We start from the raw sequence: 72,089 nt of genomic DNA on the forward strand, positions 1-72,089 counted from the left end.
GGGCCACAGTGTAATGGTGAATAAAGTGTACAAAGGTTGCCCGTTAAGGATTCAGGGGTATGAATTCTTGGCAGACTTGATTGAGTTGCCTTTCCATGAGTTTGACGTGATTTTGGGAATGGACTGGTTGTCACGTCATCAAGCAATGGTTGATTGTAAGTTAAAGAGGATCTCATTGAAAACTCCTAAGGGTAATGAGATTACAGTTGTGGGGGAAAGGACAGATTTCTTGTCTAATGTCATCTCAGCCACAGTTGCAAGAAAACTGATGAGAAAATGCTGTGAAGCCTACCTAGCACATGTGGTGGATACTAGGCAGGCTAAGCCAGATCTGTGTGACATAACCACAGTAAAAGACTTCCCATATGTGTTTCCTGAAGAATTGCCTGGTTTGCCACCAGAAAGGGAAGTTGAATTTGTTATTGAGATACTGTCGAGTACAGCACCAATCTCTATTGCTCCTTATAGGATGGCACCCATAGAATTGAAGGAACTGAAAATCCAGTTACAGGAGTTACTGGAAAAGGGGTTCATACGCCCCAGTGTGTCACCATGGGGAGCTCCAGTGCTATTTGTAAAGAAGAAAGATGGGACTTTGAGGTTATGCATTGATTACCGGCAGTTGAATAAAGTGATAGTGAAGAATAAGTATCCATTGCCTAGAATTGATGATCTGTTTGATCAATTGAAGGGAGCAGGAGTATTTTCAAAAATTAATCTCAGATCAGGGTATCATCAGTTGAGGGTGAAGGATGCAGATGTGCCAAAGACTGCATTCAGGACCCGGTATGGGCATTATGAGTTTTTGGTGATACCCTTTGGCCTAACAAATGCACCAGCAGCATTCATGGACCTTATGAACCGTATCTTCCATCCATACCTAGATCGGTTCGTAGTGGTCTTTATTGATGATATTTTGGTGTATTCCAAGACCAGGGAAGAACATGATGAACATTTGAGGATTGTTCTGCAAACCCTGAGAGAAAAGAAGCTGTATGCTAAGTTGTCAAAGTGTGACTTCTGGTTAAATGAAATTGCATTCCTTGGACACATAGTGTCAGCTGATGGGATTAGAGTGGATCCCAAGAAAATAGAAGCAATGATGGAATGGAAACCTCCCAGGAACACAACTGAGGTCAGAAGTTTCTTGGGGCTATTTGTAGGTATTCTGAAGATTTGTGAAGGATTTTCCTTAATAGTGCTCCAATGACCAAGTTGTTACACAAGAATGTCGATTTAATGGAATGACAAGTTTGGACAGTTTTGAGAAGTTGAAAGCTATGTTGAGTGACACGGTGTTAACACGGCCCGATGTTAGGAAAGGACTTTGTGGTCTACAGTGATGCCTCTCATAATGGGTTAGGATGTGTATTGATGCAAGAGGGGAAGGTGGTCGCTTATGCTTCCAGGCAGCTAAGGCCACATGAACAGAATTACCCTACCCATGATTTAGAACTTGCAGCAATTATCTTCGCACTGAAGATATGGAGGCACTACTTGTATGGTGAAAAGTGCTACATTTACACAGACCACAAAAGCTTGAAATACTTGCCAACCCAAAAAGAGCTCAACCTTAGACAGAGGCGATGGATTGAGTTCCTGAAGGACTATAATTGTGTAATTGACTACCATCCTGGGAAGGCAAATGTAGTTGCTGATGCTTTGAGCAGAAAATCCATTACAGCTTTAAGATCATTGAATGCCCGTCTATCTTTGGTTCGAGATGGAGCTATTTTGGCTGAGTTGCAAGTGAGGCCAAACCTGCTACAGCAGATTTTAGATGGGCAAAAGGCAGATGAAAAGTTAATGGCTATTATGAGCAAAATCTCAGAGGGAAAAGCAACTGACTATGAGGTGAAAGCAGATGGGTGTTTGCACTACAAAGGAAGAGTATGTGTACCAGATAATGGGGAATTGAAAGCCAGTATTCTGAAAGAGGCACATGCCAGTGTTTATGCTATGCACCCAGGAAGTACAAAGATGTATCATGATCTGAAGCTTCAGTATTGGTGGCCTGGTATGAAGAAGGACATAGCTGACTATGTGACTAAATGCTTGACATGTCAGCAAGTCAAGGTAAAACATCAAGTTCCATCAGGTTTGCTACAGCTTATACGCATATCTGAATGGAAATGGGATCGGGTCACCATGGATTTTGTGAGTGGTCTACCTCTCACCCAGAAAAAACATGATGCAGTATGGGTGATAGTAGATAGATTGATGAAGTCAGCACACTTTCTGCCAGTTAGGACTGACTACTCACTGGAGAAGTTAGCATAATTATATATCAGTGAGATAATTAAATTGCATGGAATTCCACTTTCCATCATATCTGATCGAGACCCAAGGTTTACATCGAGATTTTGGAAGAAGTTGCATGAGTCCATGGGTACACAACTCCACTTCAGCACAGCTTTCCATCCTCAAACGGATGGGCAATCAGAAAGAGTAATCCAGGTAAACAATTGAAACCAATTAAACTAATACACATATTGAACTGAAATGGTAATAATAACATGAAATATATGTCAAGTGCTTGAGGATATGCTGAGGAGTTGTGTCATTGAGTTGGAGGAAAGTTGGGATAGATACCTCCCACTGGCAGAATTTGCATACAAGCTAGCATCCAAATGGCCCCGTATGAAGGATTGTATGGGAGAAAATGTAGAACTCCAGTGTGCTGGACTGAATTGGGCGAAGATAAACTAGTAGGGTCAGACCTGGTGAAACAAACTGAGGAGAAGGTAAAACTAATCAAAGCCAATCTGAAGGTTGCCTCAGACAGACAGAAATCCTATGCCGACTTAAAGAGAAAAGAAATAGAATATGCGGTTGGCGATAAAGTGTTTCTTAAAGTCTCACCGTGGAAGAAGGTACTGAGGTTTAGAAGAAAAGGTAAGTTAAGCCCTAGGTTCATTGGCCCATATGAAGTCATTGAACGTGTGGGTCCAGTGGCCTATAGGCTAGCTTTACCACCAGAGATGGACAAGATCCACAATGTGTTCCACGTGTCTATGCTAAGAAGATACCGCTCAGATCCTTCACATGTCATCTCCATGGAAGAAATTGAAGTACAATCGAATTTGATATATGAAGAAGAACCCATAAGGATCCTGGCTCGGGAAGTGAAAGAGTTGAGAAATAAGCAGATCCCACTGGTGAAAGTGCTTTGGAGGCACCACAACACCAAGGAGGCAACTTGGGAAAGTGAAGAGACGATGAGGCAACAGTTCCCTCAACTGTTTGCATCAGGTAAATTTTGAGGACGAAATTTAAATTAGAGGGGAAGAGTTGTAACACCCTCCCTATAGCAATTTCGTACATTCTACTGTTCCGGTGATCGGTGTCGGTCCGGATAGCTAGAATGTTTGGAAAAATATTTAAACTAAAGTGAGGAACTATAATTAACTCAAATATTAATAAGAAAAATTTAGAAAAAATTTTAGAAATAAAATACAACCAAGTTAAATGAGCCGGTGCCTTAGAGATGGGTAACCTAGTGAGAAGTTGCGGTTCTCGCAACTAGGAGCCCTAGACCCAGAGAAAAAATTATAAAATAATTTTTGGGACTCCAGAGAAGGTTCATTGAGGTTCCTATGGCATTAGAATGCCAAGGAAATATTTAGAAAAAATTTTCAATCGGTACAGACAATTTTGGCCCGTTAAGCCAAACGGAGGGCATTTTGGTCATTTCGCCTTCAGAGGTGATTTTTGGCCGACTTGTTCAGTTAAGTAAATAATTATTATGACATAAAATGTAAATAAATATTACTAAAAATTGAATTGAAAATGAGTAGAAAAGAAAAGAAAAAAAAATGAATTAAATGGGAATTTATGACATCAGATAATGTCATTAGTGTGCCTTCACCCAACCCAATGTTGACACATGGCATAACTATATTTAAAAGAGACAAATGGGTTGAAAAATGAGAGAAAAACCAGAATTCCCTTTCTTCTTCATTTCCTTGCCGTAAACCATTCTTCCCTAACCTCTATGGACAAGCTTTTTCAAGCTTGATTTTCCCTAGCTTCCACACCATAAAAGCCCTAGTTGTCTTCACAAAAAATTCACCTCACACCTTGAGGAAGCTTTGGGCAGCAAAATTTTGAAGAAAAATTAAAGTTTTGGTTAGCTTGGATTTGAGCTAAAAGAGGTTAGTGACTTAAACTTAAATTTCACTTTAAATTCATGTTTAACAATTATGAATGAGTGCAAATGATAAGGAAATTGATGGAGTACCATTTGCATGTAAACCCTAAGTTTTGGCAGCCTTGGTTGGGCAATACTGTGATGATTTTAATGACGTTAAAAAGGGTAGTATGGCTGCCCACAATATGTCTCTTTTATATGGATTGATGAAATGCAATCCTAGTGCATGGCTTGAAATGTTGAGTTAGGGTTTGGAGTGGAGAATGGGACTTTGACCATGTGATGATGAAAGTGGGTATTAATGGTCAATTAGTGACCATTTAATTCTGTTTAAACCAAAAATGAAGTGTGTTGAGGGATGGGATTTAGGTTTAGTGTGGCTGCCCTAGGTGACCTGCAAAATTGGACATGAGTCCAGCAGGTTTGGGCAGCCATAACTTGAATTGTAGAGGTTAAATTGGTGTTTGGCCAATTGGATATGAAACTAGACACATAATGGCATAACTTTGGTGAAGAAACCATGCCCATAAGACCAAACCAAGTGGACCAAAAACTTGCCCCAATCCGGGTGACCTGCAGTCTGTTTCTGCAGAATGACCAAATGAATAGTGTTTGGTCATTTGGCCATAACTTAGTGTAGAATTGTCCAATTGACCTGAAATTTTACCCACAATAAGCTGAGATATAGACCAACAACTTTTATGAAGAAACCTAACCCAAATTATGACCAGAACCTATTCAAAAAGTGAGTTGAAATCACTGTTCACTGCACTGTAGATATGGTCAGTCTAGAAAAATTTCAATCCGGCCAGTTGTGGTTTTTGGACCATAACTTGAGCTACAAAACTTCAAATGGAGTGATTCAAAAAAGTAAATTCAACTAGACAAAATAAGAAACAACTTTCATGTTTATCAGTTTTCCAAATTCCCACTGTAACAGTAACTAATGGAACAGTAAACCCAAAGCTTGAAAACTGAAAATTCTATCCAATTCACATTAAGCTTAGAGATGGTATTGGCAACCAATACCAAAAAGTTTAAAATGCATAATGTGGTATGTTGATGATATTTAAACTAATTTACCTATTTCCAATGCAAAAGTCAACATTTTGGTTGACCAATGAAATGAATAGTAATCATAAAAATTCAATTTCAAAGAATTACATAAATAAAAAGTGTTAAATGCCCTAGTAGGCCTAATGTGATTGGTTTGGATAGGTTGGCATGCCAATAGGGTTCTGTTAGCAGTACTGCATATGGCTTCATGCCATTCTGTATTTCATGGCTTTCCATGCCATTCTGTGACATAATAGCCTTTGGCTATGATATTGAGTTGTTATGCTCGGAGTTTAATCTCCGATAATTATTACAGCTTATTAGCTGTTCTATTGCACACCAGGAGACACTATGTGACCGATGGTGTGATGGTCCGAGGTACTTAGTACCCAGTACCAGTTTACCTATTTATCCAGTCCAGTCAACTAGTATAGGTTACTCGGGCAATATTAATAAATCTTACCAAACTTTAATCGAATAATATTGCAATAAATATTTGAAATTAAGTCTACCCAAAATGTAAACATACATTCTGCATACATATTATTATTTTATTTTATTTTATTTTATATTGTCACCACTAAGCAGAATTGCTTAGCGCGTCGTTTTTGCCACGCGCAGGTACTGGAGACATAGCTGGGGAGTCCAGCAAACCTCATACAGGGTGAGTTTTCAGATCTGCACTCAGAGTTCAAAGTCACCTCACAAATTGCAGTGCATTGGTAGGACATTGGGCTACCTAAGTCATTTGTATTTGTAAACTTTTGTTATGTATATTATAAACTCATGTAATCATATTTTTGCTGTAATTACCTATGAGCTGTGTTTAGAAATAAATATGAGTATTTCTCATTGAATTGGGTGTGATATGAGATGAATGTGAATTTTGAGATACTGAATTCATTTGAGAAATTGTTGAAAAATGTTAGTGGTTGACTGAGATTGAGATTATAATTATATTGGAAGTGTTTTTAAATAGGTTCAGAAGAACTATTTTCCAATTTATAGCCGGCACTCTGCCGGATTTTCTATAAAATTTACAGAAAAATTTAGATTTATCAAAATTTATAAATAAATGAATAAAAAGGGATTAATTGAAATTGAAACATGAATTGGTGTTCCGACACACTGAGTGGCATAACTTGCTCGGCTACACTATAGACGGGTAAGGGGTGTCACAGTCCTCACCACTTTCTTGAATATGGTTCAAATGCAATACCATGTCATGGTCAAGATTGTTAGAACTGATAATAGCAGTGAATTTTTAAACACTACCTGCACTAGTTTTTTTCAAGACCATGGATTAATTCATCAAAAATCGTGTGTACACACCCCATAACAAAATGGGGTTGTTGAATGCAAACACCAACACCTATTACAAGTAGCCTATTCCTTAATGTTTCGGTCTTATTTTCCCAGCCAGTTTTGGAGTAAATCACTCCTCACTGCAACATTTATCATCAATAGATTACCAACAAAGACTTTAGATTGGAAATCTCCATTCGAAGTACTTCATTGCCAACCACCTGATTGTACTCTCTTAAAAATTTTCGGCTGCCTATGCTATGCCACTAATGTTACACCACACAAACCAAAGTTTTCACCTAGAGCCTACCATTGTGTTTTTCTTGGTTACCCACAAGGCCAAAAAGCCTACAAACTTTACAACCTTGACACTCAATCTATCTGCATATCTCGAGATGTTATATTCAAAGAAACTATATTTCTTTACTCTCCTATCACTTCACAACCTGTTCTTTTACCATCACAGCCTACATCTTCCATTGTTATTACTACTATCAACCATGACAATATTGATTTTACACCAAATTCTATTATTCACACACCAAATTCTACTCGCACAGACTCTTTTATTGGTCTAATAGATACTACCAATATTATTTCAACACCAACTGATATCTCATCCCCAACTTCTCATTCCAAATTAATAACCTTACACATGTTGATCCTTCACCTGCTATCTAGCCTATCAGATGTAGTACAAGGACATCTTCTAAACCAAGTTGGCTTCGTGATTTCGTTGCTACTATCCAGCTTTGAATCTCATCTCATCATGATCCTAATCAACCATAACATGTTAATACATCGGATCCACCTCTCCATCCAGGTATTTTTCTCTCTCACCCTACATTTGATCCATCTTATCTTCAATATTTTGCAAATGTATCTATGATTCATGAACCTACCAGCTACTCTAGAGCTAAAGATGACCCATACCTGGTTGATGCTATGCGCAAAGAATTAAAGGCTCTGGAGAATAATGGAACGTGGGAACTCACTCATTTGCCGCCTCATAAGAAGGCAATTGATTTAAAGTGGATTTTTAAGGTGAAATATCATCCAGATGGCATGGTAGATAGATACATAGCCCATCTTATTGCCAAGGGCTATAATCAATTACCAGGAATTGAGTTTATAACTAGTTTTTCTTCGATCGCAAAAACAGTCACTGTCCGATTTCTTTTAACCATTGTTGCTTCAAAGAATTAGGTCATACATCAATTAGATATTAATAACACTAACTTTCATGAATTCATTGACGAGGAATTATACATGAAACCACCTGAAGGGTATTTTCAAGCTCAACTAGAACAAGTTTGCAAATTAGGTAAATCTCTTTACGGCCTTAAACAAGCCGGTCGACAATGGAATAAAGAACTAATGTCTAAGTTGATTTCCTTTGGTTTTACACAATTTGCCCATGATAATTGCTTGTTTACGAAAGGTTCTGATGCTTCTTTTCTTGCATTACTTGTCTATGTTGATGATGTGTTCATTATAAGAGTCCAAGAATCTCATAATCTTGCTGCCAAGGAATTTCTTCATCAATCTTTTACAATAAAAGACTTGGGATATGCCAAGTACTTCCTTGGTGTTGAAATTGCAAGATCACCATCTGGTTTATTTCTCAGCCAGTGTAAGTGTATATTGGACATCATTCGTGATGCTAGTCTCATGGAGTGTAAGCCGAAAGAATTTCTAATAAGTAAAAACTTACAGCTTGATGACATAACTGGAGATATCTATATTGAACCAGAAAAGTATTGTCGCTTAGTGGGTATTTACTCTACTTGAACCTCACATGTCCTGATATTTCTTATGTGGTTCAAAATCTTAGCCAGTTTTTGCAACGACTAAGAAATGCTCATTAGGATGCTCTTCAAGCTCTATTGCGCTATTTTAAAGGAACTTCTCTAAAGGACTTTTTTCTCTACAAACACAGACTTATCTGTTCGTGCTTACTGTGTGACACCCCTTACCCGTGTACAGTATACCCGAGTAAGCAATGTCACACGGTGTACCGGCACACTCTATTATACCTTAATTAATTTTTATCATGCTTTTGAATATAACTTATGAAATATAATATCTTTGAGCCATTTTTCAAAATCATAATTTATTGAGGTTTCGAAAATTTTAAAGAAAATCCGGCAGAGTACCGGCTAAAAATGGAGAAAACAGTTCTTCGGAACCTGTGAAAAACACTTCCAATATTCATATTCAATCAATCCCAAACTCCAATATCAAAATCTCAAAATTTTTCAATTTCATTTCTCAATCATTCGTCTCATGTGATAATCATGTATAAATCACAGATAAACATTCACTTTTCCATTCATCAACACAATTTTCATTATTTACATGAAAATCAAAATACATTACATAAGTTTCATTTACACAAAGGAAAATAAAAATCAATTACAAAACACCAAAATGAAGCCTAGTGTCCTACCAATGCACTGTGGAAGGTGAGGTGACACGGACACTGTGCAGAGCTGCAGGATGGACTCACCCAGTCTGCGGTCTACTGGGCTCACGATCAGTATCTCCAGAACCTACGCGTGGCAAAAGCAACGCGCTAAGCAATGATGCTTAGTGGTGCAATAATAAAATAAAAGAAAATAGCAGAAAATAAATATATAATTAATGTATATGTCTTATTTTTTTTGTATCTGTTATATTCATTTATTTCTTTAACTTTGTCCATTTTCATTCATTTGGTTGCCCAAGTAACCTATACTGAACGACTAGACTGGATAAACGGGTAAACTGGCACTGAGTATCTAGTACCTCGGGCCGTCACACCATCGGTCACATATGCATCTCCCGGTGTGCATGTAGCGACTAATAAGCTGTAATAACATCAGGCACAAGGCCACATCTCAATACAAGGTCAGAATGGCTAAAAGCCATGAAATCATAGAATGGCATATTGCCATGTGCAGTACTACTAATTGAACCCTATTGGCATGCTAAACTATCTAAACCAATATTGTTAGGTGTACTAGGGCATTTGATACTTTTGAATTCTTCAAATTTTGAATTTCAAGTTTTGGTGTCACTATTCACCTCATTGGTCAACAAAAATATTGACTTTTTGATATAAAATAGGTACATTGGTTTTGGCACTTCCAACATACCACATTTTGCATTCCAAACTTGTTGGCATTAAGCATTAATACCATTTCTAAGTTTAAACCAAGGGAAGCGGAATTTTCAGTTTTTGTAACCCAATTTTACTGTTCCATTGGGCACTGTTGCAGTGGGAATTTGAGGAAATGGTAAACATGAAAGTTGTTCATTATTTTGTCTAGTTGAATTTCTTTTTTTGAATCACTCCATTTGGAGTTTTTTAGCTCCAGATATGGTCCAAAAACCATAGCTGGCCGGATTTCGAATCTGCAGAATTTACCAAATCTACAGTACCATGAACAGTGACTGCCACTGCCTTGTTGGATGGGTTCTGGCCATAATTTGGGGTAGGTTTCTTCATGAAAGTTGTTTTTCTATATCTTATCTTGTTGTTGTAAAAATTTCAGGTCAATTGACCATATCTACAGTGAGTTATGGCCAAATGAATAGTTACTGTTCATTTGATCATTTTGCAGAACTTGTTTGCAGGGTATCCGGATTGGGGCCAACTTTTAGTCCTCTTGCTTTGGTCTTTTGGGCATGGTTTCTTCAGCAAAATTGTGCCATTTTATGTCTAGTTTCATGTCCAATTGGCCAAACACCAATTGAACCTATACAGCCAAAGTTATGGCTGTCCAAGTGGGCTGGACTCACAGCCTCCTTGCTGCTGTCCCTAGGCAGCCTACCAATTCACTTTGCCATGCTATATTTCAATCCAAATTATGGTCAACTTACCTCAAATGGTCACTAATTGACCAATAGAATGTTCTTTAACAATTTCATAAGCCAAGTCAAATTTTCACTCCCTAAAACCCTAATTTCCATTTCAATTCACCCATACACCTAGTTGAACACTTTCACTCATTATATATGTGTATATACACCTTAAACATAATCTCTAATTTATTCTAAGTCCATTAAAACAATCAAACTCATTCCTTACTTAGGGCTGCCGAAATTCATGGTGGACATATACAAAATTTTTCTTCATTTTAGTTACAATTTCTTACTTATTTCAAGTCTCTTAACATAGAAATAAAGAGCTTTAGGTGTATATGTGCACTAACCTCTTGCAGGGCAGAATTTTCCAAGCTTAAACTTCACTTCCTTTCCTTTTCTTGGCTGCCAAAAGGTTATGCAAGGTGCAAGGATAAATTTTTGTGAAAGAAGTAGGAGAATTTATGGTGAAGGGAGGAGGGAAATTGAGCTTGTTGAAGTTGTCAATGGAGGTTGGGCAAGGCAAGGGTTTTGGCTGGTTTTGGGGAAGAAGAAGGCTGCTGCTTTCTTTAATTTTTTTGTCATATTTATCTCTTTTTATTTGTTAGTTGAATGTTTGTTTAAATGTGATTGGTGGTAGCTTTTTAAATGACATCACATTATGTCATAAATGAGCATTTTTTTTATTTTTCTTTTCTTTTTATCACTACTGAATTTCAATTTAATTTTTAACAATATTTATTCACATTTTATGTCATAATAATTATTTACTCAACTGGACAAGTCGGCCAAAAATCACCTCTGAAGGCGAAATGACCAAAATGCCCTCCGTTTGGCTTAACGGTCAAAATTGTCTGTACCGATTGAAAAATTTTTCTAAATATTTTCTTGGCATTCTAATGCCATAGGGACCTCAATGACCCTTCTCTGGAGTCCCAAAAATTATTTTATGAATTTTCTCTCGGGTCTAGGGCTCCTAGTTGCGAGAACCACAACTTCCCTCTGGGTTACCCATCGCTTGGGCACCGGCTCATTTAACTTAGTTGTATTTTATTTCTAAAATTTTTACTAAATTTTTCTTATTAATATTTGAGTTAATTATGGTTCCTTACTTTAGTTTAAATATTTTTCCGGACGTTCTAGCTGTCCGGACCGACACTGGTCACTGGAACAGTAGAATGTATGGAGTTGTTACCGGGAGGGTGTTACAACTCTTCCCCTCTAATTTAAATTTCGTCCTCGAAATTTACCTGATGCAAACAGTTGAGGAAACTATTGCCTCATCATTTCTTCACTTTCCCAAGTTGCCTCCTCGGTGTTGTGGTGCCTCCAAAGCACTTTCACCAGTGGAATCTGCTTATTTCTCAACTCTTTCACTTCCCGAGCCAGGATCCGTAGAGGTTCTTCTTCATATGTCAAATCCGGCTGTATTTCAATTTCTTCCCTGGAGATGACATGTGAAGGATCTGAGCGGTATCTTCTGAGCATGGACACGTGGAACACATTATGGATCTTGTCCAGCTCTGGTGGTAAAGCTAGCCTATAGGCCACTGGACCCACACGTTCAATGATTTCATATGGGCCAATGAACCTAGGGCTTAACTTACCTTTCCTTCCAAACCTCAATACCTTCTTCCACGGTGACACCTTGAGGAACACTTTGTCGCCAACAGCATATTCTATTTCTTTTCTCTTCAGGTCGGCATAAGATTTCTGTCTGTCTGAGGCAACCTTTAGATTGGCTTTGATTAGTTTTACTTTCTCCTCAGTCTGTTTCACCAGGTCTGGCCCCACCAGTTTGTCTTCGCCCAATTCAGTCCAGCACACTGGAGTTCTACATTTTCTCCCATACAGTGCTTCATACGGGGCTATTTGGATACTAGCTTGGTAGCTATTGTTGTATGCAAATTGCGGTGGGAGGTATCTATCCCAACTTCCCTCAAACTCAATGACACAACTCCTCAGCATATCCTCAAGGACCTGACATATATTTCATGTTATTATTATCATTTTAATTCAATATTTGTATCAATTCCATTGGTTTCAATTGTTTACCTAGATTACTCTTTCTGATTGCCCATCCGTCTGAGGATGGAAAGCTATGCTGAAGTGGAGTTGTGTACCCAAGGACTCATGCAACTTCTTCCAAAATCTCGATGTGAACCTTGGGTCTCGATCAGATATGATGGAAAGTGGAATTCCATGCAGTCTAACTATCTCACTGATATACAATTCTGCTAACTTCTCCAGTGAGTAGTCAGTTCTAACTGGCAGAAAGTGTGCTGACTTTGTCAATCTATCAACTATCACCCATACTGCATCATGTTTCTTCTGGGTGAGAGGTAGTCCACTTACAAAATCCATGGTGACCCGATCCCATTTCCATTCAGGTATGCGTATAGGCTGTAGCAAACCCGATGGAACTTGATGTTCTGCCTTGACTTGCTGACATGTCAAGCATTTAGTCACGTAGTCGCCTATGTCTTTCTTCATACTGTGCCACCAATCAAGCTTCGGATCATGATACATCTTTGTACTTCCGGTGCATAGCACATACACCGTGTGTGCCTCTTTTAGAATCTGGCCTTCAATTCCCATTATCCGTACACACAGTCTTCCTTTGTAATACAGACACCCATCTGCTTTCATCTCATAGTCAGTTGCTTTTCCCTCTGAGATTTTGCTCATAATAGCCATTAGCTTCTCATCTACCTTCTGCCCATCTAAAATCTGCTGTAACAGGGTTGGCCTCACTTGTAACTCAGCCAAAATAGCTCCATCTCGAATCAAAGTTAGACGGGCATTCAATGATCTCAAAGCTGTGATGGACTTTCTGCTCAAAGCATCAGCAACTACATTTGCCTTCCCAGGATGGTAGTCAATTACACAATCATAGTCGTTCAGGAACTCAATCCATCGCCTCTGTCTAAGGTTGAGCTCCCTCTGAGTTGGCAAATATTTTAAACTTTTGTGGTCTGTGTAAATGTAGCACTTTTCACCATACAAGTAATGCCTCCATATCTTCAGTGCGAAGATAATTGCTGCAAGCTCTAGATCATGGGTAGGGTAGTTCTGTTCATGTGGCCTTAGCTGTCTGGAAGCATAAGCGACCACCTTCCCCTCTTGCATCAATACACACCCTAACCCATTATGTGAGGCATCACTGTAGACCACAAAGTCCTTTCCTGACACTGGCTGTGTTAACACTGGTGCCTCTGTCAACATAGCCTTCAACTTCTCAAAACTGGTCTGACACTTGTCATTCCAGTCAAATCTGACATTCTTGTGTAACAGCTTGGTCATTGGAGCAGCTATTAAGGAAAATCCCTTCACAAATCTTCTGTAATACCCAGCTAGCCCCAAGAAGCTTCTGACCTCAGTTGTATTCCTGGGAGGCTTCCATTCCATCACTGCTTCTATTTTCTTGGGATCCACCCTAATCCCATCAGCTGACACTATGTGTCCAAGAAATGCAATCTCATTCAACCAAAAGTCACACTTGGACAATTTAGCATACAGCTTCTTTTCTCTCAGGGTTTGCAGAACAATCCTCAAATGTTCATCATGTTCTTCCCTGGTCTTGGAATACACCAAAATATCATCAATAAAGACCACTACGAACCGATTTAAGTGTGGATGGAAGATACGGTTCATAAGGTCCATAAATGCCGCTGGTGCATTTATTAGGCCAAAGGGCATCACTAGAAACTCATAATGCCCATATCGGGTCCTGAATGCAGTCTTTGGCACATCTGCATCCTTCACCCTCAACTGATGATACCCTGATCTGAGATCAATTTTGGAAAATACTCCTGCTCCCTTCAACTGATCAAACAGATCATCAATTCTAGGCAACGGATATTTGTTCTTCACAGTCACTTTATTCAACTGCCGGTAATCAATGCATAGCCTCAAAGTCCCATCCTTCTTTTTCACAAACAGCACTGGAGCTCCCCATGGTGACACACTGGGGCGTATGAACCCCTTATCAAGTAACTCTTGCAACTGAGTTTTCAACTCCCTTAATTCTGTGGGTGTCATCCTATAAGGAGCAATGAAAATGGGTGCTGTACCCGGCAGTGTCTCAATAGCAAATTCAACTTCCCTTTCTGGTGGCAAACCAGGTAACTCTTCAGGAAATACCTCTGGGAAGTCTCTTACTGTGGGTATGTCACTCAGGTTTGGCTTAGCCTGCCTAGTACCCACCACATGTGCTAGGTAAGCTTCACCTTTTCTCATCATTCTTCTTGCAATCGTGGTTGAGATAACATTGACAGAAATCATCCTTTCCCCACAATCGTGATCTCATTACCCTCGAAGTTTTCAAAGAAATCCTCTTCAGTTTACAATCAACTATTGCCTGATGACGTGACAACCAGTCCATTCCCAAAATCACTTCAAACTCGTGGAAGGGCAACTCAATCAGGTCTGCCAAGAATTCATACCCCTGAATCCTTAACGGGCAACCCTTGTATACTTTGTTCACTATCACACTGTGGCCCAATGGATTAGTGATCAGAATGTCTTGGTCACTCTCCCCTACTAGTATCCCCTTTCTATGGGTAAGTTGATGCAAATGTATGAATGAGTGGATCTGGATCCACCAATGCATGCACAGTGTATTGTAGAGGAAGAACGCACTCGATGACGCCCGGCATCTTGCTCCTCCCGAGCTCTAATGGCATAGGCTCGCAGGTGGTCCGTTATCGGCCTCTCTGCTGGCTCGATCTGAGCCTCTCGTGATGGTCCCACTGGTCGATTTGCGATTTCCTACCCCTTTGTGGTGCAGAGCAGTCTGTCTACTTGTGTTGGAGCAGCTGTAGTAGTTCTGCGTGGACAGTTCTTCAACTGATGCTCTGTTGACCCACACCTTAAGCAGGCACCAGTCACTCTCCAACACTCCCCCTTATGCCATTTCAAACAGTGTGGACATGCAGAAGATGCTGGGGCTGGTCCCCTGAACCCCATCCCTAGAGAGCTGCCCACTGATGGTGTGGACTGACCTCTCCTAGGGGTAAACTGTGGCCTGGGCCCCTGAGACTGACCCTGACCGTGTGGCTGACCTGAACTCTATGCAGGTGGACCCTTGAACCTCTTCCCAGATGCAGGAGCTGAACTAGACTGACCTGGGCCCCTCTTCTGCTGTCTTTCCCTTCTAGTCTGCTCACTGATTCTTACTTTCTCCACTTTTAATGCAGCTTCCACTAACTTGGTGAAGTCAGTGATTCCCAAGGCGGTGATCTGGATCTTTATGTTGTCATTTAATCCCTCTTCAAATCTCTTACACCTTTCAGCCTCATTAGGGACTATCTCCCTTCCATAGCGGCTCAATCTTACGAATTCCTTCTCATACTCGGCCCATCGACAACTCTCTGCCTCAGGTTAATGAATTCCCTTCTTCTCTCTTCTAGATATACAGTACCCACATATTTCTTCTTGAATTCTGAGAGGAAAAAGTCCCAAGTTACCATTTCTGGCTGTACTTCACTAGACACCGTATCCCACCATTCATAAGCATCATCTTGCAACAGAGATATGGCAGCTTCTAGGTTTTGTTCTGGGGTGCAGTGGAGTTGTTTTAAGACTCTGCCTGTTCAACCAATTCTACTGCAATGTAATCATCTTCTCTCTTGCCAAAGAAGTCCACTGCTCCATACTTTCTCAATTTTTCCAGGTATGATTTTGGTTGTGGAGGTGGTGGTGGTGGTGCTACTGCTGGCATTACCCCAGCCATTTGTCTGAAGAATTCGGCCATTTGCTGAAACATGGCCTATGGAGGCTGAGCAGGCTCTACTTGAGCTGGCGGAGCAGGTTCTCCCATACCCCCAGTCTCAGCTGCTGCAGGTGGAGCATGACTCTCCACTTCCTCCTCAACTGCCCTCTAAGATGTAGGGTCCATATCCTATTCAAAATAAGAAAGACAAACAGATCTGCATTAGTGTCACCTTGACTCTTACAAATGCAATGCATGGTATGGACTCAATCTAGGCCCAGAAATGCCTAAACCGTGCTCTGATACTACTAAATGTGACACCCCTTACCCGTGTACAGTATACCCGAGTAAGCAATGTCACACGGTGTACCGGCACACTCTATTATACCTTAATTAATTTTTATCATGCTTTTGAATATAACTTATGAAATATAATATCTTTGAGCCATTTTTCAAAATCATAATTTATTGAGGTTCCGAAAATTTTAAAGAAAATCCGGCAGAGTACCGGCTAAAAATGGAGAAAACAGTTCTTCGGAACCTGTGAAAAACACTTCCAATATTCATATTCAATCAATCCTAAACTCCAATATCAAAATCTCAACATTTTTCAATTTCATTTCTCAATCATTCGTCTCATGTGATAATCATGTATAAATCACAGATAAACATTCACTTTTCCATTCATCAACACAATTTTCATTATTTACATGAAAATCAAAATACATTACATAAGTTTCATTTACACAAAGGAAAATAAAAATCAATTACAAAATACCAAAATGAAGCCTAGTGTCCTACCAATGCACTGTGGAAGGTGAGGTGACACGGATACTGTGCAGAGCTGCAGGATGGACTCACCCAGTCTGCGGTCTACTGGGCTCACGATCAATATCTCCAGAACCTACGCGTGGCAAAAGCAACGCTCTAAGCAATGATGCTTAGTGGTGCAATAATAAAATAAAAGAAAATAGCAGAAAATAAATATATATTTAATGTATATGTCTTATTTGTTTTGTATCTGTTATATTCATTTATTTCTTTAACTTTGTCCATTTTCATTCATTTGGTTGCCCAAGTAACCTATACTGAACGACTGGACTGGATAAACGGGTAAACTGGCACTGGGTATCTAGTACCTCGGGCCATCACACCATCGGTCACATATGCATCTCCCGATGTGCAACACACAACCTAATAAGTCAGATAACATCAGGCACAAGGCCACATCTCAATACAAGGTCAGAATGGCTAAAAGCCATGAAATCACAGAATGGCATATTGCCATGTGCAGTACTGCTAACTGAACCCTATTGGCATGCCAAACTATCCAAACCAATCTTGTTAGGTGTACTAGGGCATTTGATACTTTTGAATTCTTCAAAATTTGAATTTCAAGTTTAGGTGTCACTATTCACCTTATTGGTCAACAAAAATGTTGACTTTTTGATAGAAAATAGGTACATTGGTTTTGGCACTTCCAACATACCACATTTTGCATTCCAAACTTGTTGGCATTAAGCATTAATACCATTTCTAAGTTTAAACCAAGGGAAGTAGAATTTTCAGTTTTTGTAACCCAAATTTATTGTTCCATTGGGCACTGTTGCAGTGGGAATTTGAGGAAATAGTAAACATGAAAGTTGTTCATTATTTTGTCTAGTTGAATTTCTTTTTTTGAATCACTCCATTTGAAGTTTTGTAGCTCCAGATATGGTCCAAAAACCACAGCTGGCCGGATTTCGAATCTGCAGAATTTACCAAATCTACAATACCATGAACAGTGACTGCCACTGCCTTGTTGGATGGGTTCTGGCCATAATTTGGGATAGGTTTCTTCATGAAAGTTGTTTGTCTATATCTTATCTTGTTTCTGTAAACATTTCAGGTCAATTGATCATATCTACAGTGAGTTATGGCCAAATGAATAGCTACTATTCATTTGGTCATTCTGCAGAACCTGTTTGCAGGGTATCTGGATTGGGGCCAACTTTTGGTCCTCTTGCTTTGGTCTTTTGGGCATGGTTTCTTCAGAAAAATTGTGCCATTTTATGTCTAGTTTCATGTCCAATTGGCCAAACACCAATTGAACCTACACAACCAAAGTTATGGCTGTCCAAGTGGGCAGGACTCACAGCCTCCTTGCTGCTGTCCCTAGGTAGCCTACCAATTAACTTTGCCATGCTATATTTCAATCCAAATTATGGTCAACTTACCTCAAATAGTCACTAATTGACCAATAGAATGTTCTTTAACAATTTCATAAGCCAAGTCAAATTTTCACTCCCTAAAACCCTAATTTCCATTTCAATTCACCCATACACCTAGTTGAACACTTTCACTCATTATATATGTGTATATACACCTTAAACATAATCTCTAATTTATTCTAAGTCCATTAAAACAATCAAACTCATTCCTTCCTTAGGGCTGCCAAAATTCATGGTGGACATACACAAAATTTTTCTTCATTTTAGTTACAATTTCTTACTTATTTCAAGTCTCTTAACATAGAAATAAAGAGCTTTAGGTGTATATGTGCACTAACCTCTTGTAGGGCAGAATTTTCCAAGCTTAAACTTCACTTTCTTTCCTTTTCTTGGCTGCCAAAAGGTTATGCAAGGTGCAAGAATAAATTTTTGTGAAAGAAGTAGGAGAATTTATGGTGAAGGGAGGAGGGAAATTGAGCTTGTTGAAGTTGTCAATGGAGGTTGGGCAAGGCAAGGGTTTCAGCTGGTTTTGGGGAAGAAGAAGGTTGCTGCTTTCTTTAATTTTTTGGTCATATTTATCTCTTTTTATTTGTTAGTTGAATGTTTGTTTAAATGTGATTGGTGGTAGCTTTTTAAATGACATCACATTATGTCATAAATGAGCATTTTTTTTATTTTTCTTTTCTTTTTATCACTACTGAATTTCAATTTAATTTTTAACAATATTTATTCACATTTTATGTCATAATAATTATTTACTCAACTGGACAAGTCAGCCAAAAATCACCTCTGAAGGCGAAATGACCAAAATGCCCTCCGTTTGGCTTAACGGGTCAAAATTGTCTGTACCGATTGAAAAATTTTTCTAAATATTTTCTTGGCATTCTAATGCCATAGGGACCTCAATGACCCTTCTCTGGAGTCCCAAAAATTATTTTATGAATTTTCTCTAGGGTCTAGGGCTCCTAGTTGCGAGAACCGCAACTTCCCTCTGGGTTACCCATCGCTTGGGCACCGGCTCATTTAACTTAGTTGTATTTTATTTCTAAAATTTTTACTAAATTTTTCTTATTAATATTTGAGTTAATTATGGTTCCTTACTTTAGTTTAAATATTTTTCCGGACGTTCTAGCCGTCATGGGATGACACCGTCACCAAAGCAGTAGAATGTCTGAGTTATTCTGGGAGGGTGTTACATACTGTGATGCTGATTGGGCTACTTGCCCAATGACCAGAAAATCATTAACAGGTTATTGTATCTTCTTGGGGTCTTCTTTTGTGTCTTGGAAATCAAAGAAACAGTCCACCGTAAGCAAATCTTCTACTGAGAAAAAGTATCGAAGTATGGCAATGACAGTGTGCGAGCTTCAGTGGATTTCATATTTGTTAAGTGACTTGCAAATACCTCTTTCTCTGCCAATTCCCCTTTATTGTGATAATAAGGCCGCTATCCATATTTTTGAAAATCCCGTTTTCCATGAACGAACGAAACACTTGTACATTGATTGTCACATAGTTCGCCAGCAAGTTTATTATTGCTGCTCATGTTTTAGCCAAAGACCAACTTGTTGATTTACTCACAAAACCAGTTGCCAACTCCTCTTTTCATCACAATTTGTCCAAGATAGGATTGGTTTCCTTAAACCTATCTCCATCTTGAGGGGGAGCTATAAGAAATATTTAAGTTGTACAATAGCAGGAAATTAGCTGGATGGTAAAGGTAGTTGTAACAGTCAAGCTGAACTGGACTAAATTTGTTATAGATGCTGTTATAGCTGCTAGAAGATCGTTGTAAGTTCCAGCTGCATACATTCTGCATATAAATTGAGAAACTATCAATCAAAGGCGGTTATCTTTGCTCATTTCATCTTTTGCATTACTTTCTCTGTTTTGGATTTGTATCTCAAGATAAACAAAGGTGGATGATTCCTGAATTATTCTTTTCTTGAGGCTCAATTGGGTAGTAACCCAAGTTTCACGTGGAGAAGTGTGTTAGCAGCTCAGGACATCATTCACAAAAGGTACTCATTGGACTGTACGGTTCAGGGATGAAATTCTAATTTGGAATGATCCTTGGTTGCCAAACTCGAATAATCCATTTGTTTCTTCAAGTCCAAAACATAGGATGGATTGTTCTCTTGTTTCAGATCTTATTATTTGTTCTCCTCCTATTTGGAACTATGAATTGCTTAACCATCTTTTTTTGCTAACAGGTACCAACAACTCATTCGTAGTATTCCTCTTAGCTCCAGCAGAGTTTTTGATGAATTGTTTTGGTGGGGAGATGATCGAGGGATTTACACTGTACGAAGTGCTTATAAGTTCCTAAGTGGTTCTGGTAATGGTTCTGTCAATTCTACTTGTCACTTGCTGTGGAGGAATGTTTGGTCTTTAAAGCTTCCAACAAAGACTTAAATTTTTATAATTTTATATGGCGAGCGAGTAACGGTGCTCTTCCCATTTTAAATTTGTTACTTAGAAAGGGGGTTGACGTGTCCTTCGGTTGTCCAGTTTATCAAGGAGAGGCGGAGTTTATATTACATTTGTTGGTTTTGTGTCCTTTTGCGCGAGCTGTTTGGTTACAATCTTCCTTTGGTTTTACTTTGGAATAAGGTTCAATTTTGGCCTATGTACTTATTAGGGAGGTTCAATTTAACTTATTTTTAATTTTTAATTCAATTTAACCTATAAATTTTGATTTATGCTCAAATTAGTCCAATTAATAAAAATATTATTTTTTAATATTAAAATATAATATAAAAATAATTTATTTAATATTTTAATTATACAAATTATACAATATAAAAATAATAGTTTAATATCATTTTTAAAATATTTAATTATTTTGTTTAAATAATATTAAAAAATGACTTTTGTTAATATTAAAATATTATTTTTATATTGTATAATTAATTAATTAATTTGTTTATATATCAAATAATTTATTTAATAAATTATTTAATATTTAATTATTTTTTAATATTAAAATATTATTTTTCTATTGTATAATTAATTAAATAAAAATAATATTTTTATTATTCAATATTATTAATTAAACTGAAAATAGAAAAAAATTCATATAAAGATATTTTTTTCTATTTTCAGTTTAATTAATAATATTAAATTATAAAAATAATATTTTTATTTTTATTAATTAATTATACAATATAAAAATAATATTTTAATATAAAAAATAATTAAATAATTGCACTTTTTTGTTAATTGAATCAATTTGAACATAAATCAAAACTTATGAATTAAATTAGATCAAAAGTTAAAAATGAGCTAAATTGAACCTCCCAACAAGTATAGGGAACAATTTGAACCTTATTCCGTTTTACTTTTTGTTCTCCAAATTCTTTTATTGACTAGTTGGTGTCATTTGTTTTCATCACTGCCTAAGGAGAAGTGTCATATGTTTGTGGGTGATGACTTGTTAAGGTCTATGGCTAAATAGGAATAATATTGTTTAGAAGGGTTACTATCAAACTTAATTTGCTTTTTAGTTTCCTAAAGATTGGAGGAGACTCGCCAATACCGTTCGACTGATTCCCCTATTGATGGCATGCAAGGCATGGTAAAATGGTAGAAACCTCCTTCTAGTTGCGTGAAAGTTAATTTGATGCAGCTACAAATGATGGAGGTTTGTTCTCAGGTTTTGGAAGGGACAGTGAGGGTCGTATGATTGCAATTCGTTCACTTCGTATCCCTAGAAGTTTTGCTCCTGTTGCGGAAATATGAGTATCTGTGAGGCACTTAGTTGGATCAAGTAGAAGGAATGGCCGCAGAACATATTAGAATCTGATGCCTTATTTGCCATTTCTGCACTTCAACATTCAGAGGCTCAACTTCTTATTTTTTATGTACTTTTTCAAGATTGTCTTCATGTTGCTGATGACGTTTCTCATCTTTCTTTTTAGCATGTTCATCGATTTGCAAATGGAGTAGTTCACATGTTAGCTCGAGCTTCCTGTTTTATGGCAGATTTGAGAGAGTGGGTAGATCATCCACCCTCTTTATTGTGATGCTTTGTTATTTGAGTGTTAGTAATGAATTCCATATTTTTCAAAAAAAAAAAACGTGTTATTTTCCATGCAAAACGTGCAAGCATACAATCCTTAATAAAATCTATTTTAATTTCGCTTTTTTATTTATAATATTTTTAACATTTTGCACAACTTCTTAACTAACATTTTTATTATTTACCTTTATTAATATTTGGTGAATAATGTGAGAACATATTATTGTTTATTTATTCATAATTTTATATTTCAATTACCAAAAAGATTAAGTATAGTTTTATTTAAATATAAGATGAGGGAAATTTTATAATATATAAAATATTAAAATTAAGATAATAATAATAAATTATACATAGAATATATTATTTTGAAATATAAAAATATATAACTGTGTTGTATATTTTATTACTTGTTTAATTAAGAAATTGAAAGTTAATTTTTATTTTTAATATTTAATTAATATATAATTTGAAATTAAAAATTTTAAAATCAATAATTTTAACTAAAGTATTAAAATTCAAAATTTGCAATGAATGGACATTATCTCAGTAACATTGAATGTATTGGATGAGATCTCCAATTTTATCTCAATTAAAATCAGTTGTATAGAAAAAAATAAAATTTTAAAATATTAGATTTTATAAATTATTTTCATTCATTATAACTTAAAACAATTTAAAGAAATAAAATTTCCAAATATTAGATTTTGTAAATTATTTTCATTCATTATAACTGAACAAAATTACTAATAAAAATTCTGAAATTTATTATTTATTTTTAAATTTTTTTTTATTGAATTAGCTTTCATATATGTAAAAGTAAGACTGCAAATTTTGAAAATTCCAAGGCAGAAAAGACATCAATGATGGAGAATTATGGGATAAGCTGTAAAGGGCGCTTATATTCGTTGTTTTGGAGAACAGCTGGCCAACTGGTGGACCCACTCAAAATCCAAAGTTGCTTAATAATTCATAATCATATCACCGACGCCTGCAGCCATCAAACTTTGAATGTTAAACGACACATACTAGAAAATGACCATTTGGAACTCTCGTTCTTGCACACCCATTTGGAACTCTCACATCCTTTGCAATGGATAAATTACACACACCATTTAAATAAATTAATTTAATTAATAAAAATGTAAATTCTATTCTTTTTTTGAATATAAATTTAATTTATCAGAATTTTTTCATTATCAATCATTTTAAGAATAGACTAATGTGGAAGTGCTTGCCTTGGTTAATAATATTAAGGTATTAAGATTTATTTGACATTATTATAAAATTAATATGAAAAAAAATTGTCTACTTAAATATGCAAATTAATTGATAAAAATGTATTCGTTTTCTTACCAACTAGAACTATAAATAGTCTGAGTAATCCAAAATTTATTAGAGTAAAATTTTGTCCGTATTTAATTTTTTATATATATATACTCAGTAATATAAGTATTTATATTAATATTTAAAAGTAAAAAAAGTGAAACATGAAATGTTACTCTCTTAATTTTTAAAATAGTATTTAATATTTTAATTATGGTAAAAAAGATTATATTACTATTTTTATAATTTACGGCTAATTTAACAATTATTTTTATCAAACACTTCTATTTTAAATTACTATATAAATAATTAATCATTAACAACTAATATCGAACGATTCTGTTTGGCAATATTAATATTTTAGTAGTTGTCAATTATTTTATAGTTATTAGATGTTAGTTGTTAACTATTTAAATAATGATTTAAAGTAGAAGTATTCGGTGAAAATAACTATTGAATTAGTTATTAAATATAAAAATAGTAATATTATTGTCACGACCCAATCAATGGGCCGGACCGGCACTAGGACCTGGGCCGGCATAAAGCCCCCGAGGCCCATAGTAAGCCTTACTGTTCTCAAATCCATAACCAAGGCCTAAAAACTTAGGCCCAACATGTAAATAAAATTAAATAAAATAAAATATTTTTATTCGGGTCAACCCAACCCGATAACCATAAAAAACTGAAGTAAGGGGAGCCTCGCTCAACCCTGTTACCACCACTTATAAATTGTTTAAATATCACACAAATCTTCATTTATTAATCTTAAAATTTTAAATTAACACGATTTCTAATAAGATTCACACTATTACTAACACATGCAGAGTTCTAGATTTTAAATTTTAAAAAATAATCAAACAATTAAATAACTGACGTTAAACCTGCAAGGAAGAAAGTAGGTTGCTCTGTAAAAGAACTCCTCCTGTAGCCTGAAAAAATAGGTGAACAGGAGTGAGCGTTCGACTTAGAGAGTAAAATATCAATTTTAACAATAATATCTATAGCTATATAAAGCTAATGCACCCTGTAGAGTGAAATGTAATATAAAACATGCCTAGAGTTTAACTACATAGATATTTACATATAAGTGATGCATGGGCATGCTTGAACATATAATAATATCGAAATTACAATTAAAATTAATATTTTACTCACAGTACACCGAGGTCTATTGTGGCTGCTGGATGGAGGAGAATAGCTGATATCGATCACCTAATAATTAAATTATAAATTTATTAGTACTAAGAATAAAATTTTAAAGAGGCAATAGAAAGCCTAATTTATGTCAGAAATCCGGCAGAGTTTCTCCTATACCTAGGACCTACCCAACCTGCAAAAAGATTCAAATAACACTTCTAAATTCTCAATTTCTACAATCACATCTCATCAACATCACATGGCCCCTCATGGGTCCTCCAAATCAGACAATAGTTATAAACTTGAAAAATTACGTTTTAGTCCCTATAACCAGCCCTTTTACAAAAACTACCCAAACGAGCTCTAAAAATTCTAAAATTTTGCCTCGCAGTCCTTAATAATATTATAAGGCTATTGCAAAAAGAATTATAATTTTCTGATCATCCACAAATATTTTATGAATTTTATTCTAAATCGGTATTAGCCGAAAATGAGCAACTTGGAGTTCAGATTTACCTATGTCAATTCTGACACCTGGAAAGCATCAAGAACGTCTAAAAATACTAGGATTGACTGTAATATCGATCACGTTACGAGATGAGTCTTTGGCGATCAGTCGGCCCAACGCGATCCGGCTTGATGAGCTATCCTCGATCCGATTGCACCTAAATTAAATCCAAATTGTGTTAATAATTATTATAAAATTATTTTCAAATTTTGGAAATCGAAAAAGTTTGAAAATCTCACCAAGCGATTTAGATCATCCAATTATCCACTTTTTCAAACGGTGTCCGATCGGAGCGGGATCAGTCCTATCTCGAAGATCTCGTCGTCCTGAGTCCATCGGTGGCCTTGGATTTCAGATCCAACGGTCGGATCGCCGGAAAAGTGATCGGAAACCGAAAAATCCATATGATTTTCTTCCAACTTTCCCTCGTCGATTCTCTTTCCTCTGGCCACCAAACGGGGTGCCACTGGTCTCATCTGAAAGTTCATCATTTTGGGAGTCCGTGGCACTTGAAATCACTAAAAATGGCCGTCGGAGTCGACCGGGGCGACACCGCGAAGTCGAGCCCCCTGTCGTGCGCTCTCCCTCTCTCCTCTCTTTCCTTTCTCCTTCTCTCTCTTTCTGCTGCCTCCTACTCGGTGCTGTTGCTGTCTGGTGGTTGTTCCGACACGGGGGAAGGCCGATGGTACCTCGCCATTCAAAGAATATTAACATTAATTAAAAATTAAATTTAATATATATAAATATAAATTTTAAAATAATTAAATAATTTTTAAATTAGTTTTTCAATAATATTTAAGTTAATATTTTAAAAAAAAAATGCATTTTAACCTCTAGATTATAATTCCAAATTAAGCATCAAATGGAACCAAAGTATAAATCTATATAAAAAAATTATTATTTATTTTTTATATTATATTATAATTAAGGATTTAATTTTCATATTTAAAAAATACTAATTAATTTTTAAATTTTAATTTCATCATATACTTTACACATTCATCCATCCATCCATTTTTTTCAATTTTCACAATTAATTATAAAAACTTTTATCTCTAAATTGTTATTATTATAAACATTTAATTAAAAACTTTACACAATTATATTCTGTCAAAACATTTTTATATCTAGATTTTTAAAGTCATCAACACTTTTATATATTTCTTATTCATTACCTTTTAGTCCCAATGCTAATAATTAAATTGGAAAAAAAAGACAAATTAAATACTTAACAAAATCAAATATACGTCTAAATAATTATTTTAAAAAATGTGTAAATTAAATTATTTAACTAAATTGTAATTTATCCATGAAAAAGCTCGCCTTCCAGTGAGACGTGTCCTTTGAGATGCTGCTATCATGTTTTTGACTCAAGACAAAAGAGAGTCGTAGCAAATGGGGTTATGCATGTACAGTTGCACTCTTATTCTTTATATAAATGCTATGGGATGTTGCCCACGTTATCTAAAACAGGTGTCTCCTTGTCCTCTTGTCTGAAGGGAAGAACAAAGGAATAGTTGGAGCTCACCTAAAGCTTTTATTGTGACCTCATAGTTCTTTCTATTTACAGCTTCTTCCTTCTCCGCTGCCCACACAGGTCTCCTACTGTATATATGTACATTGTTCTCTGATTTATCTTGAGCTTATTTTCTGTTATATTAATTGCATTATGCTTTCTCTAAGCAGAAGAAAAATGGGTGATTCAAGATTTGGCCCCCAATGGCATTGTCTTCTACTTGTAGTCTGCTTATTGCTCAGAGCAGAAGGAGATAGCATTCCTATTACTATTGTTGAAACTGCAAAAGCTAGAGGAGCGGGTGAGATATACAGTTTTGCAATATATTTCTTCTCTCTCTTTCTCTGTTTTCCCCCCCTTTTTTTCTTATATTATTATAATTATTTTCTATAATGGAATTTCTCCTTCTGTTTCTGCAGTTTGCTTGGATGGAAGTCCACCAGCTTACCACATTGATAAGGGATACGGTTCTGGGATTAACAACTGGATAGTTCACATGGAGGTATATTAACTTGTAATTACAAACCTTAAGTAGTAAAGTTATTATATATTTTTCAAAATTTCTTGATTAATCTTCAGTCATATTTAGTTCTACAACCTTTAATTAATATATCTATGAAGTTTTTGTTCTTGTGTTATAATGGCAATTTATATGCTTAGGGAGGAGGATGGTGTGATGATGTAAAGAGCTGCCTGGAAAGAAAGAACACATACAAGGGTTCATCATTGAAAATGGAGAAGACAATGGGTTTCTCTGGTATACTAGGGAAAAAGCAAGCAGCTAATCCTGGTAAATTCCATTTTTTCCATTATTATTGGTTTAGATCTACTTATATTCCAATTTTCCTTTATTTTCATTATATACATTAAGCTAATTTTATTTTTTTTAATTGGGTTCTGTTTCAACATGTAGATTTTTACAACTGGAATAGAATCAAGATTAAGTACTGTGATGGGTCATCATTTACTGGTGATGTAGAAGGAGTTGATCCGGTAAGATGATTGAAAGACTTGTATTTTCAGGGCTTTCTTCTGGGTATTGGAAAGCTTGAACATTTTGTATGCTTATGTGTGTTTTCAATTTTTCTGGATCAGAAAACTAAACTGTACTTCAGAGGAGAAAGGATTTGGCGGGCTGTTATTGATGATCTGTTGGCGAAAGGGATGAAAAATGCTCAAAATGTATGACTCTTTTTAAGGAAATTTCTTGTTTTTTTCTCTTCCGTTTATGTCTATCTTGCCTTTCTTCTTGGTAATGAACTTGTTTGGACTGGTAATCACAGGCTATTCTTTCCGGCTGCTCAGCTGGTGGATTGGCTGCTATTTTGCATTGTGACAAATTCAAATCTCTCCTACCTACAACTGCTAAAGTAAAATGTGTTTCAGATGCTGGTTATTTTATTCATGGGTAAGTTCATATCGAGTACGAATAACAAGTCTAATTAAGAATTCATTGTTAATTAGATTTACATCTAATTTTTGAGACTTTATATGGTTACTTAAGCTGTTTATTACAATTTAACACTATAGTGCTCTTCTGCAGACAGGATGTTGCTGGTGGGTATGAAATCCAAAAATTCTTCGGTCGAATAGTTGGATTACATGTACCTTCTACTCTCTTTCTCTTGATCTCTCTGGTGATTGTTCTTGTAGCTTAGCCAATTTAGTGATTTCTTTTATTCTGTTTTGACAGGGATCAGTAAAGAGTCTTCCTCCATCTTGCACATCAAGAATGAAACCAGAATTGGTATATTTGAATGGCTATTTCCAATATTGATATTAGCATTGATCTCCATTGAATTTTTCTCTGTTCTCATATATACTTTCTTGGTAATGTTGCAGTGCTTCTTCCCACAATATGTAACTCGGACTATGCAAACTCCACTTTTTGTTATTAATTCAGCCTATGATTTCTGGCAGGTTAGCAAATTTTTGTTTCTCAAAGGAACTTTCTGTTACTAATATTTGCAGGGGCGGAATTAGAAATTCACCGGGAGAAAAATAAAAATAAAAAAAAAATTAAATGAAAGTTTTGTTAAAAATATGGGAACTAAAATTAAATATAAAAATATTAAGATATTAAAATTGAATAATATAAAAATATGTATAAAATTTACATAAATAAAAATATTGGAGGGCTTCATAGATAAAATTTTATAAAAATATTGGAGGGCTTCATAGATAAAATTTTAATTTCTAAAATTTTAGGGGGACAAACAGTGTTTTTTTGAAATAAATGCATTAAAATTATGGAAAAAATTAAGCTCTATGTAGCACTGCCCCTGAATATTTGCATATTATATGCAATTCTACTTGTTTGATGATATTATTAGTCACCCTTTTATTTTGCTTCAATTGGAACTCGAACTCGACACTTTACAGATCCAGAGAGTTTAGTGGCACTGAGTGAAACTTACGCAATTTTAATGTGCTTTATTTTTCAAAATTGATGTTGGTCTTTTGGCATGTCCCTCCTTGCTTCTTTTCTAATCCTTCGCCTTATCATATTCATTCAGTTAAAGAATGTTCTGGCACCCAGTGCTGTTGATTCAAAAGGAACCTGGAAGAGCTGCAAACTTGACTTAAAGAAGTGCTCAGCTGCTCAACTCAAAACTGTGCACAGTAACTATTCTTTCCTAAACCAGGCCTAGATCTCCACATATATGAATCAAACCAATGATGTTGCACCAAAGTTTGTTATATATGTATCCTGAAACAGAATCTAAATCTTTTATGTTTTCAAATATAATCTTTGATGTTTGAGAGGTGTTATTTGCAGATTTCAGGTTGCAATTCTTAAATGCTTTGAGCATTGGAGCTGGCAGCAAACCATCAAATGGATTGTTCATAAACTCTTGCTATGCACACTGCCAATCTGGATCAGCTGCCACTTGGTTAGCCGATAAGTCTCCAGTGTTGGGAAATACGGTAATTAAAACACTGCCACATCTTCATTCTTGTTTCCCAGATTCATTTACTACTGTATTTGCACCATGTTTTCAGTTTAAGTCCTCATTTGTCTGAAAAATTGCTCTGCAGAAAATTGGGAAGGCAGTTGGAGACTGGTTTTACGATAGAGCCAAGTTCCAGAAGATCGATTGCCCTTACCCTTGCAACCCAACTTGTGTCAAAGTTGATTCTGATTCATAAGAGCAATCAACAAGTCTAAATTCATAACAAAGTACACCCACTTCATGAGCTACGATGATCAGCTTAAGTAAGAGGGTGTTTAAATTATGATCTGTATACACAGTTTGTAGTAAATAAAAAGCACTACTAGGCTGAGTACTAGTGCTCCGTATCTCTCTTATTGTTTGTTTATGTCATCATTTGCCACTATCATTGACATTGATTGTATTGGAATCTAAATTTAACAAGAGCATCCTTTCTAGTAATAAAACATGTGGATTTGGTTTGTCTATAAGTTCACATTGTAAACCGTTGAGCCATAATTTTGGGCATTGAGTCCATTATTACGTTGAATGAAAAGAACGTAATATTTAGAACCAGAAAAAGAAACAATAGAAGACGTCTAAATATTAGAATGTATAATAGCAAGAGGACGAGAAGTTTTATCGGTAGAATCAGAAAAAGACAACTTAACATGCTTGGCAATTTGACAAGCATGAGAATTTAAATTACACGATTTGGAATTAAAATAAGCAGGAAATTTCCTATTGAAGCAAGCAATACATCACATGCAGAATGACCCAACCAATTGTGCCAAATGAAGAAACCTTGCTTGCTAGATATGAAACTAGAGAAGACGTTGAAGACAAAGAGGAAAACAACACGGGGTACAGAGGGCTAGGACTAGGCAATGTAGAAGAAGACTCTTGAGTTTGATTGTCCTTAACAGAAAAACCAGAAGAATCAAAAGTTAATAGAGCGATCGTTATCTTTTGAAAATTGACAAAAAAAAATTAAATTTTTGGTTATAGGAGGAACTACCGAAACATTGTTGAGCTGAAAGTTAGAATGAGGATAATAAAGAGTTTTCTTAACAATATGGGTAATGGGCAAAGAAGAACCGTTGCCAACCTAAGCTATATCTTGACCATGATAAAGTGATACAAAATCTAAGTTTAATGGTGAATTAGTCATATGATGACTAGTGCCTGTATCAGTTTGCCAAACCTAAAGAGAAGATGGCTTTTGAAACTGAATTCCAACATAAGGCAAGGTATTGCGAGGTCAACTTTTTGCAGTATGATAAAAATTGTCACAAGTTGACATTGAGGTAGAGGGGGTCGAAGAATAGATGAAGAGGATGAAGAATATGGGTGATTGTCAATTGGTGTGGGAGGACAAAATTTGATGTGGAAGAAGTTGGGTGGTTATTTGAACAACCACGAGATGGAAAAGTAAAGAAATACTGTGTACTACGTCCTCTACCATTAGAATTCCAGTGACCTTGGTTTCCTCAATTGTTGTAGCCAGGGCCACGGCCACGGCCACGTCCTCTATTGGCATAAAAGACTTAGGTATTTGGACCGGCGGTGGTGTAGAAGATTGAACTCTTTGATTCATGAGCAAAAAGATAGGATCGTTAGTCAAGATAAGATGGTAAAGATTTCTATGCAATCATGACAGTAACAACATCAGAATAATTTTATGCTAGACCTGCTAGAATTTGTAGGACAAGATCAATTTCATAAACAGGATGACCAATAGAGCACAAAGAATCAGATAAGGACTTAACATACTACAAAAAGTTAGCCATTGATTTAATGCCTTTTGAAGTTTGGCTAAAATTCAATTTGAGTTGCAAATACCTTGCACTAACATGGTCATTGAACAGTTTTTCAATTTTGTTTCAGGTTTCAGTAGTAATTAAACTGACTCCAGGTTGTAAAACATGTTTGAATAAATCTGTAGAGATAGTAGCATGGAGCCAAGAAACAACAATGCAATCTATTTGCTTCCATGAGGAGAAAAGAGGATTGGGAAGTGAGAGACCATTAGAATCAAGCATAAAGTGTGCAGGACAATGAGTTGTTCCATCAATATGGCCATTCACACCATAATAATTGAGAATATTAATAAATAATGTTTTCTAGATCAAGAAGTTAGAGAAATCAAGAGTTGTTGAAACATAATTGCATGGCAACTTGATAAATTGAAGGTGAGACAGATGAGAAAGTAGATGAAGAAGGAGATGCAGAGGTTGTGATGGTAGGAATCTTTTTGGAAGAAAAGGAAGGGATAGAGTCAGAACTGAGTGAAGGGTTTATCATTAGGATAAAATTTCCTAAAGCTCTGATACAATGAAGAGGGAGTAATGATCTGTTCCTCACAATGGTGTTTAACCCCTAATTATGTTAATGAATAGATAAGAATACAAAAGCAGTACAAGTGTATACAAAGACCAATTCTATACAAATAAGAGTCCTATAGTAGCTATGCTATTAGGTTCAACGGTAAATAACTTAGGATTACTTAAAAGAATGTTCTTATCCATATCAGTGTATTCTTGGGTTAGTAATGTATCTAGGCAAGAATTTTCCTATTATGTAATATCCAAATATTTTAAAAAATGGCAAGAAATAAAGTTTGAAAAATTTTGAGATTTTGTGCATCATAAGGAGTTATTATAGTAGTACTGACTTATCTAATTTGGACCATAAAATTTAGCAATTTCAACTAAAACTGGACAAACCTTCCATCAAAATTGATTTCCTAACACCCATCACTATCTTAAGCATATAAATACTCTTTTTTGCCACCAGAAGCCACCACAAACTAAGAGAGAAGTTTTAGAAAGAAAGAGAAACTTTGCCTCAATCTTATGGCCAATCCGTAAATCATCTTTGAGAGTAACATATAACTGCGATCCACTGATCCTCAGCTCACTAGCTTTATTTTACATCCAAGCAAACTAATTTCTATGACTAGAGAGAATTTGGAACATTCTCCACTGACACCTCTTCTCCTCGATCTACAACCAATTGTTGATAGTTAAGGTGAGATTGATTGGTATCAAGTTTGCCACCTAATCCCATTGTCATTAACAATTGTAAGTGAATAGTGACTGCTAGTTGCAATGCCTAAATATCAGTGGGCAAAAAACTAAGGGTGTGTTCGGTATCATTCTTAGTTTTTGATTTTTTTAATTTTTGAAAACAAAAAATTGTTTTTAGTTTTTTATTTAAAAAAAGACTATTTGTATTTATTTCTTTATAAATGATTATATATGTAAATATGAAAAAAAAATCATAAGAGGAAAATGCATTAAAATAATGAGAATTAAACAATTTAGCTGAAAAATTTAAACATATTTTTAGAATAAAAGTTTAAACATATTAATGATTATATTAATAATTAACGAGAAAAATAGAAAAAAAAATTGAAATTTTAACAAAAAAGATGAAGAATAGTTATTTTAGAGGGAGGGAGACATAATTACTACAATTAGACACGTGAAGCAATGGAAAAAAGTACGTTAGGTGACGTGAATGAGCAATAATTAAAAACAGAAAAAAAAGGAATCCAAGTTATCATATTTTCAAATTTTTGTTTTCTGTTTCACAAAATACTTTTGAATAATTAAAGAAAAATAAAACGACTTGAATTAGCCGAACATGTTTACATCTTCTTAAAAGAAAAAGCGAAAAATCGAAAACTGCAGCATCCGAACGCAGCCTAAGTTTGGCTATTTTAAGTTAATTTTTTATTCTAGTCACAGTAGCGCAATCTGTTTGCAATTCTACATCTTTAACTCAATTTCTACAAGTTTAGTGTTTTTAGGAATTTTGGGATCAATTGGCTATTAACTATGAACAGTTATAGGAGGGCGAAAAACCAAGTTTGTCTATTTTAAGGTAATTGTGTGTTCTAGTCTCAACGGCACAATCCATTTTGCAATCCTACATCTCTAAATCATACTTTTATGAGTTCTAGGAGTTTTAGCAGTGTTTTTGGACAGTTGAATTTTAGGATCAATTATCTACTAAAAATTAAAAATTTATCATTTGGACACACAAAGTATATTTTATTTTGAATAATCATGTAGCTGAATTAAACTTTAAGCTTCCATTTATTTTGTGAAAAATATTTTTTTATAATTTTTAGTATTTAAAATATTAAAAGGATTTTAATAAAAAATATTTTCTTAATTTAAAAAAAAAACTTAAGATATAAATATATATAATTAGTTTAATATTACGATCAACTAATAAAAAATATTTTCATGATATAAAAAACAATTTCCATAAAAAAAATTTCTATATACAATTTATTTTTCACAAATAGCCTTAAGTTATAGATCTGTTTTATTACACAGTTGAATTTAGGGTTCATCTATCTGTTAAAACTTAGAGAATATTAATCGGGAACACAAGACATTTGGTTTGCCAGTCTAAATTATAAAATGGGATAAATAAATTAGTTGGCTTTGGATTGATGCTCAACTAGAAGCTGGATAAGCCTGTGGCACTATTGAGAAATTAAGGTTGACTAGTTATATTTTAATGTGGTCTACGCAAAGAAAATTATCTAAAATTGATTTTTCGGTTATTTTGTTGTTTTATTTATTGATAAATATTTTGTGTTTATTTTCTGGACTGTTGATTTAATTTTCTGTTATTCGCCATTTGGATAAGGTGCTCTCATGTGGGGTGATCCTCAATCCACGCTAGCTCCTAACAAGGCTTGGCATAAAAACAAGCTAATAGGTGGGCTACTGTGCTTCCTAGAAGCAAAGACAAAGCCATATGAAACCGAAACTTGCATTAGATACTAGGAAGTAAGAAACACAAGATGCTCAATTAAATGAATCCCATATTTTCTTTGATCCAACAAAAGACCATCCTGGTTCAGTTGTAACTCCCAAAAAATAGTTAGTGCTATGTAAGCCAACATAGATTCATTAACATGACTCCCTTGATATCCATTCAAATTCAAATTCAAATAATCAATGAATTTAGGTTGTCTATGAGAAGTGGATTGAATTTTGAGGTTGATATGGTTGGGTAACTAGAATAGAGTTTATAGAATGATGAGAAGATTGAATTTGTTGATTATCCTGAGTTTTGGTGCTAAGGATTTGTCATTGGATTGAATTATTCATGGCTGGATAACTTGATTCACTGAACTTTTTTTTCTTTTTGTTAATTTAGCTCTGGATTCAAACTCAAGACTTCACAATTCTTGAAATATCTCCAGTATCAAATTATACATGCTTTCATCAACTATCACTAATAGTTAAAGCAATACAAAACAAACAGTTGGATACAGCAAAACATCATGAATACATTAAATATAGAAGAACAAAACAAGAGGGCAACATACTTAGATAATAAAATTTCAAGTATTTACAGCTGATTTGTAAGGTAAAACTATGTATTCAGTACTTTCATCTGTGGTATCAACTTTGGAATTCTCCTATGACAAGATATATTGTATGCATCTGATTGTATGAAGATGCTGGCCAATGAGCTCATGAGCCATATTGAATCCTTTTCGCTTCTTGAATCCGCTTTTTCATGCCCACTCCAACCCCATTTGCACTGCTATCAACCAACAGAAAACCCATTTCACCAAAATCAAATGTTCTGTTGCTGCACTCCCATTTCGTGGTCCCTTCTGCCAAGCCAAAAGCACCAACCTCTCAAATTCCTTTACACAAAAATTATTAGATACAGCAAGAATACATAAGTTATGCAAGTAAAGAAGCACATATCCTGTTTGCATTAATCTTTTTCCTTGCAGACACACACATATAAACATAAAAGAAGATAGTATTATGCTGGTCCAGTCTTTCCCTGGAGCTATTTTCTGCTCTTTTTCCTCTTAATCCAAGGAAATGAGCTTATTTAATTTACCAAAGTATATTTTAATTAAATTTTCTTCACAAGTTTTTGTTACTACAGTTCTTTCAGATGAGTCATTTTCAATGTTCAGTAATGAAATAGAACCTACAGGCATTATCTAAAGCCAGTTTTGACAAATTTGCAGATACAGAGATATAAAAGCAAGTTTCTTATGTAAAAGGTGCAACACAAAAAAACAAAGAAATGAATTGCAGGTGGTTTCTTCTATAGAGGAAGATAATCTTATAATACTAAAATGGGGAAGATTTGATTTTATATATGAATAATAATTGAAAACAATAACAATGATTGCAGATTCCCAGCACAAAAGTTTGGTGCAATGGTGTCATTTTCTTATTTAGAAGCCTTACGTTTCTGGTATCAAGCTCATTTCTGCTATAATTTTGAATAATAAAAAATAAACGAGATGAATTTTGAGGCAGTAAAAAACTATACTTCCGGGTGATATGGCTGATTTAAAACATTGTTGGGGCAGGTTGGATTGCAAGGGTAAGGACAATCAATCTTTTTGAAAGGAATCCTGTCATAAAACCAATCTCCAACTGCCTTTGCAATTTTCTGCGTGATATATTTTCAAAATGAAAAAAAAAGGAATTTAGTAAGCTTAATAATAATAATAATAATAATAATAATAATAAATGAGAATGAAACACAGAGTATCAATGAAAACGAATACTGGTGAACTGATTATAGAGAGAAAATAAGCAGTATCTTACTGTTTTGCTAAGCATGGGAGAGTCAGCCATGAACCATGTCTCCTGTGTTTCAGTTTGACAGTGGGTATAGCAAGAGTCTATGTACAATCCTTTGGAAGAAGAGTTGGCTGATTTATACAATGCACTCAAGAAGTGCAACCTAAAATCTGAAAATAAACCCAAGATAAATGACTAAGAAAAGCTTCTAACCACTATTTTTTGCAAATGCTTTGAATAGCTTTTTACTATCAACTTCTAGAAAATTTTTGTAGAAATAGCGGGAAGGGCCTCCCACATATGAATAAAATTTGGTAAACTTTTGTGTTTAATCATGTGCACGAAATGAACAATTGAAAAATTAGTAACCTCGTAGTAAAGGGCTGAGCCAATTCATGGCTGTCTTTACAACTTGGTTGATCGATGTTTGTAATTATCATTAGAAATTTTCTTTTTCAGTTTCGTTTTATTTTGTGGAATTACTAAACTCTATTCTTCAGAATACCCTATAACTTCTTTACTACAACTTACTAAAACCAAACAGGAAATTTGAATCAGGACAATTGCTTAAGAGAGTAAATTAGGTTGCCTTTGGTCACCTTGCATTGTTTTGAGTTGAATAGGGGAACAGTTGTTCATGTCAACCTTGCAGTCATTCCAGGTGCTACGAGGATCAGCAACGCTCGGTGCCAAAATATTCTTAATCTGAATCAATTAAAAAGATTAAGGATTACCAACACAAATCAGAACTTGCAATTTTGCAAAATAGAACCACCAGCTGCAAAGAAGTTGGAATGCCTCTGCACTATTAATAGGGTTATACAGGATGAATTTTGCATCAGCAGAAATTAATTCCACAAATTTTCACGGTAAATGATACTATGGTTTTAAAGAATAAGAAGAAGGTCAATCACATAGTAATTATATAATTGAGAAAAAGTACAAAGCACATAAAGCAAAATTTTCCAATTGACATCCTGAAATTCTTCTACATTTACATAGCACAATTTATTTAATCCACTTCAGAAAAAGGAAGGTACCAATTTCCCCCTTCAATTTTAACTCTTGAGACATGAGGGAGATCTATGTGGAAAAAAAAGATCAATATATATTTACCAACAAGAGCATAAGATAATTGATTTCTGACAACCTGCATCTCGACATCTCATTGCAATAACTGATAAGATGACACATAAAGCCATTTTATGTATTCACATATCTATATGTTCATACATAACTAGTAATATGCCTACCTGCCATGAATCATATGCTGCATTTAGAACAAAAAGGGGTGTTCGTATTTGCTGCACCACATATTGTGGGAAGAAACACTGTAAATCATTAAGTATCAGTAAGACTGTAGAGGAAATGGTGAAGAGAGAAAGTAACATCAATAAAGACACTTACCAATGCAGGGTTTAATCTCGAAATACAGGAAAAAGGTAAATTTTTTGCTGATCCCTGAAGAAAATATTGAAAAGTCTGAATCAGGAGTCTTACCTTTCATTCTAATAGAATGTGCCATGGCATTGAACTCTTTTTCAGTAGCTAACATGTTACTTTGAACAAGAACATGGCATAATCTGTGCAGTGCTGGGAAAAAAAAAACAAAAAAGCAATCCCAAGTAGAAACAGGTGAAAGAAAGAGGATATACATGCAATGAAACCACCTGACTGAAGAAGTTTCGTATGTGTGGTGCTCCAGAAACATCATTCCTGTTATAAATGTCTAAGTGAATAATTGCAGAAAGATATACAATGGCATGCATAGCTTTGCACATGAGATTTGGGTACAAGGTCCCATCAATGAGCTTACACATTGATAAAATAACCAGCATCTGAAAGGCATTTTATTTTAGTACCCATAGGTAGAAGAGCTCGGAAGTTATCACAATGCAAAATGGCAGCCAGTCCACCAGCTGAACAACCAGAAAGAAGTGCCTGCAGTGACATATTGTAAAAAGTTAATAGAATAGGGTATTAAAAGGAGGGGGATAAAAAAAGAAGCGGACAAATCTGCAGATGGATCTTACATTTTCAGCATTTTTCATTCCTTTAGCTAGTAGATCCTCCATGACAGCAAGAAAAATCCTTGCTCCTCTGAAGTGAAGGTTAGTAGCCTGATCAAATTACGATCTGATTAGAGGAAAAAAATTTTGAAAATTTTAAGCTGGTTTCTTGCTAATTTGAAGTAACTTACAGGATTGACTGCCTGCACATCACCAGTAAATGAAGCCCCATCACAGTATCTGATCTTAACTCTATTCCAGTTGTAGAAATCTACAAAAGTTCAGATAAAATAAAGCTTAAATAAAAGGTGTGACAGTCAAAATTCAATCAAAAGGTCTAAATAATTAAATATTTGGTGATACCTGGATTAAATTGCCGCCTGTTGCTCAAAATCCCAGAGAAAGCAAGTTGTGTGACCATTTGCTTAGATGAACCTAAACGGGTATTCTTGCGGGCCAGGCAAGTTGTTACATTGTTGCACCATCCTCCTCCCTTAAAACCATTAGAGAAAGGCATATTGCAATAAGATCAAATACAAAAGCATTCTAGAAGTAAACACTGATCCTCATCCATCTTTCTAATTACATTACTTAGTTCATGCTATTAAAACATGCTCTTAATTCTTTCATCTATGATCAAAAGTTTGGCTAACAAAGTTTTTTCTTTTGTGTGTGTGTGTGTGTGTGTCTGTGTGGGTGGGGTTTGGTGTTGGTTGGTGATTCACCATATATCAATCTAATCTCCTTTGTTTGCTGAAAGCAATTATTAAATAGTCATCACTAAAGAACACAAACCTCAAAGTGAACCAACCAACTATAAAACTTAAAATTGATTTTCTATTCACCATATATCAATCAGAAATTTAAGCGTTAATCTCCTTTGTTTGCTGAAAGCAATTATTAAAAGGTCATCACTAAAGAACACCAACCTCAAAGTGAACCAACCAACTATTAATGCCTGTTCCAAACCCCTCATCTAAATGGTAAGCTGGGGGGCTTCCATCCAAACAAACTGCAGAATATTTTAAATTCAGCAAATTCACAATTTTTTAATTAAAAAAAAAAGGAAACAAAATTTAGATTAATCAGATTATTACACTTACCAGCTCCTTTTGCCACTGCATTCCCTACATAAGTAATTCCCACAAAAAGGCCTTCTGTCTTCACCAACAACAAAACACAAGCTAGAATATTAAACCGTAGGCCCATTCTTGAATCTACCATCGTGCACACAACAAAAAGTGATTACTTGCACAGAAAGTACGCAACATAAAAACCCGGGGGGGGGTGGGGTTTGGTGGGTGTGGTGAAGGAGCTAAAATTAAATAAATAAAAATGAACCGGAGAATGTCAATTAGATGCATCAAAACAAATAAATGAACAGACATTAATATATAGAGGAAGGAAATTAGCAACTACAGATCTATCTATTATTATTAGCAGCTAGATATTAGATAGAAATTCAAATCGCCAAATGGGATTATCTATCAAGTAAAGAACCAATGAACTTTGAACCCAAAGCACAAAAGCGATAGCACAATCTACAAGTTCCATCACTTTTATTGCTTCCTTCAGTGGGAGAAAACAAAGAAAAAGGAAAATAGACCATGTATCATAAAAAAAAAAAAAAAAAAAAAAAAAAAAAAAAAAAAACTGAAATGCAGTATAACCTTTATGTTATAGCACAGCTTCCTTGCAATTTCCAGAAACACATTTCTAATAAACTTCCATCACAACAATAATAATAACAGAAAGAAAGAAGAAAATCAGTGAACATGTGCGTGTATATACCTGGAATCTCGATATGGAAGTACTTGCGATGGAATATAAAGGAAACCCAGTTCAGTGCATTTGGTATTAAGGCTTAAACCAAAAACTCTACTCGATTCTATGAATAGAGGGAGGAGATGATGGTGAGAATCACAGGTTGCCGCTGCTTTTTTATTACTTGGGGAAAACGCTTTTCGGAAAAGCGCCTTTTTTTTCGTTCGGCTGCGCGCCGCGAACCCAATGGCCGGCGATGCGCCCAGAGCGAATGAAAGGTTGATTCCATTTTTATGGGGGCTTAGATTCTGTTATGGGCCAATAACCCGACCCGAATTTATTGCTGCCCAATACACAGCAGCGAATCTCATCGGTTTACGCACTCAACATTTGCACTATGCTTGGATATTTTGAAAGGGGGGAAAGAATATAAGGGAGAGAAAATAATTTTTATTATTATTTTTATTTCTTTTTTCATGATTGGATAAAGGAAAAATAAAAGAAGAATAAAAGAAAAATAAATTTATTTTCCCTTTATTTAGGAAGAGAATGAGGGAAAAAAATAATATAAATTATTATTTTACCTTTTTGATATATTATATTTTTACTATACACTAATAAATTCATAAATAATAATAAAATTAAACTAGTTAAATGATAATAATATCTCCCCCCTCCTTTCTACTTTTACATGTAACATAGACAGAAATAAGATTAACACAAATAATATAATAATAATAATTCTTTCCTAAATAAAAAATAATAGAATAGGTTTTACAGATTACATAGTATAATTAATTTTCTTACAATACTTAGATGCTTGGCATTCGTACAGCCATAATTAGCATTGCCTATTACTGCTATTATTTTAAGCAAAATCTAATTCCAATTTTGATGGTATGTCCTAATAACCATTAAAATTTATACATATAAATCAAAATACTAACTAGCATTTATGCCTAATATTATATACAAAATAAGTTCATATAACACTATATATCATTAGTCAAACAACATGCAATCAATTAGCCTTCATCTTTAGATCACTTGTCATTCACAATCCTCATCAACCATTCCAAACGCCTTGCACGTGGAACACCAAAAAATGACCTTGTTGCTGATGGATTTTTTGAAATGTAACAATAAGCTGTCATCACGAAATCTGGATGGACCCCTATTAATTCCAACTCTGTAAATAACTCTTCCTCTTTATAATAATGGGGTCGACCACTTTCAAGAATTGCAAGAGATTTTTCTGCAATGGCATTTCCTCTTTCTAAGACTTTTGACACCCTTTCAATTTCACTATTCAACTTTTCATATTGCCTTTCTAACATCTCCATTATTGAAACTTTGCGTTTAGAACCTCTAGAAGAAGTGCCCTGAGAATGAAGTGAAGGTTTAGGACTATTCATATTATTATCAGTGACCTCATTAACCCAATTGAACTCACTGTCAAACATTATGACAATTTCAAATGTGTCATTCAAATCAATTTGAGATGAACTTCCCTCCCGTTGCCAACGTTTAACCTTTTTTCTTGCATTTTTCTGCATATTTACCTGTAGCTCTTTGGTCACCATAAAGCTCATATAGCTTGTCATAATTATTGATTAGTGTATGCATCCACTTGTGTGCTTCCAGTTTTTCCTAAATTAAAAAAAAATGTCATTTTATTCAGTATACAATTACTTATGTAACACCTTACCCCTCTGTAAGGTATAACATGATCTCGTAGAATACCTAATGAACTATCGAACTTCACCTACCGATAACTCATTAAGTACACTACAAGGGATTTTAAAACAATTTTCTTACTTTTTGAAAGTGGTGAGCATTTTCTAATAGGTATTAAATATTTAATTAAAGTTTATTAATTAGTTAAAATTTTTGTCCCTTTTTATTTTTTCGCAAATTTTAGAAAAATTTCGGCAGAGTACCGTCTGTATTTTGAAAAAACAGTTCTTCAAAAATCTGTAAAAACACTTCCAATAATTATTTTCATAACTCCCAACCCAAATCAACTCAAGTCAACATAATTTAATTCAACACAACTCAACCAAAAATTTGTCATCTCAAAATACTTCACAAATTCATTCACGTTGCATATAATACTTAATTTACAAATACAGATCTTAATTTATAAAAAAAAATCTAAAATAACATTATTACAATTTATTGTACAACTGCTCAACTTTTCATTAATACATAAGACATTACAATATTTACATCAAATAACTACAAGAGTATAAATAAATACCCGTACAAAAATATTAACGAAGTCCTTGTCAATTTAGCAGCTCACCCTGCTGCTTTCTCCTTGCCCTTATTTGCGACAGCAAAATAAGCTATCACTGAGTATAAAAATACTCAGTGATGCACAATAAAAATTTGAAATGCAATACATAAAATATTCATTGACAAATCACAATTTAAATATTTCACAATTATCAAAACTCATTATAGCACAATTTTGATCAAACAATTTAATAAACATAGTGTTGCCAATTCATAGACAACTTAAGCCATGACACAATATTTCCGATCAATGCCGCGTTGTACACCACGAAAAAGCAATTTACAACCCCACTAATTGAAATCAATGAGGGAGATGGCTAGCTAACTAATGAGTACTCATCCGATCTACAACCTCAACTGGTAAACCAGAGAGGGAGGAAAATAATCGATCTCAACCCCATAAATGGAGGAGGAATAATAAAGCACTGTCATGCTAAGTGTGAATCAGAAATCAATTTAAAATAATTTATTCAAATATTGCATGCAAAATCAAATCAATTTCCAAAGTCACATTTTCATTCACAAAGTGGCAACACAAAAGTTCTTAAACTCATAATTAACACAAAAATTTCAAGGTGCATACTAAATCAAATTTTCAATGAGAAAATGCTTAAATAGGGTTTATTGTGCACAAACCTGATGTGAGTCGCCTCTAGACCTTGACTCAGTTCCTTAGACTTTCTGGGTCTTTTTTAGCTGAAACACGGAATTTATAGTATCTCAGTATCTTTGCCTCACAATAATTTCAATAATTAATCCCAATATGCTTAAACTTATATTCTTGAAAATTTTCATGTTGGGGTTACTATTCATGGTACTATTCAAGTCAAAGTATTGACTTTCTTATGCTTAATAGGTATGGAAAATCCAATTATACCCACATACTACATTTTGGTTACCTAACTTATTGGTTTTGGTTATTTTCTTAAAACTTAAGTCTGTTAGGCATACTTTCAAATTTTCAGTTTTGGTGACCTATTTTACACGGTTTAATTGGTCATGTTGCTGTTAGAATTTGACTAAGTTTTCTTCATAGAAATTGTTCCTTATTGTCTTAACTTTATTTCCCTTTTTGAATAACTCCATTTGGAGTTTTGTAACTCAAGTTATAGCCATTTAAACATGGCTGGCCGGATTGGCCTAACCCAAATTTTCTGGGCACCAAAACTGGTTCTAGCAGTTTTAGGTCACTAAATTTGGGTGGCTAAATGACTTGGTTAAGAGCATAATTTGGGTTTGTGTTCTTTATGAAAGTTGTAGGTCTATATCTCAGCTTTCTACTGGTAAAATTTCAGGTCATTTAGATCTGCCTAACCCAAGTTATGGCTAAATGAACAAACACTGTTCATTTGGTCATTTTTGTACAGGGCAGAACACCCAATTCCGGATTTGGCCAATTTTTTTACTATGCTATGGTCACTTTTTGGGCATGATTCCTAAATGAAAAATGTGCCATTTTGTGTCTAGTTTCATTCCCAATTGGCTTCACACCAATTAGGTTGGTAAATTTTCAGTTTTGATCCTTGAAAGGGACCTTAGTCATGCTGCCTGCATAATGACCATATCCAATCCGAATCTCCATTTGATTCCAACACTTCCAACATACCACAATTGGTCATACACCATTTTTCAGCTCAAACTAGGTCAAACACACCATTTGACCAATTCTCAAAGTTTTATCTCCCAAACCCTAGGTCCAAAACCCTAACTCACTAATTTTGTTACATTTTACTAAATCAAAATATATAAACATACTTTCTCAACTCATTCAAGCTTTCTAACATGTTTAATTCAATCAAACTCATGCAAATCATTCTCCTATATAGGCTGGCCGAAATTCACATATAGTCCTCCAACAATTGTTTTCTTTTCCATTTTTCATAGTTTCTAAGTTTATTCAACTATAAACATAATAATTAAACTAGAAATACAAAGTTTAGCTTACTAACCTTGGTATAGCTTTTCAATTTTCAATTCCTTCAACTTTTTCTTCTTTCTTTCTCCTTTAATCTTCTTTCCAAGGTTTGCTTATAATTTTTCTTCAAGAAAATTAAAGGATTTATAGGGAAATTTGGTGTTTAGAAAGCTTAAGAATAAGCTTTCATGGAGGAATTTTGAGAGAAAGACAAGAGAGAGAGAGAGAGAGAGAGAGAGAGAGAGAGAGAGAGAGAGGGCAAAAATGGAAGAAGAAAACTAAAATGATTTCCTTTCTTTTTTTCTTTTCATTTGTGTATATTTATCCATAATTTGACTTAGTCAATTTAAGTAATTAAATTAAAATAAATCATGAAGTCATGCATGATGTCATCTATGTGATGTCATTAATCTAATTTCCTTTTCTTTTCTTATTCTTTTATTTTTCCTATACTTCTTTAATTTAATTCCCGATTCTAAAATTTTCTTTTCTTCAATTTTATTTGACAGTTAGGTCAGAAGTTAGCTCTAGGGGTCAATTGACCAAATTGCCCCTCGTCGGTTCGACCCGGTTTGTAAATAGTTTAATATTTCTTCCAGATCCCTAACCTAATTATTTGACCGGCTTAATAATTCTTTTTTGTGATTTTCTCTTTTCCACTGTGTTTGCAATAGTCCTAAGGACCGCGGTGTCACATTTTACGGTTCGAAATTTGAGTTTAAATCGGCCTCGCAATCCTTCCCGAGAAGGTCACCCATCGCTGTGACTCTCGGCTCATTTAACCTCTTATATTCTATTTTTCTTATTTATACTTAACTAATTGACAATTACTAATTATTTGTGTTCAGGGCTTATCTAGTTGTCTTAGACGTGGTTCTAATCCCCTTAATTATCCGGACCGACACTGGTCACCGGAATAGTAAAATATACCAGGCTATGCAAATAAGGGTGTTACAATTCTTCCCCCCTTAAAATAAATTTCGCCTCAAAATTTTACCTAGTATCAATTTCTGAACAGCTGTGGGTGCTATCTCCTCATGTCCTCCTCTCGTTCCCAAGTAGCCTTCTGGCTCGAATGATGGTTCCACATCAGTTTTACCAACGGTATCTGCTTGTTCCATAGCTGCTTCACCTCATAAGCCAGAATCTCTATGGGTTCTTCTTCATATGTGAGGTCTGGATTCACTTCAATTTCTTCTACTGATAGTACATGAGATGGGTCTGATCGATACCTCCTCAACATGGACACATGGAAGACGTTATGTATCTTCTCTAACTCTAGAGGTAGTGCCAAACGATACGCCAAAGGACCCACTCTTTCCAGAACCTCATATGGCCCAATGAAACGAGAACTCAGTTTCCCTTTTCTGTCGAATCTCATAATTTTCTTCCAAGGGGAAACCTTAAGGAATACTTTGTCACCCACTGCATACTTAATATCCCTTCTCTTCAAATCAATATAGGACTTCTGACAATCTAATACAGTCTTAAGTCGATCTCTTATTACCCTGATCTTCTCCTTAGTCTGCTGAACAATTTCGGGCCCAATCATTTTCCTTTCACCTACATCATCCCAACATAGGGGAGTTCTGCATTTTCTGCCATACAAAGCTTCATATGGAGGCATCCCAATGCTTGATTGGTAGTTGTTGTTGTAAGCAAACTCAATCAAAGGCAAGTGTGTGTCCCAGCTGCCCTCAAATTCAATCACACAAGCCCGTAGCATATCCTCCAAGATCTAAATTACCCTCTCAGACTGGCCATCTATCTGTGGGTGGAATGCAGTACTGAAGTTCAATCTAGTTCCTAGGGCTCTTTGAAGACTACCCCAGAATCTAGAAGTGAACCTAGGATCTCTATCTGACACAATCGATACTGGCACTCCATACAGTCTTACTATCTCATTAATGTATAACTTGGCCAATCTTTCTAAATTGTAGTCCATCCTAACTGATAGAAAATGAACATACTTGGTTAGTCTGTCAACTATGACTCATACTGCATCATGGCTCTTCTGTATCCTCAAAAGTCCCATCACAAAATCCATTGTTATTCGTTCCCATTTCCATTCCGGTACTAATAGTGGATGTAACAACCCAGCGGGTACTTGATGCTCTGCCTTTACTTGTTGACAAGTTAGGCATTTGAAAATAAATTCTGCCACATCTCTTTTCATACCCATCCACCAATAATGCTCCTTTAGCCCTTTATACATTTTTGTACCACCAGGGTGCATGGCAAAAGGAGACTCATGTGCTTTCTTCAAAATGATCTGTCTCAAGTCAACATCATTAGGAATGCACATTCTGCCCTAGTGAAGCAGTAGACCATCATTTCTTACTGAGAATTTTGATTTCTTGCCCATTCTGACTTCTTCTAATAGCTTCTGATACTTCTGATCATTCTGAGTAGCCATTCTGATCTGATCAATCAACACTGGCTGTACATGCCATGCAACTGCTGTCTGCCCCTCATCATTAATCTCTAAGCTGGCATGTAATGATCTCAACTCATGTACCATAGACAAAGGAGTAACTCGTAGACTTGCCATAGTCTTGCGACTTAAGGCGTCAGTCACAACATTAGCTTTCCCTGGCTGATAGTCTATCAGATAATCATAGTATTTTATCAACTCTAACCATCTCCTCTGTCTCAAATTCAACTCTTTCTGGGTACCCAAATACTTCAAACTCTTATGATCTATGTAGATGTAGCACTTCTCTCCATACAAATAGTGTCTCCAGATCTTAAGAGCAAACACAATAGCTGCAAGCCCCAAGTCATGTGTTGGATAATTCCTCTCATGCGGTTTCAGCTGGCGTGATGCATAGGCAATGACATTTCGATCTTGCATCAATACACAGCCTAACCCATTATGAGAAGCATCACTATAAACTGTATATTATTTACCCGGTGTAGGTAAAGTCAGGACTGGAGCCTTAGTCAAACACCTCTTCAATTCATCAAAACTCCGCTGGCATTTATCCGTCCACTGAAATTTCACATCTTTTTGAAGTAATTTGGTCAATGGAGACGCCAATATAGAGAATCCCTTCACAAACCGATGGTAGTATCCAACTAACCTTAGAAAACTATGAATTTCTGTGATATTTTCTGAGTGGCTTCCAATTAAGGACAGCTCCTCGAATAGACCAATATATCATCTATGAACACCACTATAAACTGGTTGAGATATGGTCTGAAGATAGTGTTCATCAGATCCATAAAAGTAATTGGAGCATTAGTTAACCTGAATGGCATGACCAAGAACTCATAATGGTCATAGCAGGTTTTAAAGGCAGTTTTAGGAATACTCTGCTCTTGTACTTTCAACTGATAATAACCTGATTTTAGGTCAATTTTGGAGAACACAACTGCACCCCTCAACTGATCAAACAAGTCATCAATGCGGGGCAATGGGTATCTATTATTTATTGTCACCTTATTCAACTGCCAATAGTTAATACATAAGCGGAAAGTGTAACATCCTCCCCGTAGCAATTCCGTCGGTCAGAACGTTCGGAAAAATAATTAAACTAAAGTCAGAACCATAATTAACTCAAATATTAATAAGAAAAATTTAGTAAAAATTTTAGAAATAAAATACAACCAAGTAAAACGCAGTAGGTGCCCAAGCGATGGGTAATCAGGAGGAAGTTGCGTTCTACGAGGAGCCCTAGACCCAGGGGAAAAATTATAAAATAATTTTTGGGACTCCAGAGAAGGGTCATTGAGGTTCCTATAGCATTAGAATGCCAAGAAAATATTTAGAAAAATTTTTCAATCGGTACAGACAATTTTGACCCGTTAAGCCAAACGGAGGGCATTTTGGTCATTTCGCCTTCAGAAGTGATTTTTGGCCGACTTGCCCAGTTGAGTAAATAATTAATATGACATAAAATATGAAGAAACATTACTAAAAATGAAATTGGAAATGAGTAGTGGAGGAAAGAAAAGAAAATGAAGAAAAAGGCTTAATAATGACATAAGGTGATGTCATTAAAAAGCCACCACCAATCACCATTAAGCTACCATTTGACTAAACCATTAAAAGACATAAAAGGAAGACTAAAGAGGACCAAAAACCAGCAGCCAAAAACGTAGAGAGAGGAAGGAGAGGGTTTCCACCATAGCCACCTCCATGAAAGCTCTTTCAAGCTTTAAATTCCATGCTTCCTCACCCTAAAACCCATAAGTCCCTTCATCAAAAATAAATCCCACACCTTAAACAAGCTCTTGGCAGCCAAGAAGAAGAAAGAAAGTGAAGCTTTCTCAAGCTTGGATTGGCATACAACAAGGTTAGTGCACATAAATACTCAAATCACCTTTATTCCATGTTAAAGCCTTTAAGTGAGCAAGAATTGGTAACTTAAGTGAATGGAATTTATACTTATGCATGCCTTCAATTTCGGCAGCCCTAAGGGAGGAAGAATAAGGGAGTGTTTTGATGGTTTTAATGGACTTAACATGAATTGGAGATTATGTTTAAACTATATATTTACATAGATGTTGAACTAGTGTGTTAAATTGAGGTTTATGGATAAATTGATTTGAATCTTAGGGTTTGGAAAGGTGAAAGTGTGAATTGGCTTAGGAAATTGTTAGGGCACATTGTAATGGTCAATTAGTGACCATTTTAGATGTGTTGACCATAAATGGGACTGAAAAATACTATGGCAAGGTGAGGTTGCAGTCGCCCTATGGATGATAGGGACTGAAATTTCAGTCCCTTTGCACTGCCATAACTTGGGCTGTGTTAGTCCAATTGGTGTTTGGCCAATTGGACATGAAACTAGGCTTATAATGGCACATTTTTGCTGAAGAAACCATGCCCAAAAGACCAAAGCAAGAGGACCAAAACTTGGCCCCAATCCGGATACCCTGCACTGAATTCTGCAGAATTGACCAAATGAACAGTAACTGTTCATTTGGCCATAACTCACTGTAGATTTGGTCAATTGGCCTGAAATTTTTACAGAAACAAGTTAAGATATAGAAAAACAACTTTCATGAAGGAACCTACCCCAAATTATGGCCAGAACCCATCCAACCAAGTGACTCTAGTTACTGTTTATGCACTATAGATATGGTAATTCTGCAGATTTGGCAATCCGGCTAGCCTGGGTTTTTGGGCCATATCTGGAGCTACAAAACTCCAAATGGAGTGATTCAAAAAAGGAAATTCAACTAGACAAAATAAGGAACAACTTTTATATTTTACATTTCTTCAAATTCCAACAGTAACAGTGTCCAATAGAACAGTGAAGTTGACCCACCAAAACTGAAAATTCTGCTAGTATTGAGTTACACTTTGGAATGGTATTAACACTTAATGCCAACAAGTTTTAAACACCAAATGTGGTATGTTTGGAGTGCCAAAGTCAATGTACATATTTTCTATCCAAAAGTCAACATTTTTGTTGACCAATGAGGTGAATAGTGACACCAAAACCAAAAATTGGCAATTTTGCCAAAATGACCTAAGCTTTGAGAAAGTGACCAAAACTAACAAGTTTTAAATGTAAAATGGGGTACATTGGGAGTGTTAAAAGCAATGCACCTATGTTCTATGCAAAAGTCAACTTTTTGTTGACTATTGAAGTGAATAGTGACATAAAAACTTGAAATTCAAAAATTGAAGAATTCAAAAGTATCAAATGCCCTAGTAGGCCTAATGTGATTGGTTTGGATAGGTTGGCATGCCAATAGGGTATTGTTTTAGCAGTACTGCGAAAGGAAAGGCTTTTATGCCTGTATTCATGGCTTTATGCCCGTATCCATGGCTTTTATGCCCGTATTCATGGCTTTTATACCGATTATGTGATATCATGGCTTTTTAGCTATACTGACTGCATACGTGGTTGACGTTCTGCGTCCCATGGTATGACGGCCCGAGGCATGTCGGCAACGACCCGTTATCCAGTCTAATCGTCCAGTATAGGTTACTTGGGCATGGAAAAGTATAACTGTAAATGAACTGATTGTTAAAGAAAATACGAAAATTAAATATCAGGAATGATTACGATAGAATACAAAGAAACTCAAGATCATGAAGAAAATAATTAACAAAATGCATGAAGAAGTTAATATCATAAAACGTAATTAGCCCTCGACTAAACACTAAGTTGGTAATTATTCAGTTCTTATGAACACAATGGCTAAGAAATTATGATTTTTATTTGCATATTATTTCTTTCTATTTTATTATTTGCACCACTAAGCTTTATGCTTAGCGTGTCGCTTTTGCAACGCGTAGGTACTGAAGATTGGACAGAGAGCCAATAGACCACAGATTCGTAAGGCGCTTCACGCATAGTGTCATGTCACCTCACCGTCTGCGATGCATTGGTAGGACGCTAGATGTCATTTTGGTATTTTGTAATTGATTTTATTTTCTCATATGTATTTGAAACTTATGTAATGTATTTTGATATTCATGTAAATAATGAAAAGTGTGGTTGTAAATGGAAAAGTGAATGTTTATATATGAATTATGCATGGTATCATATGAGATGGATGAATGAGAACTGAGATTGAACATTGTTGAGAATTTGATAAATGGAGTTGAGATGATGGAAAAGGAAGATCGGAAGTGTTGTTCACAGTTCAAGAACTGCTTCTCCATTTTTAGATTCATCTGGATTTTCTTTAAAATTTCCGGAACCTCAAAGAAATAATAATTTCGATAAATGGCTTAAAATGAATTATATTTCACAAGTTATATTCAAAATTATGATAAAAAAATTAATTAAGATAAAAATAGAGTGCTCGGCACACTGAGTGGCATAACTTGCTCGGCTACATTGTAGTCGGGTAAGGGGTGTCACAGAAAGTGCCATCCTTCTTCTTTACAAACAACACTGGCGCTCCCCAAGGTGACACACTAGGGCAGATGAAGCCCTTGTCAAGCAGCTCTTGCAACTGTACTTTCAATTCTTTCAATTCTGTTGGAGCCATTCTATATGGTGTTATGGAGATTGGGTCCACACTAGGCATAACCTCAATCTCAAACTGCACTTCTCTTTCTAGAGGTAATCCTGGCAATTCATCAGGAAACATGTGACACCCCTTATCCGTCTACAGTGTAGCTGAGCAAGTTATGCCACTCAGTGTGTCGGAACACCAATTCATGTTTCAATTTCAATTAATCCCTTTTTATTCATTTATTTATAATTTTTGATAAATCTAAATTTTTCCGCAAATTTTATAGAAAATCCGTGAGTGCTTCTATAAATTGGAAAACAGTTCTTCTAAACCTTTTTAAAAACACTTCCAATATAATTATAATCTCAATCTCAGTCAACCACCAACATTTTTCAACAATTTCTCAATTCAATTCAGTATCTCAAAATTGACATTCATCTCTTATCACACCCAATTCAATGAGAAATACTCATATTTATTTCTTAACACAGCTCATAGGTAATTACAGCAAAAATATGATTACATGAGTTTATAATATACATAACAAAAGTTTACAAATACAAAAGACTTAGGTAGCCCAATATCCTACCAATGCACTGTAATTTGTGATGTGACTTTGAACTCTGAGTGCAGATCTGAAAACTCACCCTGTATGAGGTCTACTGGACTCCCCAGCTATGTCTCCAGTACCTGCGCATGGCAAAAGCTATGCGCTAAGCAATTCTGCTTAGTGGTGACAATATAAAATAAAATAAAATAATAACATGTATGCATAATGTATGTTTACATTTTTGGGTAGACTTAATTTTAAATATTTATCGCACTATTATTCAATTAAAGTTTGGTAAGATTTATTAATATTGCCCGAGTAACCTATACTAGTTAACTGGACTGGATAAACAGGTAAACAGGCACTGGGTATCAAGTACCTCGAGCTGTCACACCATCGGTCACATATGTATCTCCCGGTGTGCAACAGAACAGCTAATAAGCTGTAATAATTATCGGGGATTAAACCCGAGTATAACAACTCAATATCATAGCCAAAGGCTATTATGTCACAGAATGGCATGGAAAGCCATGAAATACAGAATAGCATGAAGCCATATGCAGTACTGCTAACAGAACCCAATTGGCATGCCAACCTATCCAAATCAATCACATTAGGCCTACTAGGGCATTTAACACTTTCCATTTATGTAATTCTTTGAAATTGAATTTTTATGATTACTATTCATTTCATTGGTCAACCAAAACGTTGACTTTTGCATTGGCAATAGGTAAATTAGTTTAAATATCATCAACATACCACATTTTCCATTTTAAACTTGTTGGTATTGGTTGCCAATACCATCTCTAAGCTTAAAGTTAATTGAGCAGAAATTTCAGTTTTCATACCTTATTTTTACTGTTCCATTGGTCACTCTTGCAGTGGTAATTTAGCAAAATGATCAACATGAAAGTTGTTTCTTATTTTGTCTAGTTGAATTTCCTTTTTTGAATCACTCCATTTGGAGTTTTGTAACTCAAGTTATAGTCCAAAAACCACAACTGGCCGGATTGGAATTTTTCTGGACTGACCATATCTACAGTGCAGTGAACAGTGACTGCAACTCCCTTTTTGGATAGGTTATGGTCATAATTTGGGGTAGGTTTCTTCATAAAAGTTGTTGGTCTATATCTTAGCTTGTTGCTGGTAAACTTTCAGGTCAATTGGACCATTATACACTGAGTTATGGCTAAATGAACAATCACTGTTCATTTGGTCATTCTGCAGAAACAGATTGCAGTTCACCCGGATTAGGGTAAGCTTTTGGTCCACTTGGTTTGGTTTTATGGGTATGGTTTCTTCACCAAAGTTGTGACATTATGTGTCTAGTTTCATGTCCAATTGGCCAAACACCAATTGAACCTCTACAATTCAAGTTATGGCTGCCCAAACCTGCTGGACTCATGTCCAATTCTGCAGGTCACCTAGGGCAGCCACACTAAACCTAAATCCCATCACTCAACACACTTCATTTTTGGTTTAAACAGAACTAAATGGCCACTAATTGACCATTAATACCCATTTTCATCATTACATGGTCAAAGTCCCATTTCTCCACCCCAAACCCTAACTCAAACATTACCATTCATGCATTTTCATTGCATTTCTTCAATCCACTTACAAAATGCACATTAAGGGCAGCCATAATAACCTTTTAACTTCATTAAAATCATCACAAACAAACTCTAACCATGGCTGCCAAAAATTTAGGGTTTACATACAATTGGTATTCAACAATTTTTCTTTGTAATTTACACTCATTTATACTTACTCAACATAAGTTTGAAAAGAAACATAAGTTTAAGTCACTAACCTCTTTTAGCTCAAATCCAAGCCAACCAAAACTTTAATTTTTCTTCAAAATTTTGCTGCCCAAAGCTTCCTCAAGGTGTGGGGTGAATTTTTTGTGAAGACAACTAGGGCTTTTATGGTGTGGAAGCTAGGGAAAATCAAGCTTGAAAAAGCTTGTCCATGGAGATTAGGGAAGAATGGTTTACGGCAAGGAAATGAAGAAGAAAGGGAATTCTGGTTTTTCTCTCATTTTTCAGCCCATTTGTCTCTTTTAAATATAGTTATGCCATGTGTCAACGTTGGGTTGGGTGAAGGCACACTAATGACATCATGTGATGTCATAAATTCTCATTTAATTCATTTTTTTTTTCTTTTTTACTCATTTTCAATTCAATTTTTAGTAATATTTATTCAAATTTTATGTCATAATAATTATTTGCTTAACTGGACAAGTCGTCCAAAAATCACCTCTGAAGGCGAAATGACCAAAATGCCCTCCGTTTGGCTTAACGGGCCAAAATTGTCTGTACCGATTGAAAATTTTTTCTAAATATTTTCTTGGCATTCTAATGCCATAGGAACCTCAATGACCCTTCTCTGGAGTCCCAAAAATTATTTTATAATTTTTCCCGGGTCTAGGGCTCCTAGTTGCGAGAACCGCAACTTCTCACTAGGTTACCCATCGCTAGGGCATCGACTCATTTAACTTGGTTGTATTTTATTTCTAAAATTTTTCCTAAATTTTTCTTATTAATATTTGAGTTAATTATAGTTCCTAACTTTAGTTTAAATATTTTTCCAGACATTCTAGCTGTCCGGACCGACACCGATCACCGGAACAGTAGAATGTACGAAATTGCTATAGGAAGGGTGTTACAAAACACATCTGGAAAGTCACATACTGTGGGGATATCCCTCAATGCTGGACTACCCACTTGGGTGTCTATCACATGTGCCAAGTACGTCTCACACTCTTTCCTAATCATTTTTTCTGGCCAGTGCAGCTGAAATGATGTTTGATGGCAGTAAATGCCTCTCCCCATGTATTACCACATCACCGTACAAAGGGAGACCAAAAGTGTCTGTCTTCAGTCTACAATCAATCATTGCATGATGCCTGGCTAACCAATCCATGCCCAAGATAATATCATAATCTCTGAAGGGCATTTCAATCAAATCTGACAGAAAAACACGTCCTTGGATCACCAAAGGACAGTCTCTATAGATTCTGTTAACCCTAACCTTCTGACCTAATGGACTAATAGTCCATTTGTACACACTGGATAGTAGTAGAACACATCACACTAGCACTGACATATGAATGTGTGGAGCCAGGATCAAACAACACACATGCATCTTGTAACACCCTTATTTGTATAGCTAGGTATATTTCACTGTTCCGGTGATCGGTGTTGGTCTGGACAATTAAGGGGATTAGAACCACACTTAAGACAACTTAATAAGCCATAAACACAAATAATTAGTAATTGTCAAATAGTTAAGTATAAATAAGAAAAACAGAACACAAGAAGTTAAACGAGCCGAGAGTCACAGCGATGGGTGACCTTCTCGGGAACGACTGCGAAGTCGATTTAAACTCAAATTTTGAACCGTAAAATGTGACGCAGCGGTCCTTAGGACCATTATGAACACAGTGGATAAGAGAAAATCATGAAAAAGAATTGTTTAGCCAGTCAAATATTTATGTCAGTGATCCGAAAGAAATATTGAATTATTTGTAAACCGTGTTGAACCAGCGAGGGGCAATTTGGTCAATTGACCCCGAGAGCTGACTCCTGACCTAACTGTCAAATAAAATCGGAGAAAAGAAAATTTTGGAGTCGAGAATTAAATTAAAGAACTAATAGAAAAATAAATAGAAAAAAAATGAAAAAGGTGTAAGGAGATGACATCATGCATGATGCCATAAATGTTATAATTAATGAATTCAATTATATTGATTTTTGGTCTTCCATAAGATAAAGACATAAAGAAAAGAAAAAGAAAAAGAAAAAAAATTGGTCTTCTTCCATTCTTGCCGCCTCACTCTCTCCCTCACTTAAACCACCATTAAAGCTCATTTTGAGCTTGAAGAACCCTAAATCCCAACCTAGAAAATTTACTTACCAACCTTAAACCTTGTTGATTTCACTTGAAAAGAAGTTTGAGCAAGAAAAGGAAAGGAAAAAAAAAAAAAGAAGAGAATTGAGGAAGAGGAATTTCAAGTGAGGTAAGCAATCTAAATTAAAAATTTTAGTTTATTGGTTATGTCTGTGGGTTGGGTAACCTAGAAATTTATTTAAAATAAAAAGAAAACATTTATAGAGGACCAAAGGGAATTTCAGCCAGTCATGGATGTATGAGAATATGATGTGTTTTGAATGAATTAAATTTGTTAGTAAGCTTGTATGAAGGTGGTAGTAAGATTGAAATGCTTAAATGTGATTAAATGCAACAATTTAGTGAATTGGGGTTTTGAACATTAGGGTTTAGAGACCAAAAATGTGAGAAACTTGTAAATGATGTCTTGGACCTATTTTGAAGTGAAAAATGGTCAATGGTGACCAAATGAAGTGTGTTGGAATGGTTGGAATTAAGGCCAAATTCGGATGGAGTATGGTCATGCTGCTGGCAGCAAGACCAAGTTACCTTTAAGGCATCAAAAATGAAATTTTACAAGTCCAATTAGTATGAGACCAATTGGCAAGGAAAATAGACACTAAATGACACAATTTTCATTTAGGAAGCATGCCCAATGACTAAAACCTAGTAAAAAAATTGATCAAACTTGGAAAATCTCAGTTTATTCCTGTACAAACTGACTAAATGAATAGTATTTGTTCATTTGGTCATAACTTGAGCTAGGTAGGTCAAAATGACCTGAAATTTTACCAGTGGTTAGATGAGATATAGACCTAAAACTTTTATGAAGAACACAAACCCAAATTATGCCATTAACCAAGTCGTTTGGCCACCCAAATTCGGTGACCCAAAACTACCAGAACCAAAATTTGCCCAGAAAACTAGGTAGAGTCCAATCCAGCAGCCATAGTTCAAATAGCTATAACTTGAGCTAAAAAACTCCAATTGGAGTGATTCAAAAAGGAGAATAAACTTAAGACAATAGGGAACATTTCCTATGAAGAAAGTTTTGCCAAATTCTAATAGTAAAGTGACCAATGGAACAGTGCAACTTAGGACACAAAAACTGAAAAATTACAAATTTGCCTAAAAGACTTAGAATTTGAGTAAACAACCAAAACTAACAAATTTAGTGACCAAAATGTGGTATGTGGGTAAAGTTGGAATTCCCATACCTATTAAGCCTTAGAAAGTCAACAAATTGACTTAAATAGTACCGTGAATAGTAACTCCAAAATGAAAATTTCCAAGAATGTTAGTTTAAGCATATTGGGGCTAGAATTATGTATTTATGAATTAATTATTGGATTTAGTGTGAAATAAGATACTGAAATACTATAAATTTTGTGTTTCAGCTGAAAAAGACCCGGAAGGCCTAGAGGCGATTAAGTCCAGGTTTGTGCACAACAACTTTAAATTATTGTTTTCCTGCTGACAACTTGATTTGTATACATTGTGTTAATTATGGGTTTTGAGAACTATGGTGTTGCCACTTGTTAATGGAAATTTGATTTTGAAAATTGATTGTGTTTGTGCATAATAAACTTAAAATTTTTTATTTCTACTTGACAATTCTTGAAATAAATGTTGTGAATAATTTTTATTGTTTTAGCTTTGAAAATATTATTTGAAAAATAGTGTGTTGCCTACTTTGCAAATGAAAAGTTTAGAATGAAATATGATTTGTGAATTGTATAAAATATTTGAATAACTTGATTTAAATTGTTTTTAATTCACACTTGGCATGGCAATACTAATATGTTCCTCCTCCACTTATGGGGTGAGTATGATATTTGATCAGTTTCCTCCTTCTCTGGCTTCCCAGTCTGAGGGGTGAGTGTGGATGAGTACTGATTAGCTAGCTAGCCACCTCCCTCATTGATTTCGATTAGTGAGGGTGTTTGCCTTATCGTGATGTACACATGGCATGTTCGAAAATTTTGTATCATGGCCTAAGTTGTGTTATTGTTTGGCAACACTATGTTTATTAAATTGTTTGATCAAGTTGTGCTCTATATTAAGTTTTGAAAATTATGATTTGTTATAAATGTGATTTGAGAAAAAAAAAATTATAAAATGCGATTATGAGATTTTTGAATGATGATTTGTTTATAAATGGTTTATATTAAGCATTTTATGCTTTATTGTGCACCACTGAGTATTTATATACTCATCGATAGCTTTAACTTGCTGTCGCAGATAGAGAAAATGACATAGCAGTAGAGCGAGCTGCTACAGTTAGAGAAGAGCACAATTGAAGAATTTTTGTACGGATATTTATCTATACCCTGGTAGTTTAGTTTGATGTAAATATGATAGTATGCATATGTATCTCTGTAATTTGAGCAGTTGTACAGATAAAATTATAATAATATTATTTTTGAGATTTTGTATCTATAAATTAACTTATGACTGTAAATTAATGGTTTAAAATGCAATGCGCATGAGTTATGAAATGTTTTGAGATATTAATTCTTGATTTGAAATTTGGATTTTAAATTGAAGTGTTGCTATTGCTGTTGATTTGAAGTTTGGTGGTTGCAAATGGAGTTGTGATTGAAAAATATATTGGGAGTGTTTCTATTTTCAGGTTTTGAAGAACTATTTTCTCAAAATACAGACGGCACTCTGCTGAAATTTCTGTAAAAATTGTGGAGATTTTAAATATCCAAAAATTTGATTTATGTCTGGACTCTAAATGAAGGTTTTTAATATTTGAAAAAAATTTTACCCACCAATTCCAAAACGAATGAAAATTGTTTTAAAATCCCTTGTAGTATATTTAATGGGTTACCGGTAGGTGAAGTATGGTAATTCATTAGGTATACTACGGGAACATGTTACATCTTATGAGGAGTAGGGTGTGACATGTTTAGTGGTATCAGAGTAAGGTTTTAAAATAAATTTTGAATTGTGAATTTGAAATATTTTGTCGGTAAATACAACTGCTCAAATGTTTGATATATATGACATATTTACATCATGAATATTCATTAACAGAGGACAACCTCCTTGTATTTGTTATCAGAGAGTAAAAAATTTTTGGAAAATGGAATGGAAGAGGGAGATCATTTCGTAGAGCAATCTGTCGAGGCTGAGGCCCGAGGAGAAGCCCCAGCACTTCAGAATGTGAGTGGGTCAGCCACTCTAGCTCCTCCTCAAGCACCGCAGTTCCCTGCTCACTTTACACAGCAGATGGTTGCGTTCTTTCAACCAATAGTGGGAAATGTGCCATCTCAAGCACAGACACAAGCACCTGTAGCACAACCACAGCCTCCAGCTCGGCAATATGAGAAATTAATGAAATTTGGGGCTACAGAATTCAAAGGAACAGTGGATCCACTGTAACACCCCTAAGTTCTGTAGTGCGTTCTACTGTTTCGGTGACCAGTGTTGTCCGGACAGTTAGAATGCCTAGAACTACACTTCGCTATGAGTGAGGATACATTAAATAATGAAATACAAGAAAAGAAAATACAAGAAAAATAATAGTAAAGAAATGCAATTAAGTTAAGCGAGCCGAGAACCCTAGCGATGGGTGACTGCACCGGGAAGTCACAGCGTGGACTGTTGACTAGCCCTGGACCCCGGGAAACCCTGGAAAATATTTTTTAAGACTTAAAGAGACACCTATTGAAGTATAAATATCATTAGAAATATTAAATAAAAATTAAATAATTAGTACAAAGAAAAGTGAGAAATCGAAAAACGGACAAAACCCGGTGTTACCGAAAAATCGGGAATGCAACCCGAACAGGGGCATTGTGGTCATTTGACACCCCGAGTTGTCTTTTGACCTAAATTTCCATTGAAAACACATGATATTATATTTGGAAAATGTCATGAAAAATAAATTAGTGGTACCTAATGTAAATAGCAAAAATGGGAAGCTTAATGTGGGAAAATAAAATCTTTGATTAAACTAATGTTATTTCTACATTAGTGGACCACTAACACCTTGTAAATCAATTAAAAACCTGTCATCTTCCACTAACTTCTGCACAGCCATCTTCTTCCTCAAACTTTCCCATGGCCAAGCCAAAAAGCTCCCAAATTCTCCCATGGCCGTCCAAGCTCCAACCTCCATGCGTCCATGATCCAAGCTCCCAATGGTTAAGGTTTCTTCATTAAACTTGACCACCACACCATGGGCAGTAGATAGGCAGCAAGAAGACCAAGTTTTGGAGAGGTTTTGAAGAGTTTCCAAAGTGGTAAGTTTGAGTTTTTGGTTAGTGCTTCATTAAAGTTAGTAAGGAGGTTATGGGTACTTGAACTGTGAGAAGAATTTTGGAGTTTGATGTTCTAATGGTGATGTTTATTTTTGGCAGCCATGAAAACTCTTTAAGGGCAGTTTATTTTTTCTTGTAAATGGTGAATTAAATGATTGATTAAATGTATATTGTGTAGGAAATTGTTTGGGTAATGTATACTTAGTATATGTAAATGTAAAATGAGATTTAAAGCTTGGAAAGTAATGGAATGTAAGTGTACCATTGTGGCAGTTTGCCAACTCTTGAGGAATGCTGGAATTCATGCTTGGTTTATGGAATAATGATGTTAATTTGTGATAGGAGTTATGACAGTTTGAGTGCATGTATGATGATGTGAAGTTGGGCATGTAAATGGGCATGAATTGGTGATTGAATTGTTGTAAATTGAGTTGGACAAATTCTGCACTTGTTGGTGCACATTGAATGTAATTGTAAGCTGCCAAAATGACCTATAATATGTTATAAATTATGTTTAGGTTGTGGTACAACCAGAATTGGTTTGAAGGTTAAGTTTGGTGAGTGTTAAAAGTGATGCTTGATGTGTATGCAAGAATTTCAATAAAGGCAGTTTGAGTTTTAGGCCTATAACTTTAATTGTGTGGCTCCAATTGGTATGAGACCAATTGGAGATGAAACTAGGCACAAAATGTGCCAACTTTCATGAAGGAAGCTTACCAAAATTCTGCTTGCAAGGTAGCTTGAAAAATGACCAAATCCGGATTAAGTGCAATTGAGGCCTGAAAACTGACCATTTGGGCAGCAGTTAGTGTTTAGGCCATAACTCACTCAAAACAGGTCCAATTGACCTGAAATTTTAACCATGAATAGTTAAGACCCATTTCTACAATTCTTATGAAGACACCAAAGCCCAAAAAATGACCATAAGTAAGTCAAACAGCTTGCACAAGTTCGGGTCCAAAAACTGGCCGAACCTAAAATGACCTAAAGTGACCTAAAATGACCAATTTTGGTGCAATTTGACCAGCAATAGTAAAATGACCATAACTTGGCCTACATAACTCAGAATGACCTGAAATTTTGCCCCGCGTTCCATAAGACATAGATCTACAAGTTTGTAGTTTTGACCGAAACCCGAAAATAGAGGGAACTAGGTCGTCCGGCTAGGTCAAACTAGTATCCCGGAATCCAGCAAATCGCAAGAAAATGCAGTATACACGGAAATGAATTTGGTAACATGTACCAACCCTAAAAGACTATCGAATGTGACATATTAATGACATTAAAACCTAAATTACCTAGAATATACCAAGGGTCGACATAGTAGGTTGACTAAGCGAATAAATGAATTCAGTGAATTAATTATCAAGCATTATCGTTAGAGACAGTTTAAATGAGTACTGAAACACTTCAAATTGTGTTTCTCAGTTAGCAAAGACTCAGGGAGGGGAAGGAAACACTGAGTCAGAGCCAAGAGACAGTTATCAGAGGTTTGTGCACAATAAGTATTTCTTTTGAATTTTTCAATTGAAATAAATTATGATTATTTATATGTTATTATTTTAAATTGTGTTTGTGCGTAATAAGTATTTCTTTTGAATTTTTCCATTGAAATAAATTATGATTATTTCTATGTTATTATTTTAAATTGTGTTTGTGCACAATAAGTTTGACTTCTCATTTTCTACTTAAAAATTTTTAATTCAACATTATAGTTTTAAATTGTGTCCGTGCACAATACTTTTATATTCACTGCTTTTACTAGTAAATTTATGTAGAGAAATGAGTTATGAATAAGTTTTGATTACTTTGGTTTTGGGAATATTATTTGGAACTTATTGTATTGCCAACTTTGCAAATGGAAATTTTGAGATAAAATGTGATTTATGGTTTGTATGAAATATTGTGATTTGAAATTGTTTTGATTCACATTTGGCATGACACTGTTGATATATTCCTCCCTCTTTGACTTATCAGTCTGGGGTGAGTGTAATTATGTTCCTCCCTCATTGACTTCCTAGTCTGAGGTGAGTGTGGATGAGTACTCATTATTCAGCTAGCTTCCTCCCTCATTGATTTCGATTATTGGGGTGAGTGTGTCTTGTCGTGGATTACAACACGGCATGTGTGGAAAAATTGTGTCATGGCCTAAATTATGTTATCGATTGGTAACATTGTACTATTCAGTTATTTGATCCAATTGTGTTATTGATTTGCAAAACGGTATTATTCAGTTATTTGATCGAATTGTGTTATTGATTTGCAAAACGGTATTATTCAATTACTTGATCAAATTTGTGTTAGGTGAATTTTGTAAATTGTGAAATGGAATTGTGAATCATTTGATTTGTGAACTGTCAATAAAAGATTTATATATCGCATTTCAAATTGTTATTGTGCACCACTGAGTAAATTTTACTCAGCGATAGCTTTTCATTGCTATCGCAGGTAGACAAACTGACAGGGCAGCAGACTAGGTTGCTAGTACTACATTGAAAGATCATCGGGTATATTGAGTATACCACATTTTGTATTTTGTACTGTAATGTATGTTCACTGTATGTATATATTGTTCTTGGTTTTGAGCAGTTGTAAAATAAAATTGTACTTTAAAGCTGTAAAATAAATTATGAGTTATTTTGACTTGTAAAAATTGTATTATATTTCTTGTATCTCAGTCTTTGAAAAATTACTATGGATTTGAGTTGAGAAATATGTTGTGTTGAGAAACATGTTGGAGTTGAGATTTGGAAATATATATTGAAGTGCTTTTTACAGGTTTTTCTGAAGAACTGTTTTATCCAAAATACAGATGGCATTCTGCCAAAATTTTTACAGAAATTCCAAATAATTCAAATGTGTTAGTTTTATCACTTCAGATCAAAAAGGTTTTTAACACCTGTAAATAGTGCTCACCACTGTAAAAGAAGTAAGAAAAGTTTTTAAAATCCCTTGTAGTGTATTTAATGGGTTATCAGTAGACGGAGTTGGTAATTCATTAGGTATACTACGGGATCATGTTATGCCTTACAGAGGGGTAGGGTGTGACATCCACTAGAAGCAGAATAGTGGTTAGAGAGGATGGAACGGGTTTTCAGAAAACTACAGTGTGCTGAAGAGTTGAAGTTCGAATATTCAGTATCACTTCTGCAAGGGGATGCATATGAGTGGTGGAAGACCATCTCCTACAGTCTGGTAGAGCCACCAGTCCTTACATGGGTAGACTTTTTAAAGGAATTTCGACAAAAGTGGGTCCCTGATACTTATATAGACATGAAGCTGCAAGAGTTTTTAAGGTTGAAGCAAGGGGATAGAACTATAGCAGAGTATGAGTGGGACTTTTCAAGGCTAAGCCATTATGCTGGAAGCTTAGTCTCCACCCCCAGAGACCGGTGTAAAAGGTTTGAGGCTGGGTTGAGGCCTAGCTTGAGAATGCAAGTGGTAGGGTTCCGACACCAGAATTTTTCTGAATTGATTTCACAAGCCCTGGAACTGGAAAGGACAAAATCAGAATGGGCAGTGAAAAAGAGTACATAAGAGAAAGAGAAAACTGAAAAGGTTACTGGTCAAGCTACTGAGAGTGGCTCTGGGAAAAGAAAACATTTTGGAGGATCTAGCTCGCGCGAATCGGGTAGAGGTATATCTTCTAGACAGAAATCATCCCAATCCGATCAGTAAACTCAACAGACATGCAGAAAAACGCTGTCGAATCGACTTTGTGAGACTTGTGGTAAACCACATAGTGGAGTATGTTATAGAGCTATAGGAGCATATTTTAATTGTGGAGGGACTAGTCATTTTGCTAAGGATTGCATAAGTCCACGCCGTTATGGATCATTCACCACGTCAAAAGGATCAGCTCAAGTTTCTACCCCAAAGAGTTTACCAATAGTTGGTAGAGGCAGAGGCAGAGGTAGGGATAGTACACCTGGAAGTCAGAGTACTGTGAATCAACTAGGACAAGGTGATGCTCCAGTGAGAGTATACACTATGCGACAGAAGGACGAGAATGAGACTTTTGGTATGGTTGCTGGTATTTTCTCAATTCTTAACTGAGATATGTATATGTGTAAAAAGAAAAAAATCAATTTTGATTTGTTAGTGACTAGTCTTTTTAAAATTAATTTTGGAAGAGTTTGTCAGTGAAAAGTATTTGCTAGCACACAAGAATTTGTAAAGTTAATTAGTAAGCCTAATTATGTAAGGAAAGAGAACCTAAAAGTAAGTTATAGTAATATAGCTACCTTAGATGCGGGTATGGATATTACTGCTGATAGATGTCAGTGGGTACCATAATCAAAATAAGTCCAAGATATTAGTGAATTTAAAAGAAATAAGATATAGGGAAGTTTGATCTATTGGGATGTATCATAGTAACTATGCAATATTCTTGAAGTTTGTATTGTAAGCTGCAGATTACAGTACTGACTTGGGATTCATTGTGTAGAGCTACGTATTACCCAATAATATATAAGGATAAGAATAGTTGCAAACGGCATCTGTTTTAGTACAGTTCTGATAAGATAAAGTTTTCTTATTGGAAAGGAGTTTGAAAATCCTAACCTGGGATTTAAAACTCTAAAGTTAGAATATTGAAAGGTTATAGTTCAGTATAAAAGAAAATAATGACTATACATCAGTGCAAAATAAGCTATAGAATATCGATAGATAAAAAATAAATAGAACAGTAAGAAATGAGAAAAATACTAGATGAGGAATTGCTACCAAGGCAAGCAATTTACTTAAGATGCGTAATGATATTCCGAATTATTTTATCAAGAAAGAAATAAGTTAAACCAAAGCAAACAAGATAGTGCAAAATAGCACATAGGCCTTGGTCATAAATGGAGATGGTAAGATAATGGTTATGGACCTGTGGCCAAGAAAGAAACGACTACAAAAGAAAATAATTGCTAAAACAACAGCAAGAAAAGAGTAAAATATTCTAAACTAAACTGAAGGTTACATCAAATTATTAAGAGATTTGATAAGAAAAGAGTAAAACTAAGTTCTCACCCATAGGATCACACGAGGTCCTAGAAAAGTGGATCCACTAGCACACAGATTTGCTTACATCCAAAATTGAAATGAATTTGAATCTAACTTATGACAGAAGCTCATAAGGAACATGACACACGAGGTAAGCAATCGATGAGTAAATAGCGTTGGTTAAAGTGCTATGGACCATTATTCCGATTATGAAGCTAAGTAGAATTGTGAGAAAAACATGAGAAAACAAAATGAATGACTATTTGAGGACAGATAGTGGACACAATTTCGAGGACGAAATTATTTTAAGGGGGGGAGAATTGTCATACCCCTATTTGTATGGCTAGGTATATTTCACTGTTCCGGTGATCAGAGTCAGTCCGGACAATTAAGGGGATTAGAACCACACTTAAGACAACTTGATAAGCCATAAACACAAATAATTAGTAATTGTCAAATAGTTAAGTACAAATAAGAAAAACAGAACACAAGAAGTTAAACGAGCCAAGAGTCACAGCGATGGATGACCTTCTCGGGAACGACTGCTAAGTCGATTTAAACTCAAATTTTAAACCGTAAAATGTGACTCCGCGGTTCTTAGGACCATTACGAACACAGTGGATAAGAGAAAATCAAGAAAAAAATTTGTTAAGCTAGTCAAATAATTAGGTCAGGGATCCGAAAGAAATATTGAATTATTTGCAAACCGGGTTGAACCTGCGAGGGGCAATTTGGTCAATTGACCCCGAGAGCTGACTCCTGACCTAACTATCAAATAAAATTGGAGAAAAGCAAAATTCGGAGTCGAGAATTAAATTAAAGAACTAATAGAAAAATAAATAGAAAAAAAAAATAAAAAAGGTGTAGAAAGATGACATCATGCATGATGCCATAAATGTTATAATTAATAAATTCAATTATATTGATTTTTGGTCTTCCATAAGATAAAGACATAAAGAAAAGAAAAAGAAAAAAAGAAAACAAAATTGGTCTTCTTCCATTCTTGCCGCCTCACTCTCTCCCTCACTTAAACCACCATTAAAGCTCATTTTGAGCTTGAAGAACCCTAAATCCCAACTTAGAAAATTTACTTACCAACCTTAAACCTTGTTGATTTCACTTGAAAAGAAGTTTGAGCAAGAAAAGGAAAGGAAAAAAAAAAAAAAGAAGAGAATTGAGGAAGAGGAATTTCAAGTGAGGTAAGCAATCTAAATTGAAAATTTTAGTTTATTGGTTATGTTTGTGGTTTGAGCAACCTAGAAATTTATTTAAAATAAAAAGAAAACATTTGTAGAGGACCAAAGGGAATTTTAGCCAGCCATGGATGTATGAGAATATGATGTATTTTGAATGAATTAAATTTGTTAATAAGCTTGTATAAAAGTAGTAGTAAGATTGAAATGCTTAAATGTGATTAAATGCAACAATTTAGTGAATTAGGGTTTTAGACATTAGGGTTTAGAGACCAAAAATGTGAGAAACTTGTAAATGATGTCTTGGACCTATTTTGAAGTGAAAAATGGTCAATGATGACCAAATGAAATGTGTTGGAATGGTTGGAATTAAGGCCAAATTCGGATGAAGTATGGTCATGCTACTGGCAGCAAGACCAAGTTACGTTTGAGGGACCAAAAATGAAATTTTACAAGTCCAATTGGTATGAGACCAATTGGGAATGAAAATAGACACTAAATGACACAATTTTCATTTAGGAAGCATGCTCAATGACCAAAACCTAGTGAACAAATTGACCAAACTTGGAAAATCTTAGTTTGTCCCTGTACAAACTGACCAAATGAATAGTGTTTGTTTATTTGATCATAACTTGAGCTAAGCAGGTCAAAATAACCTGAAATTTTACTAGTGGTTAGATGAGATATAGACCTAAAACTTTCATGAAGAACACAAACCCAAATTATGCCATTAACCAAGTCTTTTGGCCACCCAAAATTGGTGACCCAAAACTCCAAGAACCAAAATTTGCCCAGAAAACTGGGTAGAGTCCAATCCGGTAGTCATAGTTCAAATAGCTATAACTTGAGCTACAAAACTCCAATTGGAGTGATTCAAAAAGGAGAATAAACTTAAGACAATAGGGAACATTTCCTATGAAGAAAGTTTTGTCAAATTCTAACAGTAAAGTGACCAATGGAGCAGTGCAACTTAGGACACAAAAACTAAAAAATTGCAAATTTGCCTAAAAGACTTAGAATTTGAGTAAACAACCAAAACTAACAAATTTAGTGACCAAAATGTGGTATGGTGGTAAAGTTGGAATTCCCATACCTATTAAGCCTTATAAAGTCAACAAATTGACTTGAATAGTACCGTAAATAGTAACTCCAAAATGAAAATTTCCAAGAATGTTAGTTTAAGTATATTGGGGCTAAAATTATGTATTTATGAATTAATTATTGGATTTAGTGTGAAATAAGATACTGAAACACTATAAATTTTGTGTTTCAGCTGAAAAAGACCAGGAAGGCCTAAAGGCGATTAAGTCCAGGTTTGTGCACAATAACTTTAAATTATTGTTTTCCCACTGAAAACTTGATTTGTATGCATTGTGTTAGTTATGGGTTTTGAGAACTATGGTGTTGCCACTTGTTAATGGAAATTTGATTTTGAAAATTGATTGTGTTTGTGCACAATAAACTTAAAATTCTTTGTTTCTACTTGACAATTCTTGAAATAAATGTTGTGAATAATTTTTATTGTTTTGGCTTTGAAAATATTATTTGAAAAATAGTGTGTTGCCTACTTTGCAAATGAAAAGTTTAGAATGAAATATGATTTATGAATTGTATAAAATATTTGAATAACTTGATTTAAATTGTTTTTAATTCACACTTGGCATGGCAATACTAATATGTTCCTCCTCCACTTATGGGGTGAGTATGATATTTGATCAGTTTCCTCCCTCTCTGGCTTCCCAGTCTAAGGGGTGAGTGTGGATGAGTACTCATTAGCTAGCTAGCCACCTCCCTCATTGATTTTGATTAGTGAGAGTGTTTGCTTTATCGTGATGTACACACAACATGTTTGGAAATTTTGTGTCATGGCCTAAGTTGTGTTATTGTTTGGCAACACTATGTTTATTAAATTGTTTGATCAAGTTGTGCTCTATATTAAGCTTTGAAAATTATGATTTGTTATAAATATGATTTGAGAAAAAAAAATTGTAAAATGCGATTATGAGATTTTTGAATGATGATTTATTCATAAATGTTTCATATTAAGCATTTTATGCTTTATTGTGCACCACTGGGTATTTATATACTCAGCGATAGCTTTAACTTACTGTCGCAAATAGAGAAAAGGACATAGCAGCAGAGCGAGCTACTACAGTTAGAGAAGAGCACAATTGAAGAATTTTTGTACGAGTATTTGTCTATACCCTAGTAGTTTAGTTTGATGTAAATATGATAGTATGCATATGTATCTCTGTAATTTGAGCAGTTGTACAAATAAAATTATAATAATATTATTTTTGAGATTTTGCATCTATAAATTAACTTATGACTGTAAATTAATGGTTTAAAATGCAATGCGCATGAGTTATGAAATGTTTTGAGATATTAATTCTTGATTTGAAATTTGGATTTTAAATTGAAGTGTTGCTGTTGATTTGAAGTTTGGTGGTTGTAAATGGAGTTGTGATTGAAAAATATATTGGGAGTGTTTCTATTTTTAGGTTTTGAAGAACTGTTTTCTCAAAATACAGATGGCACTCTGTGGAAAGTTCTGTAAAAATTGTGGAGATTTTAAATATCCAAAAATTTGATTTATGTCTGGACTCTAAATGAAGGTTTTTAATATTTGAAAAAAATTTTACCCACCAATTCCAAAACGAACGAAAATTGTTTTAAAATCCTTTGTAGTATATTTAATGGAGGAGTAAGGTGTCATACATCTTGGTCAAGGATAGAGAAAATACCAGCTACTACATCTTATGTTTCAGCCTCCTCTCTCTATTTTATGGTATAGACTCTAGCTGGTGCACCACTTGATTTTGGTTGGTTAACAATACTCTAACTTCCATGAGTGCTACCAGGACCCCTACCTCTGCCTCTACCTCGACCAGTTGGCTGTGACCCTCTAGGTGCAAAGACTTGGGTTGATCCCTCAGATGTAGCAGAAGGTCCAGATTGGCGTGGACTAGTACAATCCTTAGCAAAATGTCCGCTCTCTCTGCAGTTAAAATAAGTACCGGTGTCCTTGAAACACACCCCACCGTGTGTTCTACCATAAGTCTCACACTGCCGGACTGATAAAGCTCCTCTAGATGCCTACTGGGTCTGCTGACCAGACTGGGGTGGTCTTTGGCCAGAGAATCTACCTTTGCCAGATTTGCGAGAGCTGGATCCCCCCAAACTGTTTCCTCTTCCTAGAACCACTCTCAGTAGCCTGGCCCGTAGCCTTTTCAATCTTTTCTTTCTCTTGAGTGCCCTTCTTCACCACCCCTTTTGATTCTATCTTTTTCAGTTCCAGGGCTTGTGAAATCAACTCAGAAAAATTCTGGTGTCTGAATCCCACAACTTGAATTCTTAAGCTAGGCCTCAACCTAGCCTCAAACCTCTTACATCTGTCTCTAGGGATGGAGACTAAGCTTCCAGCATAATGACTTAGCCTTGAAAAGTCTCGCTCATACTCTACTATTGTTTTGTCCCCTTGCTTCAAGCTCATGACTTCTTGCAATTTCATATCTACATAAGCATCGGGAACCCATTTCTGCCTGAATTCCCTCAGGAAGTCTATCCATGTCAGCACAGGTGGCTCAACCAGGCTGTGGGGGATGGTCTTCCACCATTCATATGCATCCCCTTGCAATAGAGAAACAGAGTGCTCGAACTTCAGCTCTTCTACACATTGCAGTTTTCTGAAAACCTGTTCCATTCTCTCTAACAACTGTTCTGCCTCCATTGGATCCACAGTGCCCTTAAACTCGGTGGCCCTAAATTTCATTAATTTTTCATATTGCCGAGTCCAGGGCTGTGGTTATGCTGCAGGTGCTTGCATCTAAGCTTGAGGTGGCACATTTCCCGCCATTTGTTGGAAAAACGCAGCCATCTGCAGTGCAAACTGAGCAGAAAACTGCGGTGCTAGAGTGGCTGACCCACTGATGTTTTGGAGTGCTGGGGCTTCCCCTTGGACCTTAGCCTCGACAGATTGCTCCATGGAACAATCTCCCTCTTCCATTCCGTTTCTTAAAAATTTATACTTCCTGAGATCAAACATAAGGAGGTTGACCTCTGTTAGTGCATATTCATGATGTAAATATGTCATATGTATCAATTAAAGACACTTGAGTAGTTGTACTTATCAAAGAAATGTTCACATACATAGTCAAAATTTATTGCAAAACCATGCTCTGATACCACTAAAACATGTAACACCTTACCCCTCTGTAAGGCATAACATGATCCCATAGAATACCTAATGAATTATCGAACTTCACCTACCGATAACTCATTAAGTACCCTACAAGGGATTTAAAAACAAATTTCTTACTTTTTAGAAGTGGTGAGTATTTTCTAATAGGTATTAAACATTTAATTAAAGTTTATTAATTAGTTAAAATTTTTGTCCCTTTTTATTTTTTCACAAATTTTAGAAAAATTTTGGCAGAGTATCGTCTGTATTTTGAGAAAACAGTTCTTCAAAAACATATAAAAACACTTCTAATAATTATTTTCATAACTCCCAACCCAAATCAACTCAAGTCAACACAATTTAATTCAATTCCACAACTCAACCAAAAATTTGTCATCTCAAAATACTTCACAAATTCATTCACATTGCATATAGTACTTAATTTACAAATACATATCTTAATTTATAAAAAGAAAATCCAAAATAATATTATTACAATTTACTATACAACTGCTCAACTTTTCATTAATATATAAGACATTATAATATTTACATCAAATAACTACAGGGGTATAAATAAATACCCATACAAAAATATTAGCGAAGTCCTTGTCAATTCAGCAGCTCACCCTGCTGCTTTCTCCTTGCCCTTATCTATGATAGCAAAATAAGCTATCGCTGAGTATAAAAATACTCAGTGGTGCACAATAAAAATTTGAAATGCAATACATAAAACATTCATTGACAAATCACAATTTAAATATTTCATAATTATCAAAACTTATTATAGCACAATTTTGGTCAAACAATTTAATAAACATAGTGTTGACAATTCATACACAACTTAAGCCATGACACAAAATTTCCGATCAATGCTACGTTGTACACCATGACAAAGCAATCTACAACCCCACTAATTGAAATCAATGAGGGAGATGGCTAGCTAGCTAGCATTAGCTAGCTAGAGTACTCATTCGATCTACAACCTCAACTGGTAAACCAGAGAGGGAGGAAAATAATCGATCTCAACCCCATAAATGGAGGAGGAATAATAAGGCACTGTCATGCTAAGTGTGAATCAGAAATCAATTTAAAACAATTTATTCAAATATTGCATGCAAAATCAAATCAATTTCCAAAATCACATTTTTATTCACAAAGTAGCAACACAAAAGTTTTTAAACTCATAATTAACACGAAAATTTCAAGGTGCATACTAAATCAAATTTTCAATGAGAAAATGCTTAAATAGGGTTTATTGTGCACAAACCTGACGTGAGTCACCTCTAGGCCTTGACTCAGTCTCTTAGACCTTCCGAGTCTTTTTTAGCTGAAACACGAAATTTATAGTGTCTCAGTATGTAACATCCTCACTTTAGCTAGTCCGTATAGTCTACTGTTCCGGTGACCAGTGTCGGTCCAGACAGCTAGAACGTCTGGAAAAATATTTAAACTAAAGTGAGGAACCGTAATTAACTCAAATATTAATAAGAAAAATTTAGGAAAAATTTTAGAAATAAAATACAACCAAGTTAAATGAGCCGGTGCCCTAGCGATGGGTAACCTAGTGAGAAGTTGCGGTTCTAGCAACTAGGAGCCCTAGACTAGGGAGAAAATTCATAAAATAATTTTTGGGACTTCAGAGAAGAGTCATTGAGGTTTCTAAGGGATTAGAATGCCAAGAAAAGGCTTAGAAAATTTTTTCAATCGGTACAGACAATTTTGTGCCGTTAAGCCAAACAGAGGGCATTTTGGTCATTTCGCCTTCAGAGACGATTTTTGACCGACTTGTCC

General features: G+C 35.2%; 2 protein-coding genes across 10 annotated transcripts; one reads left to right on the plus strand and one right to left on the minus strand.

Moving 5' to 3' along the window:
• Positions 1-26,684: 26,684 nt before the first annotated feature.
• Positions 26,685-30,212, plus strand: LOC110667041 (pectin acetylesterase 7). Of its 2 annotated transcripts, XM_021827756.2 has the most exons (13): positions 26,685-26,869; positions 26,959-27,089; positions 27,208-27,290; positions 27,449-27,578; positions 27,702-27,781; positions 27,884-27,970; positions 28,072-28,196; positions 28,332-28,392; positions 28,482-28,535; positions 28,631-28,708; positions 29,305-29,410; positions 29,568-29,716; positions 29,828-30,212. In XM_021827756.2, exons 2-13 carry the CDS (start codon positions 26,966-26,968, stop codon positions 29,936-29,938), a joined length of 1,188 nt encoding a protein of 395 aa, XP_021683448.2. In that variant the 5' UTR covers positions 26,685-26,869; positions 26,959-26,965; the 3' UTR covers positions 29,939-30,212. The 2 variants fall into 2 exon arrangements, with proteins under 2 accessions (XP_021683448.2, XP_021683447.2); XM_021827755.2 differs by lacking the exon at positions 26,685-26,869 and having other exon boundaries at positions 26,899-27,089.
• A 4,806-nt stretch (positions 30,213-35,018) lies between these two features.
• LOC110667040 (pectin acetylesterase 8) lies at positions 35,019-40,430 on the minus strand. 8 transcript variants are annotated; one of them, XM_058136300.1, is made up of 14 exons: positions 40,112-40,408; positions 39,424-39,537; positions 39,250-39,332; positions 38,684-38,813; positions 38,512-38,591; positions 38,345-38,431; positions 38,128-38,252; positions 37,982-38,027; positions 37,719-37,772; positions 37,565-37,642; positions 36,911-37,016; positions 36,336-36,481; positions 36,055-36,177; positions 35,019-35,371 (listed from the first exon to the last, which is right to left on the minus strand). In XM_058136300.1, the coding sequence occupies exons 2-14, from the start codon at positions 39,527-39,529 to the stop codon at positions 35,270-35,272; spliced, it is 1,266 nt and encodes a 421-aa protein (XP_057992283.1). In that variant the 5' UTR covers positions 39,530-39,537; positions 40,112-40,408; the 3' UTR covers positions 35,019-35,269. The 8 variants fall into 8 exon arrangements, with proteins under 8 accessions (XP_057992283.1, XP_021683437.2, XP_021683443.2 ...); XM_021827745.2 differs by having other exon boundaries at positions 37,967-38,027; positions 40,112-40,405; XM_021827751.2 differs by having other exon boundaries at positions 37,967-38,027; positions 39,424-39,477; positions 40,112-40,399.
• Between the last annotated feature and the right edge of the window lie 31,659 nt (positions 40,431-72,089).

Source organism: Hevea brasiliensis, chromosome 15 (assembly GCF_030052815.1).
Source record: "Hevea brasiliensis isolate MT/VB/25A 57/8 chromosome 15, ASM3005281v1, whole genome shotgun sequence".
In the NCBI taxonomy this organism is placed as follows: domain Eukaryota; kingdom Viridiplantae; phylum Streptophyta; class Magnoliopsida; order Malpighiales; family Euphorbiaceae; genus Hevea; species Hevea brasiliensis.

Coding starts and splice junctions, on each gene's coding strand:
- LOC110667040 (XM_021827744.2), bottom strand. CDS start 39,544: ATGGTAGATTCAAGAATGGGCCTACGGTTTAATATTCTAGCTTGTGTT. Junction 38,592..38,683: donor CAGGCGGCAATTTAATCCAG/GTATCACCAAAT, acceptor GAACTTTTGTAG/ATTTCTACAACTGGAATAGA. Junction 37,643..37,718: donor CGAGATTAAACCCTGCATTG/GTAAGTGTCTTT, acceptor AATGATTTACAG/TGTTTCTTCCCACAATATGT.
- LOC110667041 (XM_021827755.2), top strand. CDS start 26,942: ATGCTTTCTCTAAGCAGAAGAAAAATGGGTGATTCAAGATTTGGCCCC. Junction 28,393..28,481: donor GTCGAATAGTTGGATTACAT/GTACCTTCTACT, acceptor CTGTTTTGACAG/GGATCAGTAAAGAGTCTTCC. Junction 28,709..29,304: donor CAGCCTATGATTTCTGGCAG/GTTAGCAAATTT, acceptor ATATTCATTCAG/TTAAAGAATGTTCTGGCACC.